At 42.4% G+C, this 72089-nt stretch overlaps 1 protein-coding gene across 2 annotated transcripts; it reads right to left on the bottom strand.

The window, feature by feature from the left end:
* Nucleotides 1-14760: 14760 nt before the first annotated feature.
* On the bottom strand, nt 14761-47367 carry LGI2 (leucine rich repeat LGI family member 2). Of its 2 annotated transcripts, none has more exons than XM_049789996.1 (8): nt 46982-47367; nt 45270-45341; nt 42922-42993; nt 39272-39343; nt 34145-34216; nt 33322-33491; nt 26620-26784; nt 14761-19999 (listed from the first exon to the last, which is right to left on the bottom strand). In XM_049789996.1, the coding sequence occupies exons 1-8, from the start codon at nt 47179-47181 to the stop codon at nt 19182-19184; spliced, it is 1641 nt and encodes a 546-aa protein (XP_049645953.1). In that variant the 5' UTR covers nt 47182-47367; the 3' UTR covers nt 14761-19181. The 2 variants fall into 2 exon arrangements, with proteins under 2 accessions (XP_049645953.1, XP_049645954.1); XM_049789997.1 differs by having other exon boundaries at nt 46970-47084.
* Between the last annotated feature and the right edge of the window lie 24722 nt (nt 47368-72089).

A 72089-nucleotide genomic window follows, 5' to 3' on the forward strand; every position in this document is an offset into this window, starting at 1 on the left:
TTTACCTCAAAAGTTTATAGTGAGAATCACATGAGAAATGGTTCTTAATTTTTCTCTATATTACTTTATGTAAACACTGTAGTTACAAGATTGTTATAATGCAGTTGTTTTTTGTTTGTTTCACAGATATAAAGTTATTCATGATTGAGTTTCAGTCATACATTGTATAACACCCTTCAGTGCATATTTTCCACCACCAATGCCTCCAATTTCTCTCTCACCTGCCTCTGGGGCAAACATTTCTCTCTCTCCATCTATCCATCCATCCACCCATCTATCTATCCATCTATCATCTATCTATTAATCTATCTACCTACCTATATAACAATCTATCATTCTATCTACCCATCTATCCATCTACTCATCAATATATTCATCTATCTATTCATCTATCTATCAATCCATCCATCTTATTTCTCTCACTTGCTCCTCTTTCCCCTTTTAGACACTGCTGTTTGCAATCTTATTCTAAAGGGGTATCATAAGAGATGGCTTTTCTTTTTGTGCTTAGCCTATTTGGGAACAGTGCCTTGTTCTGGGCAAACAGTGCCAAGTCAGCACAAGTTAACTTGCATGCAGCCTGGCTTGATGCATGGGGCTCTGGTTCCCTCACCGACCTTCATCTACTCAAGATCAAGGACTTGACACCCCCTGCAGCCTGTAGAAAGTGGGAAACCTTAGGCGATCCAGCATTCCCAGAGGTGGGGTCTAGCTTCAGTTTGTTCCAAATATAAAGGCACACTGAGCTGTGCCCGAGACTCTGATGCTGCAGATGGAATTTCCTCGAGGACTGGCAGATGAAAAACTCAAGCCATGTGAACAGGCAGGCAGACAAGCCACACATACTATTCACCCCGGCTCAGGGCTGCTTCCCTCCTCCAAGCAACGTATTGATAAATGTCTTCTGGAGGACCCAGAATTCTCCTCCAGGATGTGCCTTTAAAGCCACCTTGTATTTCAGCCATGTGTGGAGACCAGTTCCAAGCAGAGCCTGATAGGCTCTATGCAGTGACTCCCCCAGACACCTTCTCTGTTCCCTGCCTAGGGAGGTCATCTATTCTGATGCCCCTCAACCAAGAAGTGGGTGACTTAACTGCCTTTGAGTCCACCTGTGTGTGACCAAGCTAGGACAGGACTTAATGGATCAAATTTTCTCCTGATACCCCCAGCAGGCAACTCTGAAATGCAGCTCCTGCAGCCAGCATGGTTCCTCCTCTGACTCCTCACTGCAGCTTTTTCAAAGAAACCTGTCTCAGGCCTGCTTCCAGGGGACACAGGTGCAAAAAATTCTAGGACACTCCTAAAAAGAAAATAATTCATAATTAGGATTTCTTATTGTTTTTTTAACATGATGGTATTTGTATATACCTCCAGAGTCTCCGGATGTGACTTATGTAACAAAAATTGTGCTATTGGAGGTCAATGTGTTAAAAGAATCATTTTCCATAAAACAAGTCTTTGAGCTCATTGCTAAGTTGTAGATTTTTTAAACAGATATTATTGTTGATTTGAAATTGGGTCAATATTGATGTTCTAGGGGTATACCATTGCCAGAAGTATTTCGGGTGTGCCAGAGCTAGAACTCAGGATATTAAACATACAAAGCATGTGTTCTCCCACTGGGCCACAGACCTAGCCCTTCCATGCATCTTTTGTTTTGTTTTGTTTTGTTTTTTTGGGTCACATCCATTTGATGCTCAGGGGTTACTCCTGTCTATGCACTCAGAAATCGCTCCTGGCTTGGGGAGACCATATGGGATGCTGGAGGATCGAACCACGGTCCGTCCTAGGCTAGCGCTTGGCGGATGCCTTACCTCTAGCGCCACCACTCTGGCCCTCCATGCATATTTTTAAAAGCCCAGACACAACAGTATTGTAAATCACAGTGACTAAATACAGTATTAGAAAACAATAAAAATTCAACATAATAAAATGATGATATATGAATGATAAAACAGAAGATTTAAATGTGTCAGATTGTGCATATTTGTACCACACTCTACTGGAAGACCAAAGGAGCAGAATACCCATGAGTGTGATTTAGTGGGAAGAAACCTAGAAAGGCCTCAAGACCTAGTTCTGGTATCTAGAACTGCCATTAAACTCTGGTGTTTGAGTCCTTTTCCTCAAACGGTCATTATCTCAAAGCACTGAATTGTTCCATGGCTAGATTTCTGGCCTTATAGAAAAATCCTCTTTCCTGTTTTATTCTCCCTCCAAAGAGGCCCAGGAGCAAAGACAAGATCGCTGTTATTATTGAGTATACTTCTGGAGAGGAAGGGAGAGAGAGAGAGTGGGCAAGGAGCCAGCAGTTAAATGCAGAAAATGCCAAAGAGTGAGAGCAAAGGGGTCAATCCAACAGGTGAGCGTACATGAATGTGATGGGGAGGAAGTAGGGAAGGGTTACTCTAAGACTAAATTTCCTATGAATGAATCCCAGAGAGTTAAAGCAAGATTAAACCAGTCATCTTTGAACATGCTCTTTTTTGGAAATACCTGCTCTTTCGGCCACTTTTGCTACTGAAAAAATGACTGCCAAATGGAGTGAGTTAACACAATCCTCGTTTCACCATCTTACTTTATTTCTGTTCAGCAGAATTTTAACAGAAATTTCTATTAAACACCTCTTCCAGGTGGTTTTGCCTCCAAGTCAGTGTTGTCAAATGGACTGGAGATGCAAGCCTGTGAGAGGGGAGCAACTGAGGTTGCCCTGGAAAAGTTTGAGCTTCCTCCAACTATGGAGACCTCCATGCAGACAGACCACTTACCAAATGGTGCAGAGCTCCAGAATGCCCAGAAAATCCCATAGATATTAAAACATCTTTTCTGGGGCAGACTTTCTCAGAGATAGGCCTCCATAATTATTGGAAATTCTTTTTTTTTATTACTTTATTTAAATACTGTGGTTACAAGGTTGTTCATAATACAGTTGGTTTTTACCCCCACAGTCACAAAGTTGTTCATGATTGATTTTCAGTATGCAACCTACAACTCCCTTCACCAGTGCACATTTCCTACCACCAATGTCCTCAGTTTCTCTTCGGTCCTCCCCACTACCTGTCTTTGTGGAAGACATTTTTCTTTTCTGTCTCTGTCTCTCTTTGTCCCTCCCCCCATCAAATTCTTAATATCTGTACCCTGTTTAATTTCCACTCTGGATATCAGCAGAAACTGTAACCTGAATCTAATCAGCTAATCCAAGGGACCTACACACACCAGTGATGTGTGTGCACAGGTAAATGACCATGTGAGGACAGGGCAAGGAGGTGAGCATCTGCAGGTCAGCGACAAGCCCTCTTAATCTTGGAAGCAGCACTTTGATCTTGGATTTTCAGCTTCTCTAATTGTGCAGGGTTCACTTCCTCTGTTTCAGCCCCTAGCCCAAATACTTTGTCATGTTTTTTTCTATCAAACAAATACCTATATCTGGAAGAAGAAAGGCCAGAAGTGTCTCAGTCATCAGGAAATGAATCTTCCCATAGACCAAGGGGAACATGGCACAGACAGTGCCTATCATCCCTGGGCTCTCCTCCCCAGAGACTCCCACTAAGCTGGGGCAGTCTTCTCTGATCTACAGAAAGTATGAGATGTTAGTGATGGTGGAGGCAAGCCCTGCATCTCTGATAGTTTGTTAAGCAACACAAAAACTGAAGCCTTCTTTCACGGTACAGCTTGGAAGTTAGGGCATCCTTTCTACTTACTTTACTAAGTACATATGTGCCATTTCCTACTTAAATTTGAGTACTTCCATTGGAGGAGTTGCTGGAAAATATGGTCCATAATACCTGCATAATTGAATTTTAATTTGTGGCTCTTACTTGAACTGGAAGCTTGCTTCTCTTTAAATTCACATGATGTGATTTCTCCACCCTTAGGAGGGCTTTTCACAGAGGCCTCTAAAAACTCTGAAAAAAAAAAAATCCCGTGTCCCTTTGAAGAGTTCCCCCAACATATGCAATGCCAGAGAGATTTTTAAAAAAATGGGCCTTTCAAAATATGCCTACCATGGTAGATGAAGCCAGTCAATCAGATATTCTCAGGATGCTTTCACAGACAGAACTAATTATTGATGTCATAGATTTTCTTTCATTCCACCTCTTGCTGCATTCGGTGGCTGATTCTGACGAGCAGGGCTGGGGACAGAGCAGCATGGTGAAGAGTCTGCTGGTTGTCTGTGCACTCCCTTCCCCCATATAAGGTCTCTGGGGTAAGTCTGCTGTGAAAAGTTAGACATGCACTGGCCCTGGGACATACATCATAAGAAAAGCAGAGTCCAGAGCCCCGACCCCTGGCTGAAAAGTAAGAGGAGCTCCAGGCTCTCCATTAGCCAGGCCACTCGCTGTTCCTGGTGCCGCCAAGAAGGAAGGCCCTTGGAGGACATTTAGGCCAAGCAGACATTCTGGGGCTCAGTTCCCTTCTACAACATCCCCACCTAGTGGACCTCCAGAGAGCTTCTCGAATGGGCATGGTAATCATTCCCAGTTGCTGGCTGGGAAGCAGAGGGCAGGTTCTACTGGGAAAAAAGAAGCCATTCCTTAGCTCCAGTCTCCAAATGCTTTCCCTAGCCTCCTTAGCAAGACAGTTGGTCCTGACAGGCAAAAATTAAAGGAAAAATTTTTTCCAAGTGCCAAGAGAGCTTCCTTGCAGATAATAGTTTGGCAGATGGGATTAGAAAATTGTTCTGTGAGACAGCATGAGAAACCATCTACAGAGGAAGGAGAAATCAACTGAAGAAGATGGAGGAAAAGGAGAGAGACTGAGGAAGGGAGGAATCAAGAACACTTGAGAACTAGTGACTTCCATGTGGAAACTGCCAGGGTCCATGCCCTGCCATGGTGAAGATCAGAAGATCATGGTGCATTTACTCAGAAACTCTTCCAGTCCCAAACATCAGTGTGAGAGTGTCTTAGTGATGCAGAATGGCCTGCAAGAGGCTACTACAGAGAAATACCAAAGCCTAGAAGGACTAGCCAAGGTCCAGGGCTGGGCCTGACCATCACCCACCCCCAACCCCTGACTTGCGTGCAACATTTGCTCACAGAGTTTTTGCTCTTAATCCTTTCTATTTATCATCTCATTTAATCTTTCCATTTGTCCTGTGAGGTCAGAGCTATCTTGATTCCAATTTTGCCAATGAAGAAAAGTACTGCAGGTCATGCAGGACATTATTAAATAGGATGATCAGACTTCAGTAGGCCCAAAATCCAGGATCAAAACTGGGCAAAGCAGGGATTAGGGAGTATCCAGAAAATTCTACATTTATGTAGGCTCTTTCCCTCACTGTGACCAGATCCATGCAATTTCTCCCAAAGAAACAGCACAGTGGGTAGAAATCAGAAAACATTGTATGGTTAACCAATCACAGCTGGGATGATCTAACAAAACTCTTTCAATTGTTTAATTAGAACAAATTTGCAGGATTCACGCTTATCTAGTTGACCAAGTACTCAATGAGGAGGGTCCATAAAGACATTAGGTCAAAGTGGGTAGAATCTTTGCCTTGCATATGGCCAACTCTATCCCCAGTATCCCATATGGTTCCCCGAATACTGCCAGGGGTAGAGTGCAGAGACAGGAGTAATCCCTGAGCATTGCTGAGTGTGGCACAAACACAAACACAAAATATTCAGTCAACAAAGGCAACAGAATTGAAGACTTTGCCTTTAGAATTGAGCTGTCCAGAGGTGGAGCAAAAACAACACTGGTGGTAGGAATGGCCCTACTTCACTTTCACCATGTACCTTAAATATAGCTATGAAAGACTTGTAATTCACAGTGGTCAAAATAAAAATTATTTAAAAAAAAAAAAGAACTGAGTTGTCCTGATGTGAGAATAAGAGGAATGCTTATCTGGGTGGAGGGAAGCAGCTACTCTGGTCATAAAGGGGAACCACAAATGCTTGACACAATTATTAGCAGTATTGTAAATTGTGCCACTTTGGTAAAATTGATGGGGAGAGAACTTTAAGAAAATACTAGGCCAATTAAGGGAACATACAGGAGCTTCATTTTTGGCTTGTTTGAAAGGCATGCAAGAGAACTTACTCCAGGAGCTTCTTTGTTAGCCTTGCCTCTCTAAGGGGCTATTTGGTTTGAACTTGAAATCAGACAGTTCTGGGTTTGAATTCCAGGTGGGTCCTCTACTTGCTATTTGACTTTGAACAATCATTTAACCCTCAAGGGCTTCAATTTCTTCACCCGGGAAATGAAGGTTTATTTTGTTTAGCCTAGAGGCCAGCAAGGGTTTTCTATTAAGGGCCAGAGTTTAAATAATTTAGGTTCTGCCCTTCATAGACTCTCCATTGCAACAATGCAACTCTGCTGCTGAAGGACAAAGGCAGCCGCAGACAGTCTAAAACTGGATGGTTCTGGCTGTGCTCTAATAAACTTTATCTACAGAAGCAGACAGAAAGCCAGATTTGGCCCAAACACCTTCACTAGTCAGCTGCAGAGTACAAGTGACACAATAGCAGAGTGATCTCCAAATCCAGCTCCTCAATAAGCCACAAACTGATTTCTCTCCTCTGCCTGCAGTCTGGAGGTGAATCAGCTAGGTAGGCGGGGACTCTGCTCCATGGCACCCCAACTCTGTTTCTTCATGCCTGAGGAAAACTGAAGGTATCACCAAGACAAGGTTGGGAATGACTGGAGCCCTGTGAGCAGGAAATGCAATGTCAGAGAGGTTATATGTGTGTGTGTGTGTGTGTGTGTGTGTGTGTGTGGGTATGAGTTTAGGGAGTATGTAATACAGATAAGGGTGTGAGAATGAGTATATGTGTGCTATGACTACGAAGTACATTGGAATGCATGTGAGTGTGTGTGTGTGTGAGAGAGAGAGAGAGAGAAAGAGAGAGAGAGAAAGAGAGAGAGAGAGAGAGAGAGAAGATGTGTACAACAGAGAGAATAAGATGGGTTTTGTAGACCTTTGTTGGGATGAAGCTTTTTGTTTCTGGAATGAACAAGCCCACATTTTCTCCATAAAACCTGATAGATTTACCTTTAAATAGGATCTGTCCAGCTGCTGTGTGATGAATAGACACGTGGGAATAGTGGGGGGGGGGGTGGGAGTAAAGAAGGCATCAAGGGGCAAAAAGTGTCCATTGCAATCATGGAGCAAGATACAATAGTAACAAAGATCAGGGTGGATATGATCAAGTTCTAGACATTTTTTTCCAGTAGGGATCTCATTCAACAGTGCTCACTGACCAAGTCCATACATAACAGTGCTTAGAACTCCACTAGGGAAGTTCTGGGTTTCACTTGAGCTACCTCTCCAGCTCTGGGTATATATATATATTGACCACACCTGGCAATGCTCAGGAGTTACTCCTGGCTCTGCACTCAGGAATTTCTCCTGGCAGTGCCTGGAGGACAATATGGATTGTTGACGATAGAACCCTGGTCAGTATGCAAGGCAAGCATACTAGCAGCTGTATCTCTCTGACCCCATTAAGCAAATACTTGCTTTTGCTACCTTTTTTTTTCCTCTTAAGAAAATGTCTGGCTTTATTCAGCAAATGAAAAGTCAGTACTCTTTTTTAAAAGTATGAAACATTGTATTACACCGTCATATTTGGGATAAGACTACAGATCTTTAGGAACCACTTAGTCTCTGAGCATCTTTAGAGCAATCCCCTTGAACAGGCACTGCATTCGTGTTGAAGTCCTCTGTGGTGAACCCAGTGCCTAATGAATGAACGAATTTTCATTAAAAAAATGCAACCAAGCACCTGTATAAAGTGAACACAATTTGCCAGTAAACTAGGTTTGTGTTAGCTTTGATGAAGGAGCAGAGCCTTGACTTTAGGGTTCTTATTAGGTGAGACTAAGAATCAAGTACCCAGGAGGTAGTGATGAGAGTGACATAGCTGCCATCAACCCACAGACCAGTTTTCTAGGCCTCCATCCAGTACTACTCCATAAATTTCAAGGCACAAATTCCTCAAATTTTCACACTCTTCATTACTCAGAGCAGAGAGTGTTAAAGTTGTAGATGACTCCATGGACTACCATGTTCACTCATAATAAAACAGAAGTAGCACTTCCAGGCAAGAGCGCCCTCTGGCAGAACCTGCTGGGATCCAGTTTTGCGTATCCAATCAGTTGAACCTGGCCTTGCTTAGACCCATGACTAACAGCTCTTTCTGGAGTGGTTCAGAAGGTTTGGATTGGTGATCTGAGTAAAACAAAGAGCCTTCCTCAAGGTGGGAGGCCTTCTTCCAGTCAACAGCAGGCCAGAATGCAATGAAAGACAGACTTTATTCTCATGGCCTTGAGGTCTTCAAGCTGGGACACTGGTCTTCTTTCTAAACACCTGCCCTTGGAATGGAATTTATACCAGGGGTCTGAGACTGTGGACTAGGATATTGTGCACTGTAAGACTTGGATATGATTCTTATCTTCTATGTGGCCTGTACAAGTGGCCTAAGCTGTCTAAGTCACAGATTCTCCATCTATCAATGAAGATAAAGTATTGGCCCTACTCTTTGTTTAGGAGGATAGCGTGCAATCTATACTATATGGCATAAACTATAGAAATATACACACTAAAATAAATATGAGGTCTAGCTCCCCAATGCTCTTTGGGCATCTGAAAGATGTGTGTAGGATTTTATTTGGGACCCTGAGCTTAGTAAATAAAAATACAAGATGCAAGACTGGGGTGAGGCTCTGTGCTAGAGTTCTTGTCTTTCTATGAATGAGGTTGTGAGCTTGAGTCTCAGCACTACCCCCTATTGCCAAGTTTAATTTTCTCCAACTTCTATGTGTAATCCTTGGGGTGACCCTGAGACCTCAACAAGTGTGACCTCTGGGTATTCCAAAATGGTTTTTGTGGGGTTTTATGTTTTGCTTAGGGCCCATGCCCAGTGGGACTCAGGATAATTGTTCCTGGCTCTCCACTCAAAAATTACTCTTAGAAATGCTCAGGGAGGCATATGGGTTGCCCGTGATTGAACCCAGGCTAGTTGTGTACAAGGCAAGTACCCTCCCTGCTGTAACTATTGCTCTCACCCTCCAATATATCTTTTAAAAAATAGAAGTCATGAAATTCTCCTATACATGGATGTACATGAAATCTATTATGCTGAGTGAAATAAGTCAGAGAGAGAGAGAGAGAAAAGCAGAATGGTCTCACTCATTTATGGGTTTTAAGAAAAATGAAAGACATTTTTGCAATAATAATATTCAGGCACAAAAGAGAAAAAAGCTGGAAGTTACAGCTCACCTCATGAAGCTCACCGCAAACAGGGATGAGTTTAGTTAGAGAAATAACTACATTTTGAACTATCCTAATAATGAGAATGTAGGACGGAAATAGAAAGCCTGTCTAGAGTACAGGCGGGGGTTGGGTGGGGAGGAGGGAGATTTGGGACATTTGTGATGGGAATGTTGCACTGGTGATGGGTGGTTTTCTTTACATGACTGAAACCCAAATACAATCATGTATGTAATAAAGTTGGTTAAATAAAAAAAAAACAGGATAAATAAATAGAATACAACTAAGTTTGAGTAAAAAAAAAATAGAGGAACAATTTAAACACAAAAACTAATTTTTTAGTCAAAGCATATCCCATGAAATGTTTGGGCACTTTCTACACTAAGAAAGCATTGTTTCATTGCTTTTGACATTCCATTTAGTGAGACATCTTTTCCTTCTTATTTCATTCTGTTTATATCTAAGGCCTAAATCCCCTCTAAGAGGACTTGAGTAAGTTCTTACTTTTTAACAATGCTTTTAATTGAATCACCTTGAGATTCAATGTTACAAACTTGTTTATGATTGAATTTCAGTCACACAATGTTCCACACCTTTCACCAATGCACTTTTCCTGCCACCAATGTCCACAGTATCCCTCCTACCATCTCTCCTGCCCCAATGTCTGCCTCCCTGCCTGCCTCTACAGCAGACATTTTTCTTCTCTCTTTTTGAGTAAGTTCTTGTTTTGTTTTGTTTTGGGTTTTGGACCACCTCTGGTGGTGCTCAGGGGTTACTCCTGGCTCTGCACTCAGAAATTGCTCCTGGCAGGCTCAGGGATATGAGGATGCTGAGGAACGAACTTGGGTTAGTCCCAGTCAGTGCATGCTAAGCAAATGCCCTAAATACTGTGCTATTGCTCTGGCCCCTGAGTTAAGTCCTTAAGCAAGTTTCCGGAGTTCTGTGGACCCCCTATCCTGGTTTAGACACGATTTAATGATTCCGGGAATCCATTAATATCTCATGTGAAGAAATGGTAATACAAAGTGGGCCTGCTTCCTCAAGCACTCAAGAAAATGTAGTGTCTCTGGTTTTCTTTCCACACTTCCTCTCTTTCCTCTGTGGCCATCATATCCAGGGCTCATATATTGGGTTGCGGTGCTCACTGAGGCTTGTACATCCATTTCTTTTCTCACACATAAAAGATTGCATTGTTATAAGAGATCACACACTCTGCTGTGGCCACGATGATCCTAATGGCAGGATTTCTGGGACCACACTGAGATCAGAGCAGCATTGAGGATCAAATTTGAGAGCTCATTCCTTCACTGATCCACATCTTTGGTCAAGGCTCTTCCTAAAAGTTTCTACCGGCGTCTGATATCAGCATCGTCTAACCATTCATTCCATCAGCCTCCTGTTGGCAAATGTTGCTTGGGAAGTCTTTTTGGCTTCTTGACAGCTGGGTGTGGGGAGAAGATTTGGACCACATGAATACAGAGCCTGGCTTAGAGCTTATTCCTACCCACACTCTCCCACCCCACTCACGCCTTTATGAGTGACTGAAATTTCACTTGTTCATTTCCTCGCCGTGGATTCAAATTGCTATAAATTTCTCCCTTTCCCTTTGCAAATGTCCACTTTCCCCTCCCGGGGACCATCAGGACTATAAATCACTGTCTATGGTCCCATGCTTAGAAACAGCAGGGGCTAGTGCCTACTCATTGGAGGGTTTTACTGGGTTATTTATTGTGACAGAAAATGCAAATGTGTTGGCAGTAAACATAAGGAGAAAAAGCCACCTCAGCACTCCGTGCCCAACGTCAAGGCAGATGGAAACGGTGGGAGAGTGTCATTTTTAGTAAGTAGAGCAGATACTCCACTTTGCTGAAGATAGGAAATGCCAGCAAATTCTCCTGACTTTCTCTGTTACTGAAAGAAATTTAAAATTGACCTGCTTCTTCTTTCAGGACCCTGGCATGACATTGTATTTCACTATATTTGCTGCTCCGCAATGTGAAAAGCTGATAACACTGCAAATAAAAGCCTAGAGAGGAATTGTGGCAGCAGAGCTGTGCTTTTCCTTACAACCTCAACTCCCTTCATCCCCAAGAAAAAAAATCTTGGCCTGTTATGTATCAAAAAGATCTTTCCAGGTGGTTAAGAAGGTGTTTCCCTGGTCTTGGAGATGACTTAGAAACATGGAGAGAGCCCAAGCTCAAGACTTCCCCAGGAAGAAGAAATTATTGAATTATTTCCTGGTCATGAGTCGTCACCTTAGCAAAGACATGTTTTGCATGTCTCTGATGCTTCTTTCCATATTTGGGTGGAGGGTACCCAGGCACATGATATAGTTGGTACCCACGCTCGTGTGCATTACTCTGCACTTAAAAGATCACAGGCTGTCCTGTGTGACTAAAGCTAGGAGGCAGGGCAGGGTGTTAAAGTCACATCTGTACTTTTCCTTATGCAGAAAGAAAAAATGTCCTCTGTTGGTCCTCTTTGGAACTGTGCCCTCTTGTCTGCCTGCTCCAGAGCTCTCCACGGGTCATCAGAGGAAGGAAGTCCCCTCCATGGAGACTCAAGAGCTGGTTGTTAGCAGAAGATTTGGAACTTCATGGGGCAGTATTCAGAAACTTCATAAGGGTTCTCTGTGAATGGGTCATCTAAGAGAGAGCAAGAGCCATATGCATATCAAGGCTTATTCTCAGAAGTCTTGGTGGTGTGGGGCTGGATCCCTGATTATAGGCATGAGGCAATGAGTTGGATCCTTAGTGCTGCCCACATTCACCTGGACCACAGCTACAGCAGTAAAGAGAAAAGAAGTGGGGGAGAGCTCTATTTCCAGATGTCACAAAGGTGTGTCTATCATTTCTTACTCTTACATTCATGGCAGAGCTCATGCTCTGGAGAGAAAAAGGCCTCACTGCTGCTGGGAGACACATCTGCAATCTTTTGAGCATATTTACAACCACCATAGGCAAAACAGTGCAGAAAGCAGGAAGGCAGAACTTTCAAATGACTGCATTTACTGGAGCAGGAATGAAATAGTATTTGAGCTTAGAGAATTTTATCCACTGTTGCCAAGAATGGGAAGAAGGGCCAGGTAACAGAATGGGGGTCAGGTGATGGTGGGGAGGCAGATGGATTTAAAATTGCAGAGATAGGTTGGAGGATTGTACAGAGGTCTTGTGTATGTAAACATTTTTATGGGATTAATATGTTACTGACCCTACCCTGATCAGTGATTGTGCCCTACCCTAGGGTGTGACCTGGCATTCTGCTCCCACCCTAGGGTGGTACCTGATTCTGCTCCTACCATTGGGTGGTATCTGATCCCACCATTGGGTGGTACCTGGCATAAAAGCAAGGGTCTGTGGAAGGTGAGGGGCTTTTTTTCTGGGGCCTATTCTTAGGCCTTTTGGCTTTGGCCTCTTCATGGAATAAAGAGCTGTTTTCTTCGGAAGCCTGACTGCCTGTTGGCTTTCTTCCCGCCGCATTCACCTCAGAACGCCGGCTGAACAGGGTAACAGACAAGAGGTCCGATCTGGAGGAAAAAGGCCTCATCCTCCATCCCTCCATCAGTCAACCTCATCAGGGGCTGATTTGCAACACAGAGGGTACAGAATTTTCCTTGCATGCTGCTGACTCAAGTTTGATCCCTGGCATTCTGTATGGTCCCCTTGCACTGACAGGAGTAATTCTGAGTATAGAGCTAGGAATAATCCCAGAGTATCACCAGGTGTAACCGAGACAAAATAAAAATAAAAATAATAAAAAAAAATAATAATAATAATAGTGAGAGTGGTAGTGAACTCACAGAGATCAGAATTATCTATAATTACTATAGGGAAGGTGATATGGTGGTGGACCTCTAGTGATATCAAGTTCCGGACAATCACCCCAAATGAGAGTAGGTCTAGACACTGCTGGGCTAAGATTTCTTTCTTTTTTTTTTTTTTTTTTTTTTGGTTTTTGGTTTTTGGGCCACACCCGGTGGTACTCAGGGGTTACTCCTGGCTGTCTGCTCAGAAATAGCTCCTGGCAGGCACGGGGGACCATATGGGACACCGGGATTCGAACCAACCACCTTTGGTTCTGGATTGGCTGCTTGCAAGGCAAACGCCGCTGTGCTATCTCTTCGGGCCCGGGGCTAAGATTTCTTAAACATTTTTTTCTCCTTCTTAAAACTTTGCAGTAGGGCCTGTTGATGTGTATTCCCAATGATCTTATAGGACAACTATAGCACCCAAGGCTTGCTAGAATGATGAGTGCAGGCAGTCATCTCAGACACAATAAAGTGGTGGCATTTCTTTTTTTTTTTTTTGTTTTTGGGCCACACCCGTTTGACGCTCAGGGGTTACTCCTGGCTATGTGCTCAGAAATCGCCCCTGGCTTGGGGGGACCATATGGGACGCCGGGGGATCGAACCGCGGTCCGTTCCTTGGTAGCACTTACAAGGCAGACACCTTATCTCCAGCGCCACCTTCCCGGCCCCGTCATTTCTTTTGCTTTCACTGAATAATTTTTTTCTGAAAATGAGGTAGTCTCCCCGTAAGTTTGCGAACTTTAAAGGTCCCAAGATTGGCTAACAATACTCAAGTGAAAGTCCATTTTCACATGCATTAAGAGCCAAGAAGCCATAATCAGAAAAGACAGAGGAACTACATGAACTTGAAATCAGATTCACTCTGGGAGTTTCAGTGTGTGGGAAATTCCCAGATGAGTTAGGAGAATTAGGATAAACAAGACCATTGGCCAGGAGTGAATCATACATGGGATGGAGGAGAGCCAAGCTAAGCTAGACCATTTTCTCCTGAGGCCCCAGCATGAATTTCCTTGGCTCTTCAGTCCATACTCCTCTGGAAAACAAATAGAATTATGATAGGAGGGATTGAGCTGGTGGCATGGCCAGGAATCTTTCAGCCCGATAATAAATAGGAGCTGTTAGTCAGAGCTCTGGTTCATTTCTGTCCCATGATTCTACCTTCATGCAAGTAGGATGTTTGCCCTTAACTAGACTGTGAGTCCCATGATGGGAAAAATTCTGTGTGTGTGTTTTTTATTTATTTATCGAAGTCCTAGTCATGTGGTAGGTTCTCGGCCTCATGTAGTTTGAGTTTTTGATTCTTCAAAGAAACCAAATAGATCGTGAGACTCAGGTACACAGGACATTTTTGTACTACATGTCCCAGACATGCCAAAAACATGGAACAAGTCTTGCCCTCCTGTTTCTCAGGGAGGAACCAACCAAGAAACTCTTTCTGTTGCATCCCCTTACCATATGGAATTGGAGGTCACCTAACAAGCCCTACAGTTTTTTGTCAATCTGTTGGGGTTGTGATTTCTGCAGGTCAGATGGAGGTGTGATCACATAGCTCCCTGAAGACAGTTTTAGTTTGCAAGTAGGAGCAAAAGGTCCCCAAGGTGCTCATCTTCCATTTAATCAGGGAGGAAGCCACCAAGATTGATGGGCACACCCTGGCCTACCTCTAGAACCCATCTGGGTCTCCTTTCAACTCAATGACTCAAGGGGACAAATCCATATTCAAGCAGACCAGAGATCAAAGCCTTATTAGGCAGGAACTACTTTTTATTCATAGGTTTACAGAATATATTGAATTAAGAGGCATATCGTTTGTTAACTCTATTTATGAAAAAAGAGCTAAAGATATATTCAGCCTTAAAATGCATCCATTGTAGCTTGCATACTGCAAAATTTGCTTTCATATACATAGAAACGATTCGAGTTTCCCTAAGTTATGCATTTAAAATACATAAAAATGTACCAAATGGAAATTTTTTTTATCACAGTCCTTATACATTCCTGATAGTCCAAGGGATTAATAGGAAATGCATAGTTTCCTACTAAGGAAAAGGTAGATTCTGATACAAGCAAGGAACTAAAGTAAGTATAAGAATGTCTTGGTTTAGATATCAGTTACTATACAATGCCAATTTTATCTGAAGTAGCATTACAATCAATTCTCTTCATTAATAACCAGGTTGTTGTTAATTTTCCTGATCTTTTTACTCTCTCTTTGTCTGGCTGAAGCCAAGGAAATCAGTATGACTTTCTATTTTTCACCATTTTTTTCTACTTCTTCCTCCTTAGAAAAGTTCCCTCATAACCATGTGGTCTGTTTGTCTATCCACACCCCCTGGCTTTTCCCCAAATTTGGATGACTCTAATGCAGGATTGTGTCCCACTCCGAGGCATCTTTGGCAGAATCCTTGGCCACTCAATGCCGACTGCAAAAACTCTAGTCCAAAGATGTGTGCAGAGGGGCTGGCTTGACCACAGAAGGATGTGAAGGCTGGCTAAAGAGATTTTCTTTAGGTCGCATGCAAATAGACTCCCCTCCTGCTGACCTTCATCTCTCTTTCATTATACCCCCAGTTGGAGGAATTTCCATCATGAGTGCTCCTGGCAGCCAAACCTCCAGCATCCCACGCTGATTTCTTTCCTAAAAATACACAGCCTCATACTCCATGGGGAAGAAAAATGCAACACTGCCATTTTCAGCATGGTCCCCAAAGGCTGATTACAGCCAGGAACAATTCATCATCAAGCATGCATCTTAGTTTCCAGGATTTTTTTTGTCCCTCAGAGGACTACTCTGTATGTTTTGGGGATGCAGTGACAAGAACCAGATGCGTCTTAACATCTGAGCCTCTTCTCCCAAAGCTACGGAGAAGATGTAGGGTAGGGGATACCACCAAGTCCACTAGAAACCCCCTTTAGAACAGAAAATGACAGAAACTTCTGAAAATCTTTCAAGAGTGAAACCTTGCATGTAATAGTAGTTCCGTAGTGCTTAATTGTTAACCGAGCCAGCTGCTTGAATGTTGTCTATTCAGCTCTTGTCTTTCTGGCGAGACATCTTTTGTGTTTTTAAATTTTATCTCAAAATGCTGCTCTATTCAAAAGAAGGATAACATGGATCTTTGTTTGGAGGGCATGGTGGAGAGTCACAAAAAGAAAATAGGAAACCTGCTAGTCAAAAGGAAAGTTCTGGACTTTTATTTTCTACTCCTTCTGGATAATCTAGAACAGGAAATTGACTCAGACTTCCATGTCTCTTTCCTTCCTTCTAAAATAGCTTTGCCTTCAACAGAGTTTGGGAAAAAATGAGATGAACGTCTATATACACTAGAGAGAGATAAACTCTAAGCATGTTCCAGGGGTCCTTTCCTTCATTGCCACTAGCACTGGGCCTTTCCTTCCAGTTTCAATTTTCGTGTCTATCTAAGACATCTATTCCAAGAAGTCTGGGTGGACATATCCTTGCTTTAAGGCAGTGTAGCCTGGCATTTGGGCATGTGGAGAGATTAAGTGTAAATTCCGCATCTAGATTATAAGGAAGCAATCTGATAAAATGATCTCTTCCCAGAGAGGGCTGGGTAAAGCAAAGAAGCAAGAAATGATCCTCCTGAAGTTCTCTCCACTGAGGAGGCCCCATGGGTCTACTGCCTGCTTTGGGTGTTTTGTGGTGTTTTGTTTTTAAGAATCTGAACTTAAGACCACAGCTTCTTCCAGAAAACATTATGGCTTTCTCTTGATGGAAGAATAAAATTCATGAAGCAAGGTTTCCACCTCCTCACTGTAAGAACAGTGATGCTCCTTCCCTAAATGAGTGAAAGCAAGTACTACATTTCTGAGCACAGGCTCTCTAGAACCTGCATACTCCCTTGCCTAAATTATTTTTTTAAATTAAAGGAAATCAGAGAAAAATCTGATTGTAGCTGACCCACATGCATCTCAGCCTCCCATCCCCAAATGCTTTAGGTCTTTCTTTTACCTGCCCATCTCTTTCTCCTCCAGTCTCAGTAAGCCCTTGGCAGGCAGCTGTCACCAGCATGGAGAGTGCATGTGGCTGATGGCCAGTGTCACCTCACAGGTGAGCTGGATGCCTGTTCTATGAAGAGAGTTGGGGGCAGGCACCTCAGGTGTTCTCTCTACCAGCAGCTGGAATCAGGAGCATCAACTCCCATCTAATAATTCTGCCCCGCTTGCCAGGTCCTGTGCTTGCCAAGTGTGTAGTGTGGTTCTGAGCATGTGTAGCCAAGTCAAACAAACCAGGAAAGCTCAAGAATGCCAAAGCCAGAGTGATTTGTGCCTTAAAAATACAACAAAAAAATCTGGCTCACCAACTACTTCTCTTCTGTTGGATCAGTGCTTGGTAGGAAAGTTTCAAGCAGCGAGATTACTATGTGTGGGTGAGCTCACTGATGAAAATCCCTGCTGTCGTAAGTTGGCACAACTCAGCCTGTAGTCCCAGAATGTACTCAAGAGTGCTGCTGTGACATCAGTGGCTCGTTCTCTAGGCACTATTTATTGCCTCCATCTGCACTGCTTCAAGTCCAGCAAAAACAACTACATTCGTATTAGCAGCAACATATCCACCAGCATCCTGGCAAACAATCATTCCAACACAATAGGCTTCTGCTCCTTTCACAGGCTAGAAGAGATGGTGGGATTCACACTGTCAAGGCCACACCCCAAAGTGCAGATGTTTTCTTAAGAGCCCAACATCCACCTGGAACCCTCCACAAAGCCAGACCCCAAGACTTTCCATGATTCACATTAGAGAGGTCCTCTTGGAAAGAAGCAACCCTACCACCATCCAGCTCACACTTTATCCAAGGGACTCAAGGAACCACCTCATCCCCACACTTTGCTGATCAGTCTGAAACGTCTAGCCTTAAAGAATAATACACCTTGCCAGTCTGTGGTCCAGGAGACTGGGTGGTGGTGGCACTCAGGGGAAGTTCCCTTTGCTAAATGCTAACAGGCCATCAGTGTCATGGATGACCCTGGTGGGTCTGACAAGCTGTTGATTTTTCTAAAACTCACCAGGAGCAATAATAGCAGGCAATCTGCCCAAGAATGATGGTAATCAGTAGGGCAGTAGGCAAGTAAGCAGCATGTATTCAATGATTTTCAAGAGCAAGTTACCTTGAGGACAAAGGCATGCATAAACCAAAGGGTCATCACTAGGTTTCATGGCACATCAAGTCTCTTGGTAGTTTCCCTTTGACTCCACATACCTCTCTTTCAAACTTCAACCAAAGGCTCATCAGATGGAAATACCTCTTCCATAAAACATTCCATCAATTCACGAGGAATGAAAAGCACCATTCAGTCTTTGGCCTGTCTGCTGCTTCCCCCACAAACTCAGAGTGGGGGGCAAGAAGTAGAGAACTCACCAAGAGCATGAAAAATGTCTGATTACTCTGGCACCAAGGACATCATATTTGAACCACAAAGAAGAGGAGAAAACTCCTTTGTTGAGTTCCTGGGCCTCCACCCAGAGATGAGCCTAAATATATGTCAGCAGCACCTTCTCTGTGGCAGAGGAAGTGACATCAAAACAGTGTTTTGTTAAAACACCATAACCTAAGTGGACATGGCAATGCAAGACAAGATGCTTCTATTATGGGGGTAGGGAAGAGGGGGCAGGCTGGCAAGTCTGGATGGCTCAAAATAGCATTGCTGAGTGTTGTCAGATCTGTAACCTAGTCATCAGCAAATCTTTACAGCTGACTTTGGCTTTAAGAGTTCCTACCAAAAAAAAAAAGACTGTTAAAATGGAATGCCGAGGGTTCATCATTCATTTGGTCTTTTATTATTATTATTTTATTCTAAGAACTGCCCCCATCTTATCTGCTTCTCTCATTAAAAAAGCACAAGATTTTTTTCTAGATGGTGCGAATTGAAGCTGGACTCTTCTCCGTGATTACAGGCTTAACGAGGTCTTTGGGAAGTGGAGAAGGGGGCATAGCATGCAGTGAGTCGGTGAATGCACTCCCTGATTGAAATGTGGCTTCTAAAAGTTGGAAAATTTTTTTCTAACTATTTCCCCGAGTGCCTTATTGGTTCTGATCTCAGAGCTCTGAACCCAGCTGTTTCCCTCTGGGTCCTCTCCCACGAGAGAGCTATGTATGGATGGGTGTTTTTTCAGTCCTTTCACTGAGCACACCTTCACAAACTTAAATCGACGACTATGTGCTCGAAAATCTTTGTTTTCCCTTTGAAACTGGAGGCAAAAAAGAAATCTCTCCTGTCAGTGGAGACAGCTGTGAAGGACCGAGGTGCCTGCACATAAATCTCCTTGAATTTTTTAAAGAGCTGCTTCTCTTTATCCCATTGGTAGATCTGGGAGAACGTATAGTCGCTCCCCAAGGCCAGGTAGTGGTTATCTTTAAAGGAAAAGGGCTGTAAGGTCATGGCCCCCCGGGAGGGGAGGGCCTGGACCTCCACAAACTGCTTACTATTCCACCTCATAAGCCTGGAGTCCCCAATAAAACGGGTGAGGGACAGATACAGAGTGTTCTGCATTCGAAAGCTTTTCACAGCCAGCACGTCCTCCATGTTGGGGATGTCACTGTGGGGGACAAACTTCTTTGAACTCTTGTTCCACTGGAGGATGATAGGGACTTGGGAGCGGCTGGATAGGATGAGGTGCGACTTGCCATCTATGTCCACGAACTCCGCATCTGTGTCCCGGAACCACTCATGCAGAGACTGGTAGGAGTAGAAGCCTTTGCTGTTCCATTTATACACCGTGGACAGGCCTGCCTTGGAGCTGTCGGCAATGACAAAGAATGTCTCATCCTCGATCTGGAACAGCTCGATGTCGTTGGGCTTAGAGATGCGAGAGACTTCGATGTCTTGGAACTTGACAAACTTGGTCCAGTTCTCGTCGTATTTGTAAATGTGGGAGCCACCGAAGAGCTGGGCCACCACCACAAACACCTGGTCTTCAATGAGAATGGCCTTGCAACCCACAATGGATTGACCTGGCTCCCAAAGAAAAGACAGGGAGTTAGGATTACCCCAGTCACCAGACTTCTCTACTGTGATTGTAGGGTTCTATTTAAATGAGAGGAAAGGAATCGAAACTGGGCAGTCAACTGTGGAAAATAATATGGTGGCACCTCAAACAAATATGCTATCCCATGACCCAGTAATTCTACTTCTGGGTCTATATCCCTCCCCAAAATGAAATCGGGGCCTCACTGAGATATTTGTACCCCCATATCTATAGTAATCTGATTCTAAGAGCCAAAAATAGAAGTAATCTAAGTGCCTGCTGGTGGATCAATTGCAGGAACACAATGTGGTATCTATGCAAAATTAATATTCCATATCCCTTATTTTCCTAAAAAAAATAATTACAACACAATTTCCAACTTGGATTAATATTGGGAGCATTTTGTGAAATGAAATAAAAAGCTAGGCACCAAAAAAGACAAATAGTGTCAGAATGCCTAAGTCTTCTTACATGAGGTATCTAGAGTACTCTGGTTTCTAGAGACAAAAAAAAAAAAAAAAAGGAGAAGGGGAAATACCAATGTCTGGAAACCAGGAGAATAGGGAACTGTTTTGTGTTTTTATAAGTATACTATCCAGGGATCTCAGCACTGTGGTTGGGGTACTGTCCTCAGGGACACCAGGACTACCACATCTTTAGAACTGGGGAAGACATGCTGTACTGGGGATCATGCCATATAGAGTCTTCTTATACCAGGTAGCTATTGTTGAATGACTGTTTTAGTTTTTTAAGACTCTGGTGGCTGGCTGTACAACAAATGTCAATGGACTTAACACTATCTAACCTCACACTGCAAAATGGTTAAGAGGGTGTATTTAATATGATTTATACCTTCTTACAGCTATTTGGGAGAAGGTTTGGGTTATACCAGTGATGGTCAGGGCTTACTCCTGTCTCAGCACTCAGGGATCACACTTGGTGTTCAGGAACTATATGGGATGCCAAGGATCAAACCCAGGTCAGCCACGTGCATCACAAATGCCTACTCACTGTACTATCTCTCTGACCCATCTACCAGTCATTATTAAATGTAATGTGTTTTAAGCACCAGCCACCTGGGTCTCTGGTATCTTCAGAGTTGGGGGAACTCACTAACATGACAAATGAAATGCCATTCAGAAAAGTATTTCTGAAGCCCTAAGACAGAAAGGAGGAAATTAAAAGGGCCTCTTCTCTGGGGAACAAAAGGATGGCAGGAGGCAGGCAGGAGTCAAGTTTCAGAAACAGAAGGAAAAAAATATCTTGGGAGGAATGGTGAAAACATTTGGGCTCTTCTGACTTTCAGAGCTGTAGAGGGGAGATAGTAGGTCAAATCCTGTGACTCCAAATCTGGTAGTCTGAACTTCAAAATGCAGCCCTGTATCTAAGTTAGAGGATCCTATGCTTAAGGTTTTGTCTATACAGTTAGGCATCGCTTAACCATGGGAAGGTGCTGAGAATAACTTTTTGGCCATACGAATATATACAACGTGCTCATACATTGTAGTACCTGGTACAGCCTATTCCTAGGCTCCACAAAGGGCTATGGTCAGTCCAATTCTCCTTGTGTGGGGTCTGATCATAGACTGAGAAGGATGTTGCCAGCCCTGACTAGACAGAGCTGTGCAAATCCAAACCAAGAAAGACATTCGAGCTTGGTGTTTGCAGTACAGAGCAGGCACATGCAAGAAGTGGTTGATTACTACTGACCATAACTTCAGTCCTCATTATTTGAGAACTGAAGCAATTTCAGTGGCCATCACAAGACCGAGCACAGGGCAGGCACCACTGAAATACCTATGGAATGATGTAGCTCAGGCAACACAAAATCAGAATGTTGCCAGAAAAGTTTGAGTTGTTTTATGACATGACTCTTTACTGGGATACCTTATGGCTTCCTCTCCCACTCTGCACATCCATATCCAGCCCCCTAACTTTGAAGCCCCCTGCGGCTTCATTAAGCCAGCAATAGAACCACTCACATCCCAAAGAGCATTGGCTTTCCAACTTGATAATTTCATGAAGTGACTGTTCTCCCTTAATTTTCTGGGAAATTTGGGCCAATGTAATTTGGTCTGTAAATGACAAGGATAATTACCCAATTTCTGTCCCTAGTATTTACTTTGAGGGCAGACACTGGGTAGTTTTTAGAACAGCTTTAGTTTTTAGAACACTTTTCTCTTTCACTGTTTGGCCTTCTTGCAAGAACCTGTTCTCTCTCTGACATCCATGCTTGCATATATTTTTCCTGATCATAAGTTATAAATGTCCTCTGAGACAAGTTTTGAAAATCACCGCTAACATTTTCTAAGTGTGGACTATAAGTTTGCACCATGATATCTGTCCATTGAGTGCAAAGACAACCATAAGAAACTGATGAGTACCATCATCATTTACAAAGGGTGAAGTCAAGGCACAGGAAGAAAACAGAGAAGGTCGGTTTCTGAGAGGTGTTGGGACCCTTGGGACCCCAACTCTGGCCATATGACTGCAAACTCCTCTATTCTAAAGAACTAAAAAAATTCACCAAGAAAATAAAAATAATTCTTACTGCAAATGTTGACATAATGATTGATATACTGATGGTTTTGTTCCACAGTGAATGTGCACATATCCAACTATAATTTATAAAGATAAATTTGAGTTTGTTATTGATCAACACTTTGATGGCCCATTACAGTTTTCACTGTAATTGTGAACATTTACCAATCTTGCCATATCTTCTACTACTTGAATTCTTTTGGGGTCATGCCTACAGAGTTTGGGAATCACCCCTGGCTCTAAGGTCAGGGAGTGATCCAGGCTCAAAGCTCAGGCAGGGTTCACTCCTGGCTAGTAGCTCAGGCTCATTTCCTGGCTTCCTGCTCAAGGTTCTGTGCTGGCTCTGTACTCAGCAATTGCACCTGGCAGTACTCAGGGGACTCAGCAGTGTGGTGATTGAAGTCTTAAACCCGGGTCTGCAGCTCCTACAATCAAACTATTATTATGATTATTATTATTATAACTATTATTTTGTTTTGGAAGCCACACATGGCTATTCCCAGGATCTACTCCCAGCTCATTACTTGGGCTAACACCAATGTTGTTCTCAGGACCATATGGTACCTACAAACCTTGTGCTCCAGGCCTTTGTGTTCCCTCTGTGGCCCACAATATGAATAGTTAGTAATATACCATGCAGCTTACTCTGGAACTATGTAGTTCTGAATTCACAGATGCACTGATATACAGCATTTTTCCAGTTCATATAATGGGTCCTCCACAACTACAGATTCAGGACTTATAGACAAGGCCAACCTTGGATGTGGGTTGGTTGAGTTCATTAATACGGAAATCATGGATACTGAGGGTGGAGGCAATTCTGTGTTTTCTGTTCCTTCTATATAAAATGCCCTTCTTCCCACTCTTTGCATAAACTGAGCCCCACAGTCCTTGAACCTAACTGAAATAACATTTTCCTAAGGAAGTCTAGCTTGGGTAAGATTTACAATTTCAATCCTCCCTCATCTCACTCTTTAAAACTTCCTGATTGCCTTAGTTTCCCTTCTTAGCATGCTGCTCTCTAAATGCGTTAAATCATTTGCCACTGTTCATTTTATTCTCTCTCCTAACCCCCATTCTATTGACAACTACTGGAGGTTGGAGGTTTGTTCTAGCTGATTCATTACCAAGGCAAAAACACCTAGATGAGCTCAAAGTATCTTTCTGGGGGCTGGAGATATAGGTAAGATTCTTGCCTTTGTAATGAGATTGACAACCCAGTTTGGTTTCCTGTGCCACATTTGCTCCTCAAATATTGCCAGGAATGATCCTAGAATACAGAATCTGGAGTAAGGCCTGATCCTTATTGAGTATAGCCCTAAAACAAAACCAAAACAAAACAAAAAGAGTAAAAGGAAGGAAAAGGAAATGGAAGGGAAGGGCAGAGCAGGGCAAAGAAGAGATGGGAAGGAAAGAAAAGGAAGGCAAAGGGACAAAGAAAGGGAAGGAAAGGAAAGAGAGGGATGAAAAAGGAAGGGAAGTGAACAGAAGGGAAAGGAACAGAAGGGAAGGGAAGTGACATCAGAAAGGAAAGTGGAAGGGAAGAGAAGAGAAGACCTTGACGAATGAGTGGAGTAAAAACTTGTTCATCATCGATGCTGCCATCTGCAAGACTGGGCAATGCTGCAGCCATGGCATCTCTAAGTTCCACCCAAGCACGGGAAGTGGTGGAAAGCAATGGGGCTAGTGCTCAGCATCTTCTACTGAGAAATGGGGTGCTAATTTCACAGCCTGAACCACCACCTTTCCCTACGGAAAGGTGTCAAAAAGTGGGTCTTGATCTATGCCATACTGTCCTGACCAAACAAACTTGCCTGTGCTTCACCAGTGGTCCATTTTACAGCTACAGAAGCCATATCTAGAGGTTGTAACCATGACCCCATGGCTAAGTCAGGAACATAATTCACACTCTCTGGTTTGCCAAATCTGAACCCTGAAGCTCAATCCAGCATCTCTCTCCTGAACTACGCATGGGACAGGTGGCCTTGGCAATAACTTAAAGAATAGCAGTAAATTTCTAAAGATACACCTGAGCTTGGAGTAGCCTAGGCAAACCCTAAACTAAGCTTGGAAACATGAAATAGCATCAGAGGTCCCACATGGGAGCTCTCTGTCCTGCTCCCCCAGGATAGAGAGCAGGTGAGTAATTAGGGACAACTGTCAGAGAGAGAAGGCAGAGCAGGTCCCTCTTACCTCTCTTAAGTCTGAAAAAGAGAAAGTCAAATTCAGGAGTTATCACATTATCACTCCTGAATTCAGGAGTTCAGGAGGCCAGTTAGTCCTTCCCCTTTAACAGGAGTCAAGTTTGGGGTTTTCAGGCCTTGGCTTCCTTGCGAAGTGCACCTGCTGTTGCCCTGCAGGTGCACCCCAGCCTGCAGGACAATTCTCAGGCCTGTGTGCTCAGCACTAGGGGACCAGCTGGTGGGACAAAAAGACATTTCCCTGGAAATGGCATCCCAGGAGCCTCCAGTGTGTGTGCACCAGGCTTATTAGCACCAGGTGCATGCACCAGCTCCTGGCGGGGTGGGACGACACTCCCCTGTCCTCCCCTCTCCTTACACCTGCTTCAGGGACACTTGTTCCTGAGAGATTCCTGGGAGCTGCCTCATCAGGAAATTCAACCAAGGGCTGCTTTGCTCTGCAACAGCAAAATGCTGCTTTAGCTTCCCCAAAGCAGCCACTGAAGGGAATCCTCTTCCGGGGAGGCCTCTTCAGGGGGCCTGGCGCTGTCTATAAAGTCTGATTCTGTTCAGATTGCACCTCAATTATCAGAAGTCTTGGAAAGCTTCATTTGGGACTTGACTATTTTTTAAAATGCAAATACAAGACAGGAGAGGCAATACAGGAAGTAAGGTCCTAGCCCTGCCTTCAGCCAACCTCAGACCATACATATCCTCTAAGCACAGTCTGGGATCAGACCTGAGCCCAAAGCTAGGAATAGATCCTGAGCACTGCAAGAGGTGACCCAATACCCCCTTCAACCTCGGGAGGGATAAAAGGAAAAGAAAACTGTTTTCATATCTGGGAACTTATGGCAGAAATGAAAAGAGAATTAGTCAATTTCATCCTAAAAGCTAGAATGCTTATTCTTTTTCAGCTTTTGTTTTGTTATTTTTTTAGGGCTTGGGGTGGACTTTTGTGGGGATAGGCTCTCAGCAATTATTAGTCAACTTGGCCTTCAATGCAAGGTTTCTGGTATTTGGCACTGTTGGGGACTGTCTGAGTGAACCGGCAGTGGTCAGGGGCATCCAGGTTCACATCCAGCACTGCTTGGAAGGCCATGTGTGGTAAAGGTCCTGCCCTGTCTCTCTGGTCCAAACTTATTCTTCCTTTGTATGGGCTTCTATGATCTTTTTATGAACAATAGTGGTCACTAGGACTTACAAGGGGCAATAGGAAAAAGCCAAAGTGCTTTCGTGTGGGACTTTTGATGATGATGCCTCTTTCCAGGCTAGTTTGGTGTTTTTCAGTCTACTCCAGGTGCTGGTACATGTCTTTAGAAATTCACCACCATCCCTTGAGTTGTTCAGAAGAGAAATGTTGCACTGTACTTCAGAGCTCAGTCCAAGGAGTGTAAATTCTACTCCTGACTTATCCACTGGATGTGGCACATATATACACCACACATATCATGTGTGTAAATATGAGTTTGTGTGTCCATGCATATGTTCACACATGTTAGCAATACACCTGGGTTAGCATGTAAGTTAACAATGAGCTTAATAAGAAGCAAAGACCGTCACTTTACTGCAATAAAACTGGTACAGTCTTAGGTCATCATAACAACTGTCCCGGATCAAGGGGATGTGACTTCCTCCCAATTCTGGAAAATGCCACCCAGCTAGAAAGTCCCCTTCCTCAATCACCCTCTCCCTTTGCAAAGTGATTTTTAGTGATAGACAGAGCCACATGGGAAATTTCCTTCTATTCACACCCAAGTCTGATTGATCATTGTGAGGAAAATTTGAGATGAATGTGGGCAGGGATGTGTTTCCTAACACAAGCCAAATCACCCCTTCTCTTGGGAACTTGAGACTACCCTGAAGTGATGCCAGCCATGCTCACCTGTGATATTGTCGTAACTGCGAAAGTTCATCTCAATGTGGTCCCACTCCAAGACCATGCAGTTTTCCATGCTGGGCTGGGCGATGGTCACATACACGTCATTCTTGGAGTTGAATGTGTCCACAGACACCGACTGGTAGGGCAGAGTCTGATGAACAACAAAATCTGCAGATAGGCATTAAAAAAAAGGTCTTGAGCTGACTTGTGGAAATTATCTTTATTTCTCCTTCTATCCTTTTTACTCTCTATTCCCTGAGTCTTGGAGAACAGACAAAGATGTTTGAGTCTAGAAGATGTCAGGAGGCTGCTCTGTTGGGATGCCCAACTGCTAAGGTTCCCAAGGCAGCCTCTAGGCTTGTAAAGCCTTCACCCAAGTTGGAAAGAAAAGGCTTTTAAAGAGACAAGACAGAAAGAATGTTATAAGAAAACAGAGTGATAGCACAGAGGGTAGGGTTCTTGCTTTCCATGCAGCTGACCTGGGCTTGATCTCTGGCATACTGTATTGGTTCCCTAGATACCACCAGAATAATTCAGAGCCACCAGAGTATTTCAGAGTATTTCAGAGCCAAGAGAAACTCCTGAGCATCACCAGGTATAAGCCAAAACAAAAAGAAATATAAAACTGAAAGAAAAAAGAAAGAAAGAAAGAAAGAAAGAAAGAAAGAAAGAAAGAAAGAAAGAAAGAAAGAAAGAAAGAAAGAAAGAAAGAAAGAAAGAAAGAAAGAAAGAAGGAAGGAAGGAAGGAAGGAAGGAAGGAAGGAAGGAAGGAAGGAAGGAAGGAAGGAAGGAAGGAAGGAAGAAAGAAAGAGAAAGAAAGAAGAAAGAAAGAGGAATTAAGAAAGATTGAAAGAAAGAAATAAAGGAGAGGAAGAAAGAAAGAAAAAAAAACAAATAAAGAAATTGAGAGAAAGAAAGAAGAAAGAAAGAAAGAAAGAAAGAAAGAAAGAAAGAAAGAAAAGAATCAAGAGAAAACATTTATAAAAGTTCCATGACAGTGACATTGTCCTGAAAGCAGAAGTCAAGACAAGAGCTTTATAGAGAACATATAGTTTCATCTAGGACAGAGCACATGAGCTGGAGATGCTAGGGTAGTTGGCATTTCTTCAGTGGAGAACCACTGAAGAAAGAATTTTAAAAGTTTTAATAAAGCTTAAGATGTGTTAGCTCAGAATTTGTTTGGGTGTGGCACCCAATAGGGACCAGTCCTGGCTATTCTCAGCCAATCCAGAAGGAGCAAGGGCTTCTATCTCGGACCTTGGAAAGCTTACTGGAGGTTGAGAGTAGGCACAAAACTGACTCAGATGCTTTCAAGGCAGCCCTGTGCTATCTCTAGACCTTTGTGTTGAACCTTTGACCAGAAATCTTGCAGTGATGATGGCCTCAATGGACAAAACAATGGGCTGCTTTAGGAGTTACTACTATGGAACACACCCAGGTTGCATGCCTCTCTTACCCAGCCCATTCAATCCCTTTCTGCTGAACATTTACCAACCACTACAAGGCACTAGCTCTGAGCTCACTCACTGGACTTATGAATAGGCACTGTGGTTTACATCCTATTATTCACTGCAGCTAAACCTCTGACATTGCCATATGGACATCCAATTCTAACTGGGACTAAAACACTCTCAATGCCCAATCCCACTCATCATTGCTGGCAGAGTCAGTGGAGTTGCAGGAATGGACTCATGGGCTCCACCAGGACTATGGCATGGCCCTGTGGCCAGATGAAGGAGAAGGGACATGAGACAAACACTGCTGCCTCTTCTGAAGATGAGGAAGGACTCAGAACACAGCTCTTGAGACACAACTGGTCACCTTCACTTGCTTCCCTGCCACCTGCAGGTGCATTCGTACAATTCCAGTTCCAGCTATTTCTACCCTATCCTGAGTTCCCTGGCTCTGCTTTAAAGACTCAGTAGCATTAGCCCACAAGCACTGCCCATTTCAAGCATAGACTAAAAAATTTCCATTCTTGGTCTAGAATCCCAGGATGGGCAAGAGGGCACCTGACTAGAGGAAGTATGCCTTAAATAGAGCTAAGTCCATTCTCATCCCCTTAAACACTGCTTCCATAATTTGTCAACATACCATCTCCCAAGCACATAGTACATAGCACAGGCTATTAAATTACTCAATTGATAATCTGAGTCTTCATAGAAGCTGCCTTCCATCCACTCAGCACACTCCATCCCAAAAAAGAAGAGGAGATGAAGAGAAGAAAAAGAAAGACATACTAAAATGGCATTTTTTTTGTAAATGGAGGTGGATGGGAAAGGGGAAGGGGCGAAGAATTTAAATATCTTCTCTCCCCCCCAAAAATGTTAAGGAGGTAGCAGAAAAAGGATACAGAGATTAAGGCCTTTTCTTTGCATTCAGCCAACCCAAGTTCAACCTGCACCCCATATGCCCCCCCCAAGCCATCTAGGAGTGATTCCTAGCACAGAGACTGAAGTTCTAAGTATAGTCAGGTGGCCCCCAAACCAAGAAAAATATTAAATGTCTCGTCTAAAGTTTTCTCCTTCTCAAAAGCCAAAGCACACCCATTGCAGAAAGCTCTCGGAGTTGACATCAGTTTATGGAGTGAGAGTACTAATGGGACTTGCAGTAGGGAGCACCATCATGTCCCCCTCGTGCTGGATCCAGCTCATGATATCAATGGGACTCTGCCCATTTAGGCTGCGCTCCCACTGAAATCAACAGAGTTTTACATGTGCTATTTATAGCATTTGCAGAAAATAAATTATACATGATGCCAATCCTATGGGGGGAGGTAGTGCACATTAATGCATTCTTTCTCTTTGCATTTTCATCAGCCTCGAAACAGGGAAAGCTCACAGGACAATTAGGATGCAAAATGCGTTCTCTCGGAGGAATTTAGCGAATTATCCACCTAACATGAGGAATCATGAGTAGGTAACGGGGATTTTTGAGATGGTTAAAAATAGACTTGAAGCCCAGGGTTATGGGAGGACTGTGATTAATCTGGAGAGCAGAGATTGCCCAGTGGAGGCTTTGGGGTGTGAATTATTCCCCTGTGGCAGGAGCAGAGAAGTGCCAGTTCCTTCATCTCTCTCTTTTCTGGAAGATATCTTGCCTTTCCTGGAAATCTGAGTTATGAGGTAAAGAATGTACCAGAAAAGGGTTTCTTCCCAAATGCCCTATTGAATAGGGGAGAAACTGCATGATTCTCATATCTCCATCTTGTGTGGAACCTCACTTGTCTCCTCCCCACCTTTCATCAAGTACCACATATGTTGTTTGATCCATGCAGATTAGATACACCCACCCACCCAAGGAAAATAAAACACACAATCTCACCACTCCAGCCTGGTTCTTACAAGGGAAACCTATTTGTGCACCCAATTTGTGCCACTTTTTTCTGAAATTTTGGCAAAAAACAGCCAATGAGAGAGAGAGAGAGAGAGAGAGAGAGAGAGAGAGAGAGAGAGCTGGACTATGAGCTCTACATTAAGAAAGACAGCAGCTCTCACACCACAAAGATTGGCGCACTTCACAAAAAATGAGAACAAGCAGTGCTGGCGGGGATGTGGAGAGAAAGGAACTCTCTTTCAGAGCTGGTGGGAATGCCGTCTAGTCCAACCTTTATGGAAAACAATATGGAGATTCCTCAAAAAAAAAAAACTGGAAATTGAGCTCCTATATGATCCAGCTATACCACTCCTAGGGATATACCCTAGGAACACAAAAATACAATTAAAAAATACCTTCCTCACATCTATATTCATTGCAGCACCATTTATAATAGTCAGACTCTAGAAATAACCAAGAGGCCCTTCAACAGATGAATAGCTAAAGAAACTTTAGTACATATACACAATGGAATATTATGCAGCCATCAGGAGAGATGAAGTCATGAAATTTTCCTATACATGGATGTACATGGAATATATTGTGCTGTGTGAAATAAGCCAGAGGGGAAGAGATAGACACAGAATAGTCTCACTCATCTATGGGTTCTAAGAAAAAATAAAAGACATTTTTGCAATACTCAGAGATAAAAGAGATGAGGGCTATAAGGTCTAGCTCACAATATGAAGCTCACCACAAAGAATGGTGAGTGCCGTGAGAGAAATAACTACACTGACAACTATCATAACAATGTGAATAAATGAGGGAAGTAGAAAGCTGGTCTCAAATACAGGTGGGGGCATGGGGAGGAGGGAGATTTGGGACATTGATGATGGGAATGTTGCACTGGTGAAGGTGGGTGTTCTTTGTATGACTGAAATTCAACAATCGTATTTGTAATCAAAGTGTTTAAATAAAGATATTATATATAAAAAAAGGAAAGACAGCAGCAGGAAGACCTCTCATCTAAAAGGAGATGGATTTTCCCAATTTTAGTCAGGAGCTTGGTAGACATGCTAGTAAGACAAATAAAACAAATAAAACCCAGGTTTCTGGGTTGGGGATTCGTTGCAGGACCTGGTTACTTTGATTCAAGCTGTTCCACCCTCGTGACAATGCTTAGAGCCCTAACTTCATTCATCAACATCCCCAGGGTAACTGATGGGCCAGAAATATTTTTTCACCTGAAGATTGACAATGAATCTCCACACCAAGGCCAGGTGTGATAAGCACAATGGAATAAGTGATTCATTTCACCTTGGAGTTTGGAAAACTCTCAGAAAAACTAGAGAAAAGGTGAAAAGAAGCTTCTAGAGAGCTTGTGTCAGTGTTCCATGCCAAATGGACTTCAAAGATGCCCTTTGATGTAAATGTCATTGGCTGTGACCTCTGAATCGTTGCATTGCTCTGAAATACAATAAATCACCTCCGAGTGGCCACACAAGCCAAAGGGCACCTGCCAATTACACAGTTGAGTGAGCCCTGTTCACTGATGAGAGACGAGGGCATGGCCATGGAGGTGAGCTCCTGAGCAGGAAAGAAGAGAGACTTGGAAGAGCCCCTTGTTTATCTAGAAGTAATTATGACTATGCATTTGGGTTTTATTTGTGTGAAAGGCTAGGGGAGTCTGGCCAGCTTGTCACATTGTGTTTGGGTTAGTTTTCATTTTGGGGTCTCTTCTATTTTCTGAGTTTTCATTTCTGCTGCACTACAGACAGACATGGCTCTGGGCTTTGGAGAAACCAACTCCAAGACACCATGTTTATTTTCCTAAGTCTGGTAAACAGGATTCTTACTAGGAAGTGATCCTCTCCTTTCTACAATATGCCTTTTAAAGTTCTAGAAACTATCTTGGCTTTTATCTGAAGTCACCATCCCCAGCTTCCATTACATGTGACTAGTGAGAATATGAGAATTTTGATTTTTTATCTTTAGACTCCCCCAAACACTATATAGACTGAAATTTTGAGACACTGGCAAACAAAATCAACCTCCCTTTACATTTTCCCCATCAATGTAAATTTTTCTTTTGACACCTAATTAGATTGTATTTCTACTTTGCCACTGGGTACACTTCACCCAGTTGGCTCTTTCTATGGGAAACTACAAATGCAATTTATAAGCCTTATCTGATCTGGAAATATGCTAATGCTAAATTTGTGAATCTTGTTTTTCAGAAAACTCTTTACAGGAATTAAAATTGTGTGAAGAATCAAAATCAAGACACACAAAAAAGCAAAATCAAAACACAAAAACACAATGCACACCTATGTTCATTGCAGCTCTATTTATAATACCCAGAATCTGAAAATAACCCAGATGCCCAACAACAGATGAGTGGCTAAAGAAGCTGCGATACATATGCACAGTGGAATACTATGCAGCTGTCAGGAAAAATGAAGTCATAATAATTTCCTATACATGAATGGGTATGGAAACTAATATGCTGAGTGAAATGAATCAAGAGGGAGAGATGGAAACAGAATAATTTCACTCATCTGTGGGGATCAAGAAAAATAAAAGATAGTATGGTAATAATATTCAGAGACAATAGAGATGGGGTTTGAAAGGACCAACCCATGATCTGAAGCTTACCACAAAGAGTGGAGAGTGCAGTTAGAGAAATAACGACACCAACAACTAACCGTGACAATGGTAGTAAGTGAGAGAAATAGAATGACTGTCTCGAAGACAGACAGTGGATATGGAAGGAGGGTAATTGGGGGTATTGGTGATGGAAGGCTGCACTGATGAAGAAGAGTGTACTTTTTATGACTGAAACCCAAGTGCTTTGGAACCATGGTGCTTAAATAATGATATTAAAAAGCAATCAATTAATTAATTAATAAAATAAACTTACACAAATAAAAAATCATGAAAGAAATAAAGTATTATTTCTTGAATAAAAATTAAATGCACTTAATAAAAAAATGTTCAAAATGTTGAAATAGGAGCCAGAGTGGGGGTGTTAGAGGTAAGGCGTCTGCCTTGCAAGCGCTAGCCTAGGACGGACCTAGGTTCGATCCCCCGGCATCCCATATGGTCTCCCCATACCAGGAGAGATTTCTGAGTGCATAGCCAGGAGTAACCCCTGAGCATTAATGGGTGTGGCCCAAAAACAAAAACAAAAACAAAATGTTGAAATAGTTGTCTTACCACATCAGTATATTTCTTATTTTAGGGCACTCAATATCCTTTGAAATAAGTTGATAGAATTCCTACTTTCCCCACTTTCTGGTGAGAGGCTATTCTACTAACAGAGTTTGGAGAGAGAGTGAAAAAGAAAGAATGAGAGAGAGAGAGAGAAAGAGAGAGAGAGGTTCTTAATACCTGTAGTTGTACATTCATAGTCAAAGCTGGTCACATCATTTAGCTTCTTTTCCTGATATTCTGGTGGCCCGATACATAGCACATCAGAGACAGTAGAATTTGTCATTTTCAGCCACAGATACAACCATTTGGCTTTGCAATCACATTCAAATTTATTGCCTCTTAAATCTCTAAAAAAAAATCATACACAGAGAAGCAGATATGTCGGACATATATTGACAATAATAGGAAACCCCAGAATTATTAACATTCTAATACACATGATACCCCCAACAAATGAAATGTAAAAAGCATTTGGCTTACAACATCTTATTCTTGTATTTATCACTGACATTGTTCCAATGACCTCCAGTGCCAGATTTTAAGTGTCTGGCAATAAAGAACTGACACAAACCATCTCCCAAGCCCTATGGAAGCCATTGCCATGCCATATTGGAAAAAAAGAAAGGATGAGAGAAGAAATACACAGTACTTAACTGAAACCAGGACACTATCAAAGAGCCCTCAAAAACACAATCAAAGATCTGGTTAAACTTTATCAGGAAATAGGCAAAATCATTAGACAATAAACTAGTTACTGCTACAACTAAGAGTTCTAGAAAGGCATAATCCAACACTGTGTAAATTCTATACTGTTTCCCAGTGTTCACTGCTTTGGTCCTGGATTTTCAGCTAACACACACACACACACACACACACACACACACACACACACACACACACCACAAGCACTCGCTTCAGTAACGAAAACAAAGAAATCTAAGATACAGAGAACTGGCAGTACAATGACAAGCAATGCTTAGGCTTGATTTTCATTACTTACAGTTCAATCAGAGAGTCTAAATCACTGAAGACATCCCTTGGGAGTGCTTTTATGTGGTTATTGGCCAAAGAACTAGGACAAGAAAGTCACATTATATTGTGGTTATTATCTTCATGCCCTGTTATCCCAACATTCCTTAAATAAAGCTAATGATTTAGAATGAACCTCTAAGCCTCTTTAGCACACTTTCTTCCATTTCTGGCTTTGATTATCAATACAGAGAGAAAGAAATGAGGTTACTTACATAAAGATATTCCAAAGTAAGATGATAGATGCTGAGGACAATATAGGTTTGGGCGGTTTTTCTTAATTTATTTTATCTTTATTGATTGAGACTCTATGATTTACAATACTGATGTTGGTGGTTTCCGTGCACATAATTCCAACATGGCCTTATTTTGTTCCCGATAACATCTATTTTTATTCTTTTTAATTTCATTGAAACCATTGTGAAGTACAAGGTCCTTCTAGTTGGGTTTCAGACATACAATGAATCGAAGCCAATCCCACCAGCAGTGTCTACCTCCCTCCACAAATGTTCCCTGAGTGCATCCCATACCACCTCCCACCATCCATCCTGTCAGTATAACAGGCCCATTTTAAGTTTAGATTGTTAAAGTTTGGGTTTCTTGATTTCACTGTTGTTGTCAAGCTTACTCTACTGCCTCCTTGATGCCTGCCCTCAACTCTCACCACCTCCCCAGCTTTCATACACCTCCCTTCCTCACTTGGCCAGTCTTCATGGAAAAATAATCATGTGACATCTAGTGTATTATAATTATCTAATGATTTATTGGTTTGTATTCTTCCCACCTAACGAACATAAGGACAGAAATCTTCATTTGTTTCCCTGGGTCCCGGGTCCTAGAGCAGAGATGGATACAAAGTAGAGTCTGTTACTCTTCTTGGCAAATGAGTGGTTGGATTCAACACTAAAATGATACATGAAATGATAAAGAAAGTAAAGATGTCTTGCCCCAAGAAATCCCCAGATGATCTATCTAAGTAAATTTTATTACTGGCGACTCCACAAAAGAGCCTAAGTTCAAACCCTTATAAGAATATACATTCTCAATAAACCATAATATTAGAGGAAGGGGATCAATTTCATTTTCCCATTGACATAGGTTGACCAGACACCATTTTGCATTTTATTTGTAATATTGAAGATCTTAACAAACTGATTCATCCACACCATATCTCTAGTAAATGACTTGTATGAACCCTATCAAGGCTTCTTTCATTGAATGAGGATTTCTCAGGGCCCCATTATCTCTCCATTAAAGAAAAAAAGCAAGAGGTAGAACTGCTGATACAGAAAAATGCTGGGGTTGAGATGAAGTGTATTAAGTCTGTGATTTTCACCAGCCATCCTGTACTAACAATGTGAGTAAGCCAAAAAACTAAATCTATCCTCACATCCTTCTATACATTAGTATAACCAGTAAAGCATAGCAACGATAAGCATGTTGGTAATGAAATACCAACCTCTTTAAAAACACATATGAAATTAGTCTTAACAGTTTTGACTCATCCAAGAAAAGTGCATTATTTTTTCAGGGAAAATCTGAATTGTCTTGCTTCAAGTACTGATAGAACATGGAGAGATCTATAGTGTCTGAATGATGCCTCTTCCCATCTAAGTAACTATAAATGAATGTAAACAAATTTACATACTATTTTACTTTTCTTTATCAAATAATTTATTTGTATATTTTTTAAAGACAGAAAGTAGGCTGATTATGTCATTTGGCCAAATATACTACAAGGTAACTTTTTGAAATTAAAAAGACAGAACTGGGGTCTGTTTGGAATTTGAGTTCTTTTTTCTAACATAGCAATGGCTAAATTTTTATAGAAGACAAAATATGTAGCTGAAAATTAAATATTAAGCTAAAATTTGTAGCTTTTTGCAATGTGGACTTGGTCAGAATATGCTAATTGTTATGGACCAGGAAACCTTCCAAGTATTCATTTAGATTTCAGAAAGCCAAATCATTTACATGGACCCCCACCACCACCACACACACACATCTCCTGTGCCTAAACGTCTTTCTACTTTATTTTTGTCTATAAATTCATTACACTTACTTCATTATTAAAAAGTATTTAATAGCAACAGTCTCTGGGGCTTGAAAGAATGGAGAGAAAGCACAAATCCTCCCCTTTAGTTTCAAGTTGCTTTGAAACCTGATGTAGGTTTCCTAGCACTTGCAGGTGAGTGTATAAGGCACTGGATAGTTCACAAAAAATAAAAATCATTTAAACAAATAAATGCTGAAGAGTGAACTCCTTGAGCATAGAAAACTGGAAGGGACTGGTGTGTTCTCTCTGCTCAATTTCTCAAAAGGTGGGAAGGTGGAAAGAAGGGTTCATTTTCTGAACAATGAATGAAAGGCTTTAATCCCCACATACATTCCCAGACTAGAGGAGTCGACTTTCAAATAGCATGACTTGCCCAAAAGTAGTAGAGCCCAACTGGAAAAATCAAGCTCAGTGGGGAGTCTGTCAATCAAAGCACTGGGATGAGTGGCTTGCTGGTTTAACCTGCGCTGGGCACCAGGGGGAAGAGCAGAGAGTGCACAGGCCTGCCCTCAACCCTGTTGGGAAGACAAAACTTGCACGAATCAAACAGTACTATCCTGATTATATCTAATGTAAGGCACCTGGTGTGTGAAGTCAACAGTAAGGCTCCAGAGGGGAAACAGAGGAGACCTGGGATGACTGCAAGAGAAGAGAAAAGAACTGAATGAAAGATGAAGGGCAGTGAAGGATGCCAGGGATGTAAGCCTAAGAAAGGAAACAACATTTAGACAAGAGAAAGAAAGGAGGCAAGTCTACAATGGACTGAGATGTGCACTCACAGGGATGACAGAAAGCTCAGTGCTCTGAAGCTGTCTAGAGAAAAGAGGCTTGAGAACTGCAGAGTGGGGAGCCAGGAAACTTGAGTGGATAGTAGGTTGTGTGTGACAATTCAATTAAAGCCTCTAGGCCTCTGATATACTCAGAGCCCTGGCACAGGGCTCCTTTGTTCCCTCTGTCTAAACTCCCTGAATGTCTCACAAAAAGGAAGATCTTATGCTTACCCACAGGAGACATACAGATGGTGTTATATACAATGTACAGGTATACATACATAGAATGGCCACATGGAACAAGCAAATATGCACACACTACATCTACATGGTCAAGCTCATCTTCAAGTGCCAAGAACCATAGCCCATTTAGTCAAAAGCTAGTTGCCTGCTAGGCTAACTTAGTAAGTCATGTGAATGCACCAGTGGGTATATATAAATCTGCCTGGACCCGTTGCTCAGGAATATAGCCTTTATTCCTGACTCAGAAAATGGGATTTATATGGCCACAGCTGTGTCTCTCCAAACACATATGTCTTCTGAGCAGATGTTGAGGCCATCCAAACCACTAAGATTACTTGGCAGTCCATAGAGTAAGGTGAGTTTCTGCAAAGGGAGGAAATGCTACTGCTCTGCCTACAGTTGCTGATGTGGATGACGATGATAAAGACACTCATAAAGTCTGAGGAGAGACCATAGGCTGGATACTTGGCAAGCAAGTAGAAAACCTACCTTGTGCAGCAAACTTGAGTTCAGTACAATCATCCTTATTTTATTTAAGGATGAAGAAGTTGAATCTCAAAAAAACTCAGCAATATAAACAAATGATGGCTATAAGATCTGAACTCCACCAGCCTGACTCCAGTGCAAACTTCTGGCCTAAGAGAATATGAAGATGTGCTTCAGGGGTGAATTTGAAATATCATCAAGGCTTCCACGAAAAAAAGGGGACAGTGAGAACCATGAGGCCAACAGTAATCTGTTGCTCTCGAGAACTGTTTTGTGCTGCTCTCAGTGTTTGACCTTCCTGTGGGCACCCTCATCTGCTTATTCTATAAGTTGGCCCTCAGGCAGAGCTTCTATCCGTAGGGTTCCACAATCAGGAGCGTGCAGAGCCTTTACCAGTGACAGGATTTGATGCAAATGATTTGCTTTTCAAGTGCTCAATCTGACTAATACTTGCAGGTACTAACGCCTCTATCCTGTCCCCTACTCACAACCATGCCCCCTGCCAAATTCCATTTCTCTTTAACTGACCAGGAAGAATCAAACACAAGATATCTATCAGATAAATAAGATGGAGTTCCTGGCTCATAAATCCTATTTTTGCAATTCCTAAACACAAACACTCTTTTTTTCCAGTGTTCTAAATTGGCTAAATGTATGTACTTGCCTCATCCTGATATACCCATTCAAATCAATTTGTTTAAACTTTTTTTTCCTCCCAAAAGCTATTAAAGAACCCAGAGAGCTTAGCTTAAGCTGTAGCTTAATCCAACATAAAAGGAGGGGCTATTTGCATTCAAATAAGAGAAAACATCTAAAAATGTCTTTATTCCATTTTGTCCTTATCCTGACCCTGCATTCAGGACTTGGCAATGAGTCCTGTAAGTCTCAGTCTTCAAATCTGTTATAAAAACAAAATGGGGCACACATGTCATCCTCGAAAGATCCAGCCCTGCTCCTTCATACAGCAAGATGGAGTTAGGTTGGTTTTTGTCTGTCTCATGTCAGTTTCCTTGAGGGAGGGGGACTTCAGGACAATTTTGTGCCTCCTCCTCAACTTAATATATAGCAAATGCTCCCTACTAGAGACCATTTTCTACCCCTACTGAACACCCATATGCATTCTGTGGTCCACACAGGAGTTCATAATGGTGGAAAATGCAACAGAGCAAGCAGTGATCATAGCTATGCATTACCTAATAATGTTTGAGTCAGCAATACACTGTGTGTCCAACAGTGCCTCACTAGGATTCAGCACCCATCTGTATGCAGCAGGCTCTATGTAGCCCACAAGTTTCCAAAATCATATGTTGTGACATTCATAACCCCTAATAATACATGTCTCAGATCCTCTCTCCATCCCCAAGCAATGTTTGATTGCATCACAAGGGTGGGTGTCTGACTGGTAATAAGGAAACTTCATAGGCAAGCCCCAGAAATGAGAAGAATGTCACCATATGAACATATAGTCAAGAAACAGAGGTTTCCAGGAAACACTTTTGATGCTGCAAGTGCTAGGTCTCACAACACTTATGATAGGACTTACAGGTGAGTCAGGTCCCGGAGGCCACGAAAGGCATTTCTTGAAATGGTTTCTATTTTATTTCCTTCAATGAACCTAAGGAGAACAGCAGTATATTAAGGTGAGTTTTCACCACTTCCCACCAATGAGGCATTGCAATCTTTAGTTTTTTTGTTTGTTCATTTGCTTTTGTTTTTGCAGTGCCAGGATGGAAACTAGGGATTCACTCAGGTGAGGGAAGTGCTCTCCTGTACATCCCCAGGCCCTCAGGATAAAAATCCACAAGTATTCATGACCCTTAAACACCTCAACTCTGGGAGGTAGAGCATTCGCCTCGCATATTAGCTGACGCTGGTTAAATTCCTAGTACCCCATATGGTCCCTTGAGCACTGTCAGGAGTGATCCCTGGGCACAGAGTCCAAGGTAACTGCTGAACACTACTGAATATAATCCAACTCCTCTTCAAAACCATCATCTCTGAGGACAAAGTAGTGTCCCCAGTGGGAACAGTGTGTGTGCTGTATGTGGAAGGTACATTCTGGGTATGTACTAGACAGGTGCAAAGAGTGTGTTGGGTGTGCACAGGGCACGTGCAGGGTGTTTGCTGGGCCTGTGCAGGGTTTGTGCTGGGTGTGTACAGGACATGTACAGACATGTACACATGTGTGAGCTCTGTGAGCCTTTCAGAAGCAGGAAAGTCTTCAAAGTCAGCTTGGCAGTGAGAGCACAAGTCTCTTAGAGGATAAAACAGAAGAAAACTACATGGTACCAAAAGGGTAATATAGGGATTTGCATGTGGCTGACCCCACTCACCCCTGTATCAAATAAGGTCCCTCATGTACTACCAAACGATATTCCAAACACAGAGTCAAGAATCACCAGCATCACTAAGAACGTCCTAGCACCACCAGGTGTGGCCCACCCCACCACTACCCTAATCCCAAATAGGGCACAGAGATCAGAAATTCTCCCATCTATGAAAATCTGGATGCTTCCAAACATTTAATGACCTCTAGACCGTGGCTCAGTTCACAGAACCTGGTTATTAACATTTTGCTTTGTATCACTGTCCCTTGGGGGAAAAGATCATTGTTTTATCTCCCCGTTAAAAGATTTTGCTAAGGGAATACTTGATGAAGTATTGGCTTCCAGCAAACTTGAGTTCATCATATCCTACAAAGTCTAATCTATGAGATGAGGTCTATGAGGCAGGGATGTTCTCAAAAATACTTAAGTTGCAAGGTAAAGGAATTCAGTAAGGTTAAGTATAAGCCATTTATTCCACTAAACTAAAATGTCTTAGGGCTGGGGCATACAATTGTGCAATAATTCTGGCTATGTTTTACAGTCTTTGTGGGAAATACATAAAGTGCAGAACAACTCCAACTATCCCCAAGAGTCACAAAGAAATAAATGTTCATTTATGGCAGTGGTCCTCAAACTATGGCCTGTGGGCCACATATTGTATTTGTATCTGTTTTGTTTCTTCATTGCAAAATAAGATATATGCAGTGTGCATAAGCATTCATTCATAAGTTTTGTTTTTACTATAGTCAGACCCTCCAATGGTCTGAGGGACAGTGAACTGGCCCCCTGTTTAAAAAGTTTGAGGACCCCTGATTTATGGCATACCATTACATCAAGTGTGAGAAGGTCTTTTGAGATGATCCAAGGGAAAGGCTTTTTGACCCAATTTTTAGTGAAATAGTATTTGTTGTCTTATTTTGTTTGTTTTTAGTTGTTATGAGAACATATATAGATCTTAGGGATCTTTTGCAGGATTAGAGATGGAACTTGGGACCTCACACAAACCGAAGTTGTGCTCTAAGCCACATTTTTGGCCTTCATTTTTATGTTAAAAATTTCTGATGTGTATTTGTTAAATTATAAATGTCAGGGATCAGGGCAGAAAGTACAGTAGATAAGGTGCTTACCTTGGGGTCAGAGCAATTATATAGCAAGTAAGGTGCTTCTTTTTTACACAGCTGACCTGGTTTTGATCACATCCCATATGGTCCCCTGACCACTATCAGGAGTGGTTCCTGAGTGTAGAACTCCAGGAATAAACCCTAAGCACTTCTGAGTATGGCCTCCTCCCCCTAAAATTTAACCAAAAGAAGTAAAAAAAGATGTTTGTCTTGTACACAGTTGACCTGGTTCATTCCCCAACACTGCATAGGGTCCACTGAGCCTCTTCAGGAATGATCACAAAGCATAGAGCCAAAGGAAGCTCTGAGCACATCCCAGAGTCCAAAATCAAGAATCTATTCAATATAATGTCTAAATGCAATGAAAAAGCTATAGAGTTTTCTATAATGTCATTTCAGTTCAATAATCTGGACAGGAGATGAACTGCACAAAAGAAAAGAAGTGGTAACCATTGTATAAAAGGGAAAAAAGAAAGAGAGAAAGATAAGGAAAATGTCAGCCAACAGAGACAGGCAAAGGAGAGGGATGTTGGGAAGGCAGGAGGGAAACTGAGGACAACGGTGGTAGGAAATGTTCATTGGTGAAGGGTAGTGTACATTTTAAGACTAAAACTCAATCATGAATAATTTTGTAACTGTGGGGACAAAAACTGTATTATGAACAGCCTGTAAACCACATGTTTAAGTAAAGAAATTCTTAAAAAGAAAAAAAAAAACTGATACCTTGATACTGACCATTTCCATCAGCTGCTTTGTCAAAGGCAGCCTCAAGTCATAGTGGTCTTTGCATACTATGAACACCACCCGTACACTACCCGTACACTACACTACCCGTACACTACTACACTATGGTAGTACCCTACCATACTAGGAGAGTACACATGGTATGAGCACTCTTTAGAAAGAAGCTCCATAGATGCTTCCTCACTTCCTTGGATCCAGCCATGCTCTGTCAGATGACAAACACCTATCTGTAAGCCTCGGAGAGGAAAGTAAAGACAAAGCTTTCTTAAACCCATCTGAAGGCCAGAAAGAGACATTCCATCTGAGAGTAGGATTAATCCCATTAAAGAGTGACAAAAGGGGGAGTGGAGAATGCAGAGTATAAAAAATGAGAAAGGGCAGAAATTCACACAAAGTTCATGACTAGGACAAAACAGATCTCCTGCACATCTAAAAATAAAAAAGTTGATTTTTTTCCTAAAATATAAATAAAGTCAACCCTCTGAAGCTATTGCAAAATGTATTTTTTGTAACCTGAGTTAAAAAAAACTAACATTGGAGGGCCAGGGATGTGGTTCAGTGGAAAGTACCTGTCTCAAATATCTAAAGTTGTAGGTTGGATCCCTGGACCTGCCAAACAAATAAATAATGAATACATAAAACCCTAACATGGTCCTTCTATATAGGGAGACTTTGCTTAAAAATAAGTGATTCTCAGCATCCATCAAGTCTACTTCTGTCTGATCAGCAAATCCCTACCTAGTGCCCAGAGGTGAAAGTGTCCAGTGCGATTTCCAATTATGCTTACCGCACGACAAATTAAATGTCAGCCTAGAGTGAGTGAATGTCTTTCCTTCTCTGTTTCCTTGATCCACAAGTAAACTCAGAAAGGTCAGAGCTAAAAAAAGAACAGTGTTATTCTCTATCCAGAGATCTTGGAGCTTGGTTCCAGCTGGAAAGCTCCTGAGTTGCTCACTGAACTCCCCACTGCTCAACATAGACCGAATGAACATAAAACTCACAGGTACTCCAGATGAAAAAGTCCAGCAAAAGCATCATCCCGGATGATTGTAAATGAGTTGGAATTCAGCAATCTGGAAACAAAGAGAGATTTCAATGCAAAGACAACAGTTGTTTTGTGCGAGGAAGCCCTCGTTGTATCTTTGGAGTGGAGGAATCCAAAATGGTGCCTGGAGAGGTTCTTCTAGTGATTCTTGGACAACTGGGTCACTGATTCTATGCTGGGATCCGAACAAATGGCTCTCTTGGGTCCTAATGGTGCTTAGGTTTACCTGGAACAACTCAGTTGTTCTTAGATGACCTCTATAATACACCTGATAGTATTTGGGGACTTGTGTGGTGCATGGGGTTTAATTGCAGTCAGGTAAATGCAAGGCAAGTGTCCTAAGCCCTACATGATATGCCTACCTCCCTACTTTTCTTTATTATGCTACACTCTTCTTCCTAACAATACCAGATCTTCTCAACTTAAGAATGGCCTATTAGGTTCAAGCCTAGCTCACAGATGCTGCAGGACAGTGTCAAGTCAATCTCCTCTGCCCAGATTTTGGGGTCATTCCTGTTGCTCCACCCTTTTCTCCTATGGATCTCAGTAAATATTAATCTGATAGCTGTTCTTTCAATACATGCACACAAGTATTCACCATAACTTGAGAGCTACTGAATGCTTTATGAAGCACCAGCAATCACATAGACATCTGAATAGTTTGAATCCAGCTCTGCTTTCAGAAACAAGTTGAGCCTCGAGAAATTAAGTGATAATGAAAGTCACACAGCTGAAATCAAAATATGTATTTCTATAAACATTCTCATGAAAGGAATTCTAAGAGCTGATTCTTTAGCCACAAGGATTTTCATGCATCACCCCTTAAATCTGGTAAAGAATTATGAAGTCTGAATAGTCACTAAGTAGGTAAAAGACTATTACTATCATCTGGAAAGTAAATTTTAACAGAGCTACAATTGTGAAGAAATTTCAGGGTTTTTAAGGTTCAGCATAAGTTTATATGTAGGTACATGACATTTCAGGAATGATCTAAAAAGTAAGTTGATTTAGAATAAATGGGGATATCCTGGGGTCTCCTTGTTTTCTGTATTATGTTGATTGTTTTAATTCTGTCCTCATCTCAAATGACAAAATCCAATAATGAGAATGACTTATAAACTCACAACTCCACCTGCTAAAGATTGGCTTCTGAAAACTTCTCTTTGGACATCGGCAAACATTCACCCCATGGTCCTCAAGACTCAGCTCAAGAACTCCCTAAGGCCTGGGATGCAGTGTAGTTAGGAGTGTGATACTCAAGACTAGGGTTCAGAGTTAGAATAAATAGTGGCTGTTCCTCTACTTCAGTTTTCTCATCTGTCAAGTCAGGAAATAAAAGTGCCAATCGAGTCAGAGAGACAACACAGCTTTACATGTAGCCAACCCCAGTTCAATTCCCAGATCTGCATAGGGTCCACCAAGCACTGCCAGGCGTAAGTCTTGAGCATCGCTTGGTGAAGGCAAAACAAATAAATAAATATAAAATCTATTTTATAAATCACACTCATGTTATTTTTGTTTGTTTGTTTTGGTTTTTGGGGGGTCACACCCAGCAGCGCTCAGGGGTCACTCCTGACTCCAAGCTCAGAAATCGCTCCTGGTAGGCTCAGGGGACCATATGGGATGCCGGGATTCGAACCATCATTCTTCTGCATGCAAGGCAAATGCCTTACCTCCATGCCTCTCTGACCCTCACACTCATGTTAAATAAAGCAATGCCTATAAGCACATAGGCTACCTGATTAAGTACTCAACAAACTGGACATACTCCTCTCTCTGGAGCAACATCAAGAGTCTAAAACATAGGTTTTCTTTTAAAGGGGACTATTCAGGGAAATGGTTCATTTCAGTGAAGTTCTCTAGTAGATATACTCAGTCCAGGTTGGCCGGATATAGATGCTAGGTTCTACAGCCTAGTTATTATGGAGGATATCTTTTATGATGGAGAAGGAAGTAAAGAGTCTTGGGTCAAGCAAAGCTTGCTGAAGAGGCCACTGGCCATGTGAACAATAAGATCAGACTGTGGTTTGCTTTGGGAACTTGGGCATCTAGTTTAGGCCTTGCATGATTAGCCCCAAGTCTGTAGCTGCAGCACTGCATGGGCTCCTAGCAGTGCTAAGGGTCCTGGAGGCCCGGAGCACCACTGGGCTCAAGCTTTGAGCCACCTGTTCTCATTGGTGCATAATGCCAAAGAGTAGCAACTGAGCATTGCTTGGAACCACCCTCCCCCCCAAAAAAGAAGTACCAGTACCAAAGAGATGGGGCTGAGCCTCCAGGATTCCCATGAGAATAGGCCATACTCACAGCAGCTGCAGAGAAGGTAGATGAGAAAACATTCGGTCTTTGATTTCCAAGAAGGTCCCATTGACTAGACTCCTACAGACAGAGAGGGGAAGAAATGAGGCCTAGTTTTATTTCTGGAGCGGGCTGGGCAGGGGGGTCAGCTCCCCACCTGTGGATGACATGGTTCCACACAAGACTCAGGCCTTGGAGAGCTGGTGAGGGCCTCAGTAGGACAGGAATAGGGAGAGATTGGATCCCTAGCCCAGTTTGACTTAAGCCTATACCACCATACTCCCTCCCTCAACCAGGTGATCTAAATCCTTTCATGCCCAATCCCTTTCCTCCTCTCCTCAACTGGAGGCCCCAGTTGGGAATGGATTGGGATTGTGGGTTCACCTACCAGGAGGCTGTTGGTTAAGAAGCAACATGCATGTGGGTTCATGAAACTCCAGGGGAGGATGAAATATTCCTCTAAGGAGCATCTCTATGAGTTTCTCAGTGCATGTGAGGTGGAATACACCAGGAAAACTTTCAGAACATGTGTGTGTGTGTGTGTGTGTGTGTGTGTGTGTGTGTGTGTGTGTGTGTGTGTGTGTGTGTGAAAGGCAGGGAGGAACCTTTGCCAGAGAGAACCAACTAGCAAGGGGCAAGAGGCTTAAAACTCTTTGCCCTGGTTCCCCCCCATACTTTTCAGGCCACACAGAACATTTCCAGATTCTTTCCCTGAACCTGCCCATCCTAAAAGCAGCTGCCAGGCTAAAGATGCAAACAAGGGAATTCTCTGTTCTAGAATCCTCCATGGAGCCTGACTTAGCAATAAGAGCCATCAGAGGAGCTTTAGTGAGAATCTCCTGCTTTTTGTGAAAAGCCAACAAGAACCTTCCCTCTCGGGTCTGGACAGGGTTCCAAGGAAAGCGACATTCCCCTCTGGGACTCCTGCCACCAGAATGGGCATCACCGCAGCAGCTGGCCTAGAGCAAGAGTCATTCCAGCAGGAAATACTTCCTAGCAGCATCTTTGGGGCTGGGGGCCCCTGCATGGCCATGAGGGGAGCTGATCATGTGGATAAAGGGGGTGCTCAGAGAGATAGGAGCAGGTGGATTAAAAAACGGGGTACTACTCTCTTCTGCCAGTTCCAGCTCCAGGAAAGCAAAGTGGGGTGGCAAGAAGTCAGGCAGACTTCCAGCAGTACTTGAAGACACGACGCCCCCTTCTTACCTTCCCCATGCCTGGTCCATCTCTCATGCTCTTTTCCACATCATAAATGAGCATGTATGAGCAGCCCCCAGTCCACTGCACTATGGCAGGCCTCGGAGAGGAAGCAGCAGCGGTGGCCGGGGAGGCCTCCCCTCTCTCTTCCTAGCTATCCTCTCTCCCCACATCCTCCCCAATACCCTCTCAAACTTTAATGCACCCCCCAAATCATCAAAAGAACCTAATGCAGACTTCCTGGCTCTGCTCCAGCGAGCTGGAGATGGGAAGGGGAGCTGATAATTTGCAACCAAGCACCCACCCCCCAGGTGAGTCCCATGCAGGTGGCCCAGGAACCCTACTTTGAGAAGCATTGCCAGGAAGATCTCTCTGGGTTCCCAGAGGCTCAAAGAAAGGGGGCTCCTCTAGCCAAGTCCCAGGGCGCGAAATACTCCCCTGTCCCCAAATCCCAGCCGCTCCCCGTTTGGGTCCTGGGCGTGGGGGTCCCCCTCAGTCGCTCAGTCACTCACTCGGTCACTCACAGGGAGCTGATGTCTCCGGGCACGATCCGGGGCACCCAGGAGGACCCCACGCAGATGATGGACTCCTTGGTACAGCTGCAAGTGGCGGGGCAGCGTGCCAGCCGCCTCACCTGCGCGCCCGGTGCCAGCAGGCACGCGGCGACCACCAGCAGCAGCCGCCCGGGAGCCCCTCCGCGGCCGCCGCCCCTGGGCAGTGCCATGCTCCCCGGGGATCCCCGGGGATCACTTTGGGGCCCCCCAAAGCGCGCACCGCTCGCACCCCGCACCGCCGCCGCCTCTGCTGCTGCTGCCGCTGCTGCAGACGCGGCCGCCGCGGGTGTGGGAGGCCGAGCCGCAGCCGAGCAGCATGCTGCCCGCCACCCCCACTCTCCACTCGGGGTGCCCCCACCGAACCCGGGCTGCTGGGCCTCCGCCGCACCCGCGCCCGCCTGACATCAGCATCGCGCCCGCAGCCCGCTCTGGCCAATGGACGCGGCGCCCAGGCCCGCCCCGCCCCTGCCGCGCCCCCTCCCCGAGGGGCCCCCAGGAAAAGTTGGGGGGCCCTGGGGGGAGGAGGAAGGACCGGCCTGCACAGAAAGCCCCCCTTCCCTAGGGACTTGGGAGTCTGGGTGGGGTGCCATTGGGGGTGGGAGATTGGATTGGGGAGACTTGGGGAGGGGTTTTTTGCATGCATGCATTCAGAATGAGCAGGGACAGGGGATGGGCTGCTCTGAGCAGGGTCAACAGCAGTCAGACATGATTGGGGGGCCCCCCAAATTAAAAGTAAGGCTGCAGAGACCCAAGAGGAGAGGGTTTTGGGGGGAGCAGGCTCCAGCCATGCAAAAAAGAAGAAATGCAAGGGAGGCTGCTTTGCTGCCTGTTCTGCAGCTGTGTGGGATCTGACACTGCTCACAGCATCCTGGGGTTCTTGATTCAGACCCCCTTTCTGTCCCCTTCCAAGGGAAAGCAGAGGGGAGGTGGCCGCAGCAGAGCGCACCCCGACTAGACGACGACGACGACGACGACGACGACGACTACTACTACTACTACTACTACTACTACTACTACTACTACTACTACTACTACTACTACTAGGGGGCTGGGGCTGGGGCTGAGCATGCCTTGGGCTCCTGCAGAGATGAGGCATTGGTGAAGATTTTTTTCTCATTCGCTTTCTCCCTGGACATCCTACCTGCTTACCCCCATTAAAGGGCAGTCCTCCTTCCTGAGATAATGGGGCTGATGGCCCCAGGCACTGACTGCATGGTGCTACTTCTCCTGATCTGTTGGGACTGTCTGATTAAAATCCCTAATGTGTCCACGAGGAAACTGAGGGAAAAAAAAAAAAGTACACCACCACTCCCCTACCACTGCTGGCCTGTGGTCCTCTAGGCACTGGATGGAAAGAGATGGGAGTGGGAGCCTGGGGTGAAAGCACCGAAACCCACTTTCTGATCCAGAACTCGAATTTTCCATAAAGACATGTGAATTGGGGAAATCAAAGACAATGGCCAAAGCAGAACCAACATAAAGGCTAATAGTCTTGACCTGCACACAATTGAGATACTTATGAAGTTTGTTTGTTGAGACTGATCTACTTAGCAAAAAGACATTTCAGCTGATTAAGATCCAACCCAAAAAGGTCAGTACCCCATGGAAAAGTTATTCCTATTGGAGTTATTAAATCTCTGGCTTCAGCAATCCTTGGATTTCATTGGAAACTGGCCTCTGAAAGAAAGAACCAGGGGTCATCTCTATCTTCCAGGAGTGTGAAGTAGAGAGAGAGAGAGAGAGAGAGAGAGAGAGAGAGAGAGAGAGAGAGAGAGAGAGAGAGTGAGAGAGAGAGAGAGAGAGAGAGAGAGAGAGAGAGAGAGAGAGAGAGAGAAGAGGAAGAAACTCCACATGGCCCCATGGAGTCAAAGACTAATTCAAAGGGAACTGGAAACTCAAAGAAGTTTGTGGTTTGTGGTAGGTAAAAACCCTGGGGTGGGGGTGCCGAGCATTCTCTGGATCATTATAGGTCCCTTCCCTAGAGTTGTGGTGGACCAGTCTGCATTTCACATTCTGTTGTGTTCCTTTCCATTTTACAGATGGGAAAATGGACTTGGATGGTTTTGTTCCTCTCCATCAAGGTCGCCCAGGACACACTCAAGAGGGTCCTTCTCCAGAACTAGCTACTGTGTCTGCTTTCTGATACAGGGACAGTAAGGGTGGGACTCTGTGATTCTCAATCAGGTGACATCTGGCCATATCAGGAGGCATTTGGGGATCTCATGAGATACATAATTCTATCATATTCTGGCTGAGATAAGTGCACACCAAAGAATGATGAAGTCACAGATGTCACTAGTGTCAAGGTAGATTGACTTTGGTCTAGTGTTCTAGAGTGGCTCTTGGCACAAGGAATTCCAAAAATGCAGATTTGGAGCCTGGCTTCTCCATCTCCAACCACTGCTTAGCATCTATAAAACAGGGGAAATGAGCCCTGAATCATTCTTTAAAAGAAAATATGGCATAGAAAGTGACATTATTACTCTTTTACCCCCAATCTAGGGCTGATTCTAGCCCCTCCTCTTCAGCTTTAAGAGCTAGAAAGGTCCCAAGTGGAAGAATGCAGAGAAAAAACTCGGCTAGCATTGCTGGCAGGGTTGATATTTGTTTCGATTCTGTTACAGACACTAAGTAAGTGAGTGCTTGTAAATTATAAGGTGCCATTTATAAATCAAGATATAAAAGTGGAAATGCAGATTACTTTGGTTTGATTCCAAGATCTTCAGTGGTTAAAAAAAAAACTTAATAGACAATCAGAGAGACAAAATCTGTTTCCAAGAAATAGCTTGAGTTTTTTTCAAAATGTAGAAAATCTTGTTGCAGTAAATTGATTCAAGTACAAGAGCAGAAATTCTGACAGAGGCTAGAAGGGAGCAAAATGGCCTGGCTTGTGTGGGTAACTCAAAGTGTCATTCATTCACTCATTCGCGTTCAATCTCTAGCTCATTCAACCAATATTGGTTAAAAATCTACTAGGCATTGGCTTAGTTTAGGTGCAAAGTTAATAATGCCCGCTGGGTTATAGTGGGCTAGAGCAAATGGTTGAGGTAGATAGAAGTGTCATTTCTTAGATGCAAAGTCCTACAAGTAGAGAGGACTGGTTGAGAAAGATGTATCAAGGACTTGGCGTTGGAAGTGTGAACACTTACCTATCTATGAGGCATCTATATTAGATGCTGTCTGGCAGCAAAATGACCAGGAGAAGGTAAAAAAAATAAAATGAGGGTGATGAAGAGAAATCTTCATTTTCCAGAGAGAGAGAGAGAGAGAGAGAGAGAGAGAGAGAGAGAGAGAGAGTTAAGTAAGCTCTCAATTTGATGGCAATTAAGTGAATGAAAGAATGGCATTTGAAACAGTTATTAGAGAGAAATGATCTCAGATGCAATCATTAAAAAACAAAGAGGGACCAGAGCAGTAAATATAGTGGATAGGGAAGGTATCTGTATTATTGCTATGCACATAGCCAACCTCAATTTGACACCCAGGATGCCTTATGGTCCTCTATGCATGGCCAGGAGTGATTCCTGAGCATGGAGACAGACATACGACCTGAGCACAGCTAGGTATGGTCCAAAAAGAAAGAAACAAAAACAAAAAGAAAGAAACAACAAGAAAAGTGTGTGAAGCTAAGAATAATACTGTTTATGGGCCCGAAGAGATAGCACAGCGGCGTTTGCCTTGCAAGCATCCGATCCAGGACCAAAGGTGGTTGGTTTGAATCCCGGTGTCCCATATGGTGCCCCGTGCCTGCCAGGACCTATTTCTGAGCAGACAGCTAGGAGTAACCCCTGATCACTGCAGGGTGTGGCCCCAAAAACAAACAAACAAAAAAGAATAATACTGTTTGGAGATCTTTTATTAGACTTCAAATCTTGGAATTTGGGCGGCTATGCAATTTAAAATAACTTAGAGACAGACACATATGGATGATTTTACTTTATGTGTAAACTATAAGAAGATAAAGCAGATTAGTGGACACAGTAAGATAAAGTTAACCAGTGGGCGTTGAAACTAAGGTTACCTGAGGGGAAGTGAGTTAAAATCAAAAGTGGATAATATCTAGTAGTGGTGGGGGACATGGTTTTGCAAAAGATTAAACAAAAACATGAAGGCAAAAATACTGCGAATCCTAAACCAACCTTCTAACAATCTCAATAATCTCCTTAAACTTCAAGTCCTCCTGTCTGACTTTCCCTCCATTTTCCAAAACAAACCCACCTCACTTCCCACTTCAACTGACCTCCTCACCTGAATGGAAAACTATGTAAAGCCTTCACTAATATTTAATACTTCTGGCTCTGATGCTCTCTTGAACAACTGAAGGAAAATTATTCTTCTAAACTTCAAAGGCATTTGGTTTGAGTGGCTATAAATTGAATTCCCTGGGGTCAAAAAAAAAAAAGGAAATAAAAAACTGTTTCGCCCCCTTTTTCAGTCAGAGAGTTTCCAACCTCTTCATGAGCCACATCACCCCCAAGATGCCAGTCTTGTAGTTGGCTGCTAATCCAATGGAGGGACTGAGTCTGGCTTCCCATCATTTTCTTTCTTCATAAATTCAGTAGGTGTCACGAGTCAGAAACTCCTGAATCGGCTCCAGATTGGCCTCTTGAATTAGATAATGTACTTGAAGGGCTGCCTGGGGATATATCATGCAGTTTTCTAAATGACTGAAAGTCCCTCAGGTCCCAACCATGCTTTCTAATGACCTTGGCTGCCTCCTCTCCAACCCCGGGATAGTGGACATCTGTGAAATATTCGTCATCCAGCATCAGCTGTCTCTTCTTCTCACTACAACAGGGCACAACTTAACTTTGGAACAAATGATTCCCCCTCAATGTTGCATTCATGTGGCTCATTTGATGAGCTCATCTTGGTGCAATGCCTAGCCCGTTGCACAGGTTGTCAAACTAGAACATTCCAGAACATTCCTCTTTTTTTTCCCAGCCACACTTGACTGGTTGAATGATAAATACATCGCCTGAGAGGAACAGAGCTAATAGATAGAGCTAATAGATCTCCTTGACAGGGCTCATTGTTAAAAGGATGGGATGCAGTCTCAAGTTCCCTCTCATCACGGATAATGGGAACCTGATATCTGTACAGACAATTCTCCCTTAATTGTCATCAGTAGGTTCTCTCAAAGCAACTTTAAACAAAACAACGGTTGATAAAGATCAATTTGATCTTAGATGGATGTAATTAAAAGTTAAGTTCCTGTGGCATATTTCTGGTAACAAAAACGTTAACAGAATTATAACTAGAGACTCAGAACATTTCTAACATTAATCAACCACTTGTGACCTATCATTCATTTTTGAACTTATTCCAGTTCAGGGTCACAGGTGATTTGGGACCCTTTGGTAACTCAGGAAGTTTACAAGCCTGGACAAGATTTTCCTGTCATGACAGGGTGCCTAACATCACACCCACTCTCACTGGCACTAGGATAACCATTAGAATATATCAGCTACCCTAAGGTGGGAAGACACCCGAAAATACCTGCACAAACATGGGGAGAAAATGTAAACTCCACAGAGAGTGGACCTAGCTGAGAATCTGCTGGCTTTTTTTTTTTTTTTTGGCTTTTGGCAGTGTTATTATTAATGAGATGACAGTACATGAAAAGTCTGTATTTTCTGTATAGTCTGCTGCCTATCATGAGAAAAGTTTCTGCCTAAGAGACTCACCTTACAACATTGTTTGGACTTTAGATAAAAGTTCTATTCTTTACATCTGCAGTTATGTCCTACAATGAACTTCCTTTTTTGTTAACTAGCCAAAGTATAAATTTTAATTGCTTAAGCTCAGTGAATCCAATCTAGTCTTGTGTAGACTAGAACGTTGAAGATAGCACCTTGGGACTTGGGATGAGAGGTCAAACTTAGTGTGCCCCAATTTTGCCCTCCCCCATTTGCATTATCTCTTTCCTTCTTTCCCCAATTTTCTCATTTTTTCATCCCCAGGGTCAATTTTGAAATTTTAGGGCCAAATTGATAGCACAGTGGCTAGGACAGTTTGCCTGTCATACAGCCAACTCAAGTTAGATCTGTGGATCCCAGTGATCCCCTGAACATCATCACAAGTGATCCCTGAGTTTAGAGTTAGGAGTGAGACCTGAGCACTTCTAGATGACTCCTTAATTCTCTACCACAAAATTCAAATCCTGCATATAGGGTTTTTTTTTTTTCTGATCAATTTTGCAAGAATTTTTACTTTTTTATCATTTTTCTCAATGAGTCAAGCTAAATATTTGTTGATTTCTCTCTATTAGATTTTTATTTTTCTCTATTTGATTTTATATTTGCATTTTATTACTCTATGTACTTTAATGTTAATTGTTTTCCTAGTTTAAAATTGCACATTAAAAGTTTAATCAGTAAAAAAAAAAGTTTAATCAGTGAAATCTACTTTGCAAGCCACTTGATTTCACAAGAGTCACTTAGAATGGCTAATTCCATAAGTTAACTGGAGCATGAGGTACCAGAGAGCTAGCCAAACACTATCTGTGTATGTCTGCGAGGATGTTGCAGAAAGAGATTGACATTTGAATCAGTAAACTGAGTAAAACAGATTGCCTCGATAAAAGAAGCCATCAGTGAGTCCATTGATCAGATTGGTACCCTCTAGTTCCACCCAAGTTGTAGTAAACTAGAATATTTCATCTTTTCTTAGAGCTGCATAGTAGTCCTCCATTGTGTATATGTACCATCACTTCTCCATTCATTCATCTGTAATTGGACTTTTGAGTTGTTTTCATATCCTAACTCCTGTACTAATTGCTGCAATGAATATAAGTGTGTATATTTTTTCTGATTAATGTTTTTTGTATTTCAGGGATAAATTCCAAGATTGAAACTGCTGTGTCATATGGGAGCTGTACTCTTAATTTTGGGAATTGTGTGTGTGTGTGTGTGTGTGAGAGAGAGAGAGAGAAAAATCTCTGTTGTAAACACAATTCGAATGATCATACAAATACATACATACATACATACATAATGACTAGTCTCAGAAGTTAAAGCTGTAAAAAGAAATTTCAACAAATTGAACATATTTTATATAAAAACAAAATAAAATGGGGGCCAGAGCCATAGCATGGTGGTAGGGTATTTGCCTTGCATGTGACTGATCTAGGATGGACCTTGGTTCAATCTCCCAGCATTCCATATGGTCCCTCGAGCAGGAGTGATTTCTGATCATATAGACAACAGTAACCCTTGAGCATCACAGGGTGTGGCCCAAAAATAAAATAAATAAATAAAAAATCTCAAACCCTTTAGGATCTGAATTGAATGAAAGATGGAAGAAAGGGCAAATTTCCTGTCTCTGCCTAAACTGAAATATTCATCTTAATCTGCCCTGGCCTTGAATACAGGTACTTCTGTTTCTCCCTTTTTTTTTTTTTTTTTGACTTAAACATGAACTCACATCATTGTACCCACACACATTACCTAACTCCCACATCCATCCTACTCTTGAGCCTTTGGATTAATCTGAATTTCCACATTGGTTTCCTGGGTCTACAACTTGTAGACAGCAAATTATAGAACTTAGTCTCCAAAACTGTGCCTGCCAATTCTTATACGATTTGGTTCTGTTTCTCTGGAGATCTCTGACTGATACAACACTCTATTTCTTCTATTTCTGTTTCCTTTAGCTATGTTGCTCATTCTAGGAGAATGTGTCCCATCTTTCAGTTGAGTTGAATTGATTGGAAATATATCTGTGAGTCACAGATAGTAGGCCTTTGAGAAAAGTCTATAGCAAAGACTAGGACTATTTGCTAGATCAAAAACTTGCCTACTCTCACATGTACACATCAAATATAATAACTCATGAACTGGTGAGATAGTACAAGAGAGAAGGCATTTGCCTTGCATGCAGCCAATCCTGGTACTGCATATGGTAATCTAAGCACACTGCCAGAAGTCACTCCTGATCACAGAGTCAGAAATAACCCCTGAACTCTGGAACACATGGTCTGAAACTTTAATAATAATAATAATAATAATAATAATAATAATAATAATAATAATAATAATAAAGTTGATGAATTTTTTTATTTTTCTTAGAAAACAGACTTGGACTGAAATTCTGCTTTAGGAGAGGACTCACTGTTCTGAGTGCTTCAGAACCCAATGCTAAGAAGAAGCTCTGATGTGTTTACTGAGATGAAGTGTGTTTTATATTAAAAAACAAAGCATAAAGTCCTAACCTTGGGGTGAGGCCTTTCTCTGCATGGCGCTTTTACTCCTTCCACCAGCGGGTCCAGAGAAGGGTAGTAGTGGCAAAATAATTTCACAGGCAATCAGTTAGAATTTCTTTGGAGTCAGCTTGCTTTATTCCAAGGCCCTAACAGCCATATGCTTTTCCTCACATGGCTTCTATGCTGTCTTTTTTTTCCAATCAGCTTCTTCTCTGCTGCTCTCCTCTGGCTTTCAGCCTCTTTCTTTCAGGAGCTTTCTGTCTCCCTTTCAGCTGCTCTTCATGTTTTCTTCCTCCCAGGCAACACCTTATATATTTTTATTCCAAACCACAGACTCCTCCCAGGTGGGATAAACAGGAAGTTGGGGGAGGGGATACTCACAAAGTGGGCCATAGGGCATGACCAGAAAGCACCACTGTCACCAACGAAACCTTAGCAAGACTCATCTTCTACAGGTCTTGACTTTTACTTCTGCAAATTGAAGAGGAAAATCACATTACCCTAGGATGCTTGAATCATAGAATCAGCTAAACAATGTGAAAATTCCTTATAAGGAGCACGTACTAATTTTTAAGTGGTTTGCTAGTTTGTCTCTACCTGCTCATTATGTGTCATAAATCACTGCATATATATGTTTCTAGATATAGCTATCGATTAAAACATAAACACATTTATAGGCAACACATAGATATAAACATAGACATAGCAGATGTGGGTGTGGTTAAGGACAGATAAATGATAATGTAGGTACAGACATAAAAATAAATTGTATAGATAGACACAGACTTATAGAAATACAGACAATCCATAAAGATGAAAATATAGACATACACAGATCTGGATACAGAAAAACATATATATACATAGGTGTGGATATGCATGCAAATGGTGGTAGAGAGACTAGGATATAAGAATGGAAATAAGAATGGATATAGATAAAATATAGAAAAATGATAGATAGATAAAATATATAGCCTATACTAATAAATATAGGGACATCTATAGAGAGAAGGATATCACTGTAAATTTAGATAGAGATCTATATTCCTCCTTGAGAAGCTTAAAGGAAATACATCTCTCTATGTCAATCCCACTAACAACACAGAAGTGCCTGACCACTTTGGAAACACTTTCTTCCAACCCCCAAGAGAAAGGATCTATGCATCCATTGGAAAGTCAGAAGATGGGTTTAATTATACATCAAATTTGGGCTGGGCAGCTCCTCTGGACCAGGTTATATGCTGGGCTCTGGGGAATACAATGGAACACAAGGCAGATGTGTTCCAGCTGTGCATTTCTGCTGCCCTCTGCCTGCTGAGCTGGGTTCATACAGCACATTCAGGTGGCCATCCTCCACACCTAGCAGCCTGTATGCAATTGCACAGAATCTGAGAGGTCATCTTGATGGTGACTTCAGCTTACCCTAGTCCCAAATCTTCTCCAGCAGGTTAAGAACAGGGCTGCTGGTACGACGAGGAGAAACTTCCATCCCTTAAGCACATCTCAGGACTCCTTGTTCTCACTTGGAACAAGACTGGAGTTTAGGATTTTATGTGATCCCAAAGGCTGCTGAATCAATAGGCAGGTGGATGATTCAACATTTAGGGAAAAGGAAGAATAGGTTTGTCCACTGATTCAAATACTGACACACAGAAGAAGTCATTTCAGGAAGAGGACAGTTGTAAATCCTGAATTTATCCTCATCAGTTTGTCTTAGCTCACTTCAGACTACGACCTTCCCACTGTTTAAAAAAATAAAAGAATTTTGATGTAATATATGTACCCCTATGTCCACTGCAGTACTATTGACAAAAGCAAAGATAGTTAATAATTGAGTGTTCTTCCAAGAATGGACAACTGGATAAAGAAGATGTTCTAAACAGATATAGTAGAGCTAAAAATTAAAAGTGAAATCTTGCCATCTGTGTCCACTTAGATGGACATACAAGGAACTTGTGTTAAGTGAAATACTTCATAAAGACATGCTTAATGATTTCACCCTCATGTGAAATATAAAAAAACAAAAAAGGAGAAAATAAAGCCATTCTCAAATTAACCCTTGGATTCTGAATGCAGAACTGAGGTTACCACTGGGGGAACAAAAATGTGGAGAAGGGGGAATGGACATTGGTAGAGGATTTCGGTATTTTAGTAGTGAGTGTGGTCAGTAATACACAGTTAGACAGACGTGAACTTTTATTCTTCAAATACATGTTTTGTTACATCGACTAAAATTTACTTTAAAAAACATTTGTAGGGGCCAGAGAGATAGCATGGAGGAAGGGCGTTTGCCTTGCATGCAGAAGGATGTTGGTTCAAATCCTGGCATCCCATATGGTCCCCCGAGCCTGCCAGGAGCAATTTCTGAGCAGGGAGCCAGGAGTCACCCCTGTGCGCTGCCGGGTGTGACCCTAAAACAAACAAACAAAAACAAAAACAAAACAAAATAAAAAAACAAAAAAAATTGTCATGCAGAAAGAGAGAGAGAAAGTGAGAGAGTACAGTAGGTAAGGTGCTTGCCTTGCACATAGCCAAACCAGGTTCGATTCTCAGTATCCCATATGGTCCCCTTATTCGACCAGAAGTGATTCCTAAGAGCAGAGCTAGGAATAAACCCTGTTTACAACTGGGTGTGAGCCAAAAAGAAATAAAAATGTTCTGGGATGGAGACGGAGCAATAGTGCAGTGGTATGGCATTTGCTTGTACGCAACTGACCCAGGATGGACCTCAGTTCCAGCTCCGAAGTCCCATCTGATATCTCAAGCCAGAAGCAATTTCTGAGCACATAGCCAGGAGTAACCCCTCAGCATCACTGAGTGTGGCCTAAAAACCAAAAAGTAAAATGTTCTGGAACCAACGAGATCAGGTTAAAGATGCTTGCCTTGCATTTGGTCAACCTGGACCTGATCTTTAGCACCATATAAGGTCCCCTAAGTACTGCCAAGAGTGATCCCTGAGCACTGAGCCCAAAACAGAACATGTTGTCAATGGAAGAAACAGGATCAAACAGGTGATGTGGCTGGCCAGAGATATGGCAGGGAATTTCAGAGTCAAAGATGATGGTCATGAGCCCAGTGTCTTCCTTTTCTTCTACCTACTATGCGACATTAGAGGAAGGGTAGGAATGAGTTGGAGAGATATAAGTAGACCTTCCATACATCTAGAAAGCGGTAGGTCTAGTATTCCTTTCCTCATCTTGCCTCAAGTTCTTTGAAAGCATATCTTCCCTTTATTGGCCTTTTATTGATAGGAATATAAAGGAGTAGGAACAATAAAACTTTGTGTGAAGGTTACTCAAAATACTTAAAAATAGAGATCTTATCTGTGCTCCACCAATCCCACTGCTGAAGACAGATACAAAGGAAATAGCATCTGTACCTGGAAGAGATATTGCTGCATTTTCACAACAGTACAGATATGTCCATTTCTCGACATTTGATCCCAGGCTGGGCCATGGGCTAGATATAACATAAATGACGATCATATTCTGACCTTCAAGGATGGCATTCAGAAGCTCTGAGGCAGATGTGACCTACAAGAGGAACCCCTTCAAATATTCAGGATGCCGTAGCTGAGTGTCTTTGCCAGAGTCGAGTTTGAAAAACTTTGACAAACTTACTCTGGAAGCCAGAGCCAAGAGAGAGTTGATGGGAATGAGGATACAGAGGGACAGGGGGAGGAAAGACCAATCACCCTTAAAGATCAGGAAGAATGCTGTAGTCTCTGGACCAAAAAGGGACCAGCTAGAACAGCTGCCCCCTCCCCAACCACTCTCCAGGTCCCTGTCTACTCTAATCCTCAGGGCATACACTCCAAGACAACACTATTTATTTTTTATCTTTTATCCTCCTAGAGAAATAATATGATTCATCAATAATGTCTTGTTTTTAGATTCATTTGGGAAATCAGAAAATTGGCCATGAAAACAGTTTTCTCTTGGATCGATTTTACTATAATATTTTAGAGAGTTAATTACAACTGGATTTCGCCTATAAAAACTGGAGGACCCCAGGGCCATACAGGCAGGTCATGGGACAAAGGTTTCCCATGGACACAAGAGAATGGATGTTGGTGCTGACAGATTGGCTTGATATTCTCCATTGCCTCTCTTGCTGTAGTATGTAGATGGTCCAGCTCCAGAGAAATGAAGTCAGCCCTTCCTTCTGGCTCTTTCAGGGATCTCTTTGAACACTATCCTGCAGAACTGTGCTCTTTGGGATCTTTGGGAAGCAGAGGTTGAACTATAGGAGAAAGTCAGAAGAAATGTGGGGAAGTAAAGTTAATAGAAAGAGGAGAGGATTTAGAAAGAAAGTACACAGACTAAAGCTCTTGCCTTACACACAGCCAACACAGTTTAATCCCTGGTGCTACATACAGTCCCTTGAGCTCCACTAGGAGTGACCCCTGAGCAGTGAGCCAAGAGTAAGCCCTCCACATTGCTGTGTCTGCAAAAGTAAGATAGGAAGGAAGGAAGGAAGGAAGGAAGGAAGGAAGGAAGGAAGGAAGGAAGGAAGGAAGGAAGGAAGGAAGGAAGGAAGGAAGGAAGGAAGGAAGGAAGGAAGGGAGGGAGGGAGGGAGGGAGGGAGGAAGGAAGGGAGGGAGGGAGGAAGGGAGGGAGAGGGAAGGAAGGGGGAAGGAAGGGAGGGAGGGAAGGATGGATGGGAGGGAGGGTGGGAGAGATGGATAGAAGGAAGAAAGAGGAAGGGAGGAAGGAAGAAAGGAAGGGAGGGAGGGAGAAGGATGGATGAAAAGAAGGAAGTAAAGAAGGGAGGGATGGAGGGAGGAAGGAAGGAAAGAAGGGAGGGAGGGAGGAAGGGAGGGAGGGAGGAAGGAAGGGAGGGAGGGAGGGATAGACAGGAAAAAAGGAAGGGAGGAAGGAAGGGAGGGAGGGAGGAAGGGAAGGAAGAATGGAAGGAAGAAAGGAAGGAAGGGAAGAAGGAAGGAAGGGAGAGAGGAAGGAAAGAAGGATGAAGGAAGGGAGGGAGGAAAGGAGGAAGGAAGGAAGGGAGGGAGGGAGGGAGGGAAGAATAGAAGGAAGGGAGGAAGGGAGGGAGGGAGGGAGGGAAGGATAGAAGGAAGGGAGAAAGGAAGGGAGGGAGGGAAAGATAGAAGAAAGGGAGGGAGGGAGGGAAGGATAGAAGGAAGAGAGGAAGGAAGGGAGGGAGGGAGGAAGGAAGGAAGGGAGAGAGGAAGGAATGAAGGGAGGGAGTGAGGAAGGAAGGAAGGATGGATGGAAGGAAGGAAGGAAGAAAGGAACAAGGAAGGATGGATGGAAGGAAGGAAGAAAAGAAGAAATCAAGGAAGGAAGGAAGGAAGGAAGGAAGGAAGGAAGGAAGGAAGGAAGGAAGGAAGGAAGGAAGGAAGGAAGGAAGGAAGGAAGTTGGGGCAGAGAATTTTCATACTGAGAAGCTGATTCCACAAACTTTAGCCAACCCTAGGGAAAGGTGCCCAATACAGAAATGGCTAATGTTCCTCTGTCATTTTCTGGATTTTCCTAGGAGAAGGTGATCTTAGCTTGCAATCTGAGGAGGACCCACAGGAAGCTCCCAGAAGAAAGTGTTTCTCTGGATTGGCACAGGCTATGTGGCTGGTCATGAGCTGAAAGGAGGAAGATGAAAGCAATTACAGAAGATCTCCAACTTTATGTGAACCCAAGAGAATATTAACAGTGATCTGTCATGGGAGGGGACAGAGCCCTGCCACAAATGGTAGGGTATTTGCCTTGCACGCACGCGTGTGCGCGCGCGCACACACACACACACACACACACACTAACCTAGGAGGGTCGATCCCCCAGCGTCCCATATGATCTCCCAAGCCAGGAGTGATTTCTGAGCACATAGCCAGGAGTAATCCCTGAGCATCACGGGGTGTGGCAAAACAACAACAACAACAAAAAAAAAAAAAAAAAAAAGAAAGGTTGCTAAAGCCCTGGCATATTCAGAGCTCAGGTGGGTCACCTGACACAAAACCCCATTCCCAGCCCTACACTTTCCCCTTTTGTTTGTTGAACCAAATGAAAAAATCATCAGTGACTTTGCCACAAAATGGGATTCATTCAAAATTTTAGTAATAACAGTCTTGACGAGACTTACAAGCATGTTCCCTAATCCAAAATAAGCACTTTCTTATATTTGCTTTGATGTGACTTCTGGGTAAATAAAGTGGCCTTTTTCCTCCTTTTAGGGAAGGAACAATTCGACTTCCCATGGGAGACTCAAGGTATGTTGCAGCTTGTTGTTTTCTAATGGCATGTGAGTGGGGCTCTTTTTAAATATCCTTTTCTCATTTGAATGGGTTTTGGTGGATTAATTTTTATACTAACAAAGTGAGTAAACTCAAACCAAATGGCACCCTTTACCAGGAAAAGCACAGAACAGGAAGAAGAAAAGGAGTAGAAATTGGGGGGGAATGCAATCCATGAATCTGACCTTTATTTGTGAAATACCCAAAAGAGATGGCCTGAACCACATTTACAACTGGCCATTGAATTGTAGATCAGAGGCCTAGTTCTTTTAGGAAGGGGCTTGGAAAGGATGTGGTACTCAAATTAATGTATTCATAAATATCTCCTCATTCACCAGGGAGAGAGGACTGTGGATCTGCCCAGAAAAAATACCATAAGCATTATTCCAGGCTAAAGAACAAGCCATGTTTTGACAGTGATGGTGATGTAGAGAAGTGATTTGGATGTTGGTGAGCTTGGAAAGTGTGAGGATGGAAGGAAAAATGCGACAGGCAGGGAGGAGGAAGCCTCTGAGAGCTCTCAATCCTTCTCAGGACTCCGTCAGGTTTTGGAAGAACTACCCAAAAAGCACAAGTTCAGAATGGGAGATTATATTTTAGTTGTGGCAAAGATAAAGCTAAAATAGGGGACTTTTTGTTGTTGTTGTTGTTGTTGTTGTTTTTGTTTTTTGTTTTTGGATCACAACCAGCAGTGCTCAGGGGTTACTCCTGACTCTACACTCAGAAATTGCTCCAGGAATGCTCAGAGGACCATATGGAATGCTGGGATTTGAACCATCGACCTTCTGTATGCAAGGCAAACACCTTATCTACATGCTATCTCTCCGGCCCCACATAGGAGACTTTTTCTGACAGACACACACTGAAATAAGGAGTAGAGATGTCATATATGAGGCAAGAACTCAGATTAAAGAACCAGAACCACACAAACCCTGGAAATTTGCAGAATAGTGGGCAGATTTTTACAGACCAGACATCTCATACCACCATGCCAAGCTTTCAGTGAGGGGAAAAGGGTTTTCTGAGAAACAGGCAGAGTCTAGCACTTTAGTTACCACTCTAGAAGTTTGCAGAAGATGAAGTCCAGCAAAGGCAAAGACAAATGGCAGAATCGAGAAAGATTCCACTGGTCAGAGACAAGAGTCTGGGAACTAATATCTCAAACCTGAACTCACTGCTATAGTAGCCCCAAACCCCTTGAATCTAGAGCTTTTCGATGTATGATGGTGCAGCCATAGGTCTGAGCCACCAAAAGGGGTCTGTGTCTTGCAGGAAAGAGGAGTTTTCAGGAGGCATCTTTTAGGATCTTGGGAGAACAAGATGCCATGGACTTAGTATAGTCTAATAGATGCATGAGAACCAATAGAAAGAGATTACCTCTATGCTACAAGAGTGAGAGTCTCTGGTTCCTTTGGAGGGTTTTGTTTTGCTTAACTTTGGTTTGGGGAACACCTCCAACAATGCTCAGGTGTGACTCTTAAGTAGTAGTTCTATAAAGACCATGCAGCACTGGGGGACAACCCAGGTTTTCAGCATGCTCGTCAGCCCTTGTAGTCATCTCTCTTGCCCCATGATTTCTCAGTAAATCTGATCCAGGCACGGGTATGTTCTCTTGGATAAGCGCCTGTCCCCAAGCAGAGGAGACAGCCCTGTCGCACAGACTTGGCAAGCCTCACTACTTGGCCAGGGCAGCACATTTTGTCCGGGCTGCTGACCCGTTTCCCAAGGCCAGGTGACAGGAATCCCACTGCTCAAACTCCTGGCTGCAGGGATAATTAGGATCGGATCAAGCAGTTCTGGGAAATGATACAGCCAGTTCCTCCATGGGTGAAGAGCTCTCAGCAGGTGGGATTGATACGATTTCGTGAGGCAAGTGGCCTTTCTGTCCCTTCTGACTTTGCCAAGTCCAGCTGGCTCTCCATAGTCTCTTGCTTCCCTGTCGCCAGTCAAGTGGACATGGAATAACCTCTGATCCCATTTCCTGAGCCCAGGACACAGGGAGTGCTGGGAAGACCAACCCCACACATAGACCTGACAGTGAATTTTGCATACCTCAGGGAATGAGGATTCCATGGTTAGTTTTGCTAACTTCTTGCCTGTCCCAACATGACTCTATGGCACTCTTTTTTCTTTTTCTTCTTCCTTCTTTCCTTTCTTTTTCTTTCTCTTTCTTTCTTTCTTTCTTTCTTTCTTTCTTTCTTTCTTTCTTTCTTTCTTTCTTTCTTTCTTTCTTTCTTTCTTTCTTTCTTTCTCTCTCTCTCTTCCTTCCTTTCTTTCTTCCTTCCTTCCTTCCTTCCTTCCTTTCTTTCTTTCTTTCTTTCTTTCTTTCTTTCTTTCTTTCTTTCTTTCTTTCTTTCTTTCTTTCTTTCTTTCTTTCTTTCTTTCTTTCTTTCTTTCTTCCTCTCTCCTCCTCTTCCTCCTCCTCCTCTTCTTCTTCCTCTTCTTCTCCTCCTCCTCCTCCTCCTCCACCCCTCCTTAATCCTTCCCTCTTTTAGGCACTGTATGCAAATCTCTTACTTAAAGGTTATTATGAATATCACTATACTACCTTTCAGCACCAAGATCTTGCCCAAAGTGATCATTCCCAACTATTATTTTACTGTATTATTGTAATTAAAAACATAGTATTCCAGAAATTAGTGAACTGTATATCTATGTTTTCATCACAGTAATATAGTACCTACTGGCTTCTTCCTCATTTGAGTGAATGGAAGCTTCCCAAAGACAGAGGCCTTGTCTGTCCTTGACTATCTTCTGTCCTCTGAAAATCAGGCAGGCTCTCAATAAAGATGGAAGAATTTATAGGTCTGAGGGTGACCTGAAGCTTTACACTTCCATGGGAACTCCAGGGCAGATACCCCAAGTTTTAATTGCCAATCTGTTGCTTGTTACATTATCTAAAACTTTGAAACATGTCTTGATTCATAATAACCAAGATCTAGAAACAACCCAAGTGCCCAAGAACAGATGACTAGCTAAAGAGACTGTTGCATATATGGAATAATGGTGGAGGAAGCAATCAGTTGGTGGAGAGAGTGGTGTTGAATGGAGTCTTATATGCATGAAGCTCTATTAATAATCATATTGTAAATCATGATACTTATGTTATGTACATATAAATTTAAATAGTTGAATAATGGAATACCACTTGGTTTTAAGAAGCAATCATACAATTTGCCACTGCATGAGTGGAACTAGAAGTTATCTTGCTAAGTGCAGTAGATCCAAAAAAGATAATCATCACTCTCATCTGTAGTATATAAAGAAAAATAATATAAAAATCACAAATAGTAAGACACTAGAATCTGATAACTGGCTTACAGAAATAAATTTACCAATAGCAGGATAGGTGGTGGGGGAGTAGACCAGGAGACAATGGTGAAGGGAAACAATCACTCTGTAGGAGGTATTGTATTGAATGGAAAACTTTGTGCATAAAACTCAATTAGTAATAGTATTATAAATCATGATACTTCAGTAATGTATAAATAAACTTAAATAAAATAAATAAAAAGTACTTAGTAAAAAAGGAGAAGGAGGAGTGACAATACAGCAGGTAGGGCATTTACCTTGTACCTGGATGACCCAGGTTCAATCCTTGGCTTCCCTTATGGTTCCCTGAGCCTTCCAGGAGTGATTTCTGAGCAAAGAGACAGGATTAACTTCTGAGTGCCACCAGTGTGGCCAAAAAAATGAGAGAGAGAAATTTGGATAATTCTGTGGAATAAGGACCTTCCTGAGTCTTGGCCCATATTGTGGTTTAAAGTGGGTCCAAGATGCAATAAGTGTCCATAGGGTGCTGATGAACAGGAAACTTGGGGCCAACTTTGGAAGCCTAGTGGCCTTTGACTCTTAGCTCTGGGATAAGAAGTGTCCTGTCATACAACAAGAAGGCTGTTCTAAAATTCTGCTTCATGAGAATGAGGCTTCAATCAAACAGAGTAGACTTTCTCACTATCTGACTCTACCTTAATTGCTTAATCTCTCTGGACTCATAAATGGTGACATGAATTAATGAATGAATGAACAAAATTATGCTATAGAAACTTCCAATAGTTCAGATTTTACAAGAGTCTGAAGGTAGAAGAGACCACCCTGAGAAAACTCTTGACCACACAGATGTTCTTGTTCTCACACATGGGTTTCCCTTGGTCCAGGTGTGGTGGAAATGTCTTCACAAGTTTAGAAACGAGCTCTATAGCAGCTAGGAGGGCTTAGCTTGAAAATAAGCGTGTGTGTGTGTGTGTGTGTGTGTGTGTGTGTGTGTGTGTGTGTGTGTGTGTGTGTGTGCCTGCAACTTTTTCCCTTTCCTTTTATTCCATCACCTTATTGAATAAACTAATTTATAATCTCTGGGCTCACATCTGTGTTTAAAAGAAGATGGATTTCACTTTGGGAAAGAAAAATTAGAATTTGGGAGGACTTGCTTGTATTTGACTAGATGAAATCCTTGTGGAGTTGTTGAAATGGTTCTCACTGAAAACTAAAGCCTATCATGAAAAGGATAACTAAAAATATTCATTAGTTCTGGAGTATTCTGAAACTGTTCCATTGGGCAGATGGCCAGGGAGGGTTTGAGTTACTTTAAACCATTACACTTGGCTTATCATCCAAGTTTGCCCAAATAGGATTGATTGAGTGAGTGAGTGATTGACTGAGGAACAGGGTCCCTATTAATGCTTAGGAAACTCCAGGCCCGAAATACAACTTGGCCAATGGTTGACTAAGAAGATCCAGGACACAGAGTGCTTGGCTGCAGATTCCATGGTGTTGGTCATAATCTGGGCCATTAAAGAAGTGCTCAGGGCATGTACCCTTGGAGTACCTCCCTGATCCCCAAACTATTTTAAGTGTTTGTTAATTAATTATGTCCTCTAAATGTTGAACTATAAAAACACTCCTATAAAAATGGACTCTTCTTGGGGGTCAAAGCAATAGAACATGGCTGGCCTGAGTTTAATCTCTGGCATCACATATGGTTCCAGAGCCCTGTTAGGGTGATTCCTGAGTGCAGAGCCAAGAGTAAACCTTAAGTACAACCAGGTGTGGGCCCAAACAAAACAAATGAAACTTGCTTCTCTTTTGAATCTCCCTCTCCATTCCTGTTCATGAGTTTATACTATAGTGGCCTTCAGTCTCTGGGGATGGGGGTGTGTGTATGAGGGGTGGAGGAGGGTTTGCAAGGAATAATTTACACGTTAACAGATTTTCACCGAAATTTTGGTGTGTACTGGGAAAAAAAGTTTCAGGCAAAAGTCTTCATTTTTTTTGTTGTTGTTGGCTCAGGTTTTGTTTTGCTTTGGCTTAAGTCTTTGTACTAACTAGTCACTGTGCCTAAAGTTCTCTCTCTTCCTGAGCCTATCCCACTCACCCATTCTCTCACTTAATTAAATTCTAATGACTCTCTAGATCTCAGCCCAAACATCACTTCTTCAAGAAATTTTTTCCTGAACTCTTTAAATAGGTCAAGACTCCCTGCCTCCCTGCTTATTTACCTGTACTTTTCCTTAGAGAAAAATCTGTCCAGTGGAAGTATAATGCAAAGTCTATATGTAACTCTAAAAATTTCCAGCCACCACATTATGAAGAGGAAAATTAATTAACAATAAGTTAGTTTAACACAAGTGTATTTGTTTCTTGGGCATCCCTATATCGAGGGCCACAAATAAGATAATGAAATATCAGAAATGTGTTGTTTGGAATCCTGGAGACTAGAATCTGAAACCAAGGAGTGGGTCAAGGTGGTACTTGGGGAGTCTGCAAAATAGAATCTGTTCCAAACTCACTCCTCCTCCCTGGTGCTTTGCAGGAAATCTTTGTCATTCCTTGATCTTTAGATGGCATTATCCTTTGGTCTTTATATTGTTTTTACTCTATATGGTCTCTCTTTACATGGCACTTTTACTTTTATATTCTTTATTTCTTTTCTCTTTATTTGGTTGCTATAATGTACAAGGGTACTCATGATAGGCATACAATGTTCCAACACCATTACCACCACCGTTATCAACTTTTCCCCACCAATGTCCCCAGGTCCCATCCCACCCCACTCCCCAGCCTGCCTCCTTAACAGACACATTTCTTATTTTGGTTTTTGGGCCATTCCCAGTGAAACTCGAGGATTACTCCTGGCTCTGAGCTCAGAAATTGCTCCTGGCTCAGGGGACCATATGGGGCACTGGGGATAGAATCCAGGTCCATGCTGGGTTAGCTGTATGCAAGGCAAACGCCCTACCGCCATGCTAGCATTCCGGCCCCAACAGACATATTTTTAAAATTGGTTCTTGTAATTTAGGTCTCATGGTTACAATATTGTTGGTTCTGTGGCTTAGATATATCCATATACCACACCTCTACATAATTGATTTCCTGGAGGTCACTGCACACTGCCCCTGTTACTTTCTTTCTGTCTCTACATTTTTTTAAATTAATTTTTATTGAAGGTTTGTGACTTAAAATCTTGTTAACTGTAGTTCATGCATATATTATTTTAGCACCACGTTCACAGCCAGTGTACCCACTTCCATCTACCAAGGTCACAAGGGCTTGCCCAGCATTCCATATTCCCCTTGACACAGCCTCCATGCTAAATTCTGTGAATCAACTCTTCTGTTTTATTGCATTTGACCATTTGTTTTTTATTTACTGTGTATCTTTAAAACTCACATCTGAGAGAGTTAATTCTGTGTTTATTGATTTACATGATGTTCTCTAGTTTCATCAAAATCATGGTAAATTGCATTATTTTTGTATTTCTTATAGCTGCATAGTATTCCTTGTGTATACCACAATTTCTAGATTCATTTATACATGGTTGGGCATTTGAGTTGTTTCCATATCTTGGCTATCATACTAAGTGCAATTAACATATTAATTGATGCACATATGAATGTGCTTGAGACAGGAGCAGATGCCAAGTGGAATTACTGAGTCATGGTAAATTCTATTCTTACTGTTTTGAGGAGTAAGAAGGATCTTAGTCTTACTTTTTGGATAAACATGATAGAGGAATTGCTTTGCAGAGATGTTTGTTAAATTATAAGACATTCCCATCAACAGTGAATAAGGGTTCCAATGTCTGTCTTCAGGACTTTTTATTTGTTTGTTTTGGGTCACACCCAGCAGTGCTCAGGGAATACTCCTGGCTCTTTGCTCAGAAATTGCTCCTGGCAGGCTCAGGGGGACCATATGGGATGCCAGGCTTTGAACCACCATTCTTCTGCATGCAAGGCAAACATCCTACCTCCATGCTATCTCTCCGGCCCAAGATTTTTTTATATATGCTGTTTTCACTGGTGGAAGATGGCACCTCATTGTTTTGATTTGCAATTTCCTAATCATAAGTAACAATGATCAATTTTTATATGCCTACTAGCTGTCATATGTCTTCTCTGGAGAAATATCTGTTCATTGTCTCTCCATATTTTTGGATGGGGTTGCTAGATTTTATTGTTATTGAGTTTTGTTAGTGCTTTATAGATCTTGAATGTTAGCCCTTTGTCTGAGATATTATGTGTGAACATTTTCTTCCATTCTGTAGGGTGTCTTTTTACTTAAGCCTGAATTTTTCTTGCTGTGCAGAAGCCTTTTTTACTTTGTTTTGAATTTGGGGCCACACTCATCAGTGCTCTGGGGTTTCTCCTGGCTTTGTGCTCAGAAGTTACTCTTGGGGGGCTGGAGCGGTGGCACAAATGGTGGGGCATTTGTCTTACATGTGCTAACCTAGGACAGACTGTGGTTAGATTCCCCAGAGTTCCATATAGTCCCCAAAGCCAGGAGTAAATTCTGAGCACATAGCCAGGACACCTGAGTGTCAGTGGGTGTGGCCCAAAAAGCCAAAAAAAAAAAAAGTTATCTTGGCAGGCTTGGTGACCATTATGGGATGCCAGGGATCAAACCCTGCTTGGCTACGTGCAAGGCAAACTTCCTATCCACCTGTACTATTACTCCAGCTCCATACAGAAGCCTTTTAATTTGATGTTCTCCCATTTGTTTATTTTAGTTTTTGTTGCCTTTGTCTCTGTGGCTAAATTTTGGGTAATTACCTCACTGAAGGTAATTCTGAGGTCCATTACATGGAGAGTTCAGCTTGTTTTCTTCCATATATTTAATACATTCTGGTTTAATCTAAAAATATTTAATCCACTTTGAGTCCAGAGTCTGTCTTTCAGGTCACCCTGCTCCTGTACAACCTCCCCTTTGCTAAAGACATCAAGTCTCACTCTTTTTCCAGTAAGATTATATGGTGAGTTACTAAGAGATTAAACTTCAACACATGAATTTTAAAAATTCAGTAAAAATGGTGAAAGTCCATGAGAGGACACCATGAGACCTGACAAGCTATTCAAGAATATCTGTGTTTTGGACCTGTGATTTAAAGAGTCACCAAAAATACTCACTTCAATTATTTTATCAGGACATATGGTTGGAACAATCTGGTTTGGTTGCCTTTATTTTGGAGGGTTACACCCAAATGAAACCAGGTCTTACTTTCACTCTGGGGTCATTCCTGAAAGTATTCAGGGGACCATATATGATGCTAGAGATAGAACCTGGGTTGGCTCCAGACAAGGCAAAAATGCTTTACACATTGTACTATCTTTACAGCGCCATGATTAGATCAATTTTAAATGCCTCTTAGTATAAAGAAGTAAGTATAACAAACATTAAACATCCAATAATGCAGAAGACAGTGTTTGCAAAACAAGAACACTGTAAAGCAAATGTGGTCAGAATTTAGACATGTCCTGGACATTTTCTCAGGAGAGAGTTTGAGCCAAGTATTTCTTGTCACCATAGTGGAACATCACCTAAATTCCAAAGGGGATACACTAGACTATGTAAGCCAGAGCAGCAAAGTAAGGTCTAGAAATAGAAGATCCAGGATTTGAATTCAAGTCACTCAGACCATGAGTTATAGTCACATTGATCAGCTGAATCCTCTATCCATAGAGTTTCCCTAAGTTCCCTCTCAGGTCATGCCTGTAAGCTTATGTGCTAGTCATTGTGGGACTGAGATTTTCAGCTCCAGAAAGAAGCTACTGATTATCCTGAAGGAAAGGAACTGTCTCCTTTACCTGCATATATCTCTTGCTGTGTAGCACAATATTCAGTTCTAGCTAAGAACTCAGAAATGTTTGTGAATTTGGGGAGGGAGGAAGGAAGGAAGGAAGGAAGGAAGGAAGGAAGGAAGGAAGGAAGGAAGGAAGGAAGGAAGGAAGGAAGGAAGGAAGGAAGGAAGGAAGGGAGGAAGGGAGGGAGGGAGGGAGGGAGGGAGGGAGGGAGGGAGGGAGGGAGGGAGGAAGGGAGGAAGGAAGGAAGGAAGGATAGAGAAAGAATGAGAAATATTAAGAAAGAAATGAGAAGAAAGAAGACATGAGAAAAAGAAAAAATAAATAAGAAAGAAGATAAAGAAAGAAGAAAGAAAAAGAAAGGAAGAAAAGAAAGGAAGGAAGAAAAAACAAAAGAAAATAATGAAGGAAGAAAAGAATGTGTTGACATTTGCACTTTCCCAAATTAGAAGAGGTTTTGCCTCTATGCAGTACACAGTTCAAGCATAATATTAGCAGGTGACTAACCTGGGGGTGATGCAGTTGCTAAATGGCCAATTTTCATTCATCTATTCATACATGAGTGTGATAAATACTTCACAAATAAGCAGCATGTGTTGATTAGTGCTGAGTGGAAATATTCTCCCTAGTTCAAATGGACAGAAAGACAAAGTAGAAGGAAAAACATAAATAGAGCTCTAAAAGTGTTCATTCTATCATTCGGTTCAAAATAATCATGTGTATTGGAATGGGGAATATTTTGCACATGTATGTATGTGCACATGCATGTGCATGCATGCATGATTTTTGCTTATTTGGTTGGTTGGGTTTTTTTTTTTCTTGACCCCTGGCTCAGCACTCAGGAATTTCTCCTGAGGTGCTCAGGAAACCATGCAGTGCTAAGGATTGAACCTGGAAATCCTGCATACAAAACATATACCCCAGTCCTGAGTTATCTCTTGGCACTAATATGGAAACCTTGATCTGCTAATATGTGAATCTTTTGGTTATGAAATAAAATTGATCACACCTTTATCACTGAGTAAGAACTCAATGAAAAGAACATGAAAAATTAACAATGGATTCTATTCAGTTCGATTGTGTCGATTTTGCTATTGCTATCAGGCTGCTGTCCTTTGGTTTGAAAATATTCTGGCTTCTTATTTTTTTTCCTTTTTCTTTTTTACACCCTTCCTTCAAAGGAAAAAAAAGAACTAATGTGTCAATGCCATAAATTAGATTGTGAAAATCTTGCAAATACACGAGCAATTATTTTAGAAAAATATCCTTTTCCACCTAATTTATCTGAAATAACTTGCTTAATTTAATGAAGACACTCAAGTAATAGCATAAGACATTTTATTGCTTTAATAAATATCACAGAGGTAATGCTAGCCAACTGCCAAAGTAGAGTGATTATGTGAAGTGTTGGGAAAGAGCATTCATCAGTGTGATTACCTGTTCACTGGAGGCATTAGATTAAATACTACCCTATCGATGTAAATCAAACTCTTACTCAAATAACTATAGTATCATTTTTTGCAAAGACTGTGCTTTATAATCCTTCCGATTGCTGGA

This window comes from Suncus etruscus, chromosome 16 (genome assembly GCF_024139225.1).
Source record: "Suncus etruscus isolate mSunEtr1 chromosome 16, mSunEtr1.pri.cur, whole genome shotgun sequence".
Lineage (NCBI taxonomy): Eukaryota > Metazoa > Chordata > Mammalia > Eulipotyphla > Soricidae > Suncus > Suncus etruscus.

What these genes read in the sequence shown, in the direction of transcription:
- LGI2 (XM_049789996.1), bottom strand. Translation starts at nt 47,181, where the DNA reads ATGGCACTGCCCAGGGGCGGCGGCCGCGGAGGGGCTCCCGGGCGGCTG. An exon ending in TTAGACTCTCTGATTGAACT is followed by an intron (nt 33,492 to 34,144) that starts GTAAGTAATGAA and finishes ATTTTTTTTTAG; the next exon opens with AGATTTAAGAGGCAATAAAT. An exon ending in CTATGAATGTACAACTACAG is followed by an intron (nt 26,785 to 33,321) that starts GTATTAAGAACC and finishes GCCTATCTGCAG; the next exon opens with ATTTTGTTGTTCATCAGACT.